Source organism: Ranitomeya variabilis, chromosome 2 (assembly GCF_051348905.1).
Source record: "Ranitomeya variabilis isolate aRanVar5 chromosome 2, aRanVar5.hap1, whole genome shotgun sequence".
Lineage (NCBI taxonomy): Eukaryota > Metazoa > Chordata > Amphibia > Anura > Dendrobatidae > Ranitomeya > Ranitomeya variabilis.
In genome coordinates this window covers 998,695,348-998,766,337 of record NC_135233.1, presented here as the reverse complement: position 1 = coordinate 998,766,337, position 70,990 = coordinate 998,695,348, and the positions used below count along the sequence as shown (strand labels likewise).

The 70,990-nt window shown below is 47.4% G+C and overlaps 3 protein-coding genes across 4 annotated transcripts; all 3 read left to right on the top strand.

Annotated features, from left to right (window-relative positions):
- Nucleotides 1-1,475: 1,475 nt before the first annotated feature.
- Nucleotides 1,476-6,408, top strand: LOC143808456 (retinol-binding protein 2-like). The gene is made up of 4 exons (XM_077291143.1): nucleotides 1,476-1,633; nucleotides 4,559-4,737; nucleotides 4,835-4,936; nucleotides 6,240-6,408. Exons 1-4 carry the CDS (start codon nucleotides 1,561-1,563, stop codon nucleotides 6,291-6,293), a joined length of 408 nt encoding a protein of 135 aa, XP_077147258.1. The 5' UTR covers nucleotides 1,476-1,560; the 3' UTR covers nucleotides 6,294-6,408.
- Nucleotides 6,409-36,821: 30,413 nt separating this feature from the next.
- LOC143808455 (retinol-binding protein 2-like) lies at nucleotides 36,822-43,579 on the top strand. Of its 2 annotated transcripts, none has more exons than XM_077291141.1 (4): nucleotides 36,822-36,979; nucleotides 41,807-41,985; nucleotides 42,083-42,184; nucleotides 43,410-43,579. In XM_077291141.1, the coding sequence occupies exons 1-4, from the start codon at nucleotides 36,907-36,909 to the stop codon at nucleotides 43,461-43,463; spliced, it is 408 nt and encodes a 135-aa protein (XP_077147256.1). In that variant the 5' UTR covers nucleotides 36,822-36,906; the 3' UTR covers nucleotides 43,464-43,579. The 2 variants fall into 2 exon arrangements, with proteins under 2 accessions (XP_077147256.1, XP_077147257.1); XM_077291142.1 differs by having other exon boundaries at nucleotides 42,335-43,579.
- Nucleotides 43,580-46,437: 2,858 nt separating this feature from the next.
- On the top strand, nucleotides 46,438-52,256 carry LOC143808454 (retinol-binding protein 2-like). The gene is made up of 4 exons (XM_077291140.1): nucleotides 46,438-46,590; nucleotides 50,441-50,619; nucleotides 50,717-50,818; nucleotides 52,089-52,256. Exons 1-4 carry the CDS (start codon nucleotides 46,518-46,520, stop codon nucleotides 52,140-52,142), a joined length of 408 nt encoding a protein of 135 aa, XP_077147255.1. The 5' UTR covers nucleotides 46,438-46,517; the 3' UTR covers nucleotides 52,143-52,256.
- Nucleotides 52,257-70,990: the final 18,734 nt, after the last annotated feature.

The window sequence follows — 70,990 nt, the reverse complement described above, 5'->3', positions numbered from 1 at the left end:
GTCTGGGCCAGATGGAAAAGATGGGAAAAAAGAACAACTCCATAAGAAGGAACATCAGCTGTAAGTTACCATCTGTAACTGTACTGTGATCTCTTATATGGTCTGCAGGATTTGTATCTTCCACTATATGGTCGCCATATAATAATATCAGTGTTTGTTTTTGTATACAGATGTATTTTCAGTCACAGTGCGGTCATCGGCTAATGTTCCCCTATACTTACAATAAGGGTGCACCGCGTAGCTGTAGTCAGGATTACCTGGTTAGGGGCCCACTCAGATTTTTCGCCCCCCCCCCCCCCCCCAAGCTGAAACCCTAGTTACGCCTCTGGGTTAGGGGTTATGGTTAGGGTTAGGATCAGAGTTAGGGGTGTGTTGGGGTTACGATTGGAGTTAGAATTGGGGGATTCCACTGTTTAGGTACATCAGGGGGTCTCCAAACGCGACATGGCGCCACCATTGATTCCAGCCAACTTTGTGTTCAAAAAGTCAAACGGTTCTCCTTCCATTCTGATCCCTGCCATGCACCCAAACAGAGGCTTTCCCCCACATACGGGGTATCGGCATACTCAGGAGAAATTGCATAACAAATTTTGTGGTCCATTTTCTCCTGACACACTTGTGAAAATAAAAAAAAATTGGTTCCAAAGTAAATTGTTTGTGAAAAAGTAAAATGTTCCTTTTTTTCCTTTCACATTGCTTTAGTTCTCGTGAAGCACCAGAAGGCTTAATAAACTTCTTGAATGTGGTTTTGTGTACCTTGAGGGGTGCAGTTTTTAGAATGGTGTCACTTTTGGGTACTTTCTGCCATATAGACCCCCCAAACTCACTTGAAATGTGAGGTGGTCCTTAAAAAAAATGGTTTTGCAAATTTTGTTGGAAAAATGAGAAATCGCTGGTCAACTTTTAACCCTTATAATGTCCTAACAAAAAAAAATATGTTTCCAAAATTGTGCTGTTGTAAAGTAGACATCTGGGAAATGATATTTGTTAACTAATTTGAGTGACACCCTTCCCTAATTTATGGGTACAAAAATTAAAAGTTTGAAAATTGCAAAATCTTTCAAGATTTTTACCAAATTGCCATTTTTTCATAAATAAACACAAGTTATATCAAAGAACTTTTACCACTACCATGAAGTACGATATGTCTTGAAAAAAAACAATCTCAGAATCAGTGGAATCCTTTGAAGCGTTCCAGAGTTATTACCCCATAAAGGGACAGTGGTCAGAATTGTAAAAATTGGCTTGGTCATTACGTACCTAGTTGGCTCTGTCACTAAAGGGTTAAAATATTGTCGACAACTACGATGACTAATGTCTCACTGCTTCTGTCCACTCCTGCAATAAAATATGAAATCAAACTGATAATATTCCAGACTCGCCATATGGACTTACTGCTAGAGGTAAAGTCTCTTGTCAACTAATCTGTGACTTTGAAACCCGTTTATTTGGATCCCAGGAAGCCTTCACGCCAAGGTATATAAGTCACTGTGAGAATAGTTTCCTTGCAGTCCGCCCATCCTCACTGTCTGAGCAGCACCTCCTCTCTGTAACATCATCATGCCTGCAGACTTCAATGGCACCTGGGTCATGGAGACCAACGACAACTTTGATGGAATCATGAAGGCACTAGGTATTCCAAATTTCTTCAGTTTTAAAAATGTGATGGTACTTGAGGGTTATTGAGGGTCCTTATGAATAAGGTTCGTGCTTACTTGGGAATTGTATCATATGTTCGAGGCTTTACTGAGATACAGGTGCATCTCACAAAATTAGAATATCATCAAAAAGTAAATTTATTTCAGTTCTTCAATAGAAAAAGTGAAACTCATATATTATAAAGAGTCATTACAAACAGAATGATCTATTTCAAGTGTTTATTTCTGTTAATGTTGATGATTATGGCTTACAGCCAATGAAAACCCGAAAGTCATTATCTCAGTAAATTATAATAATTCATAACATTAGCTTGAAAAAATTATCTTAACAACAATAACAAATATTGGCCTACTGAAATGTATATTCAGTAAATGCACTCGATACTTGGTCGGGGCTCCTTTGGTATCAGTTCCTGCTTCAATGCAGCATGGCATGGAGGAGGATCAGTCTGTGTCTCTGCTGAGGTGTTATGGAAGCCCAGGTTGCTTTGATAGCAGCCTTCAGCTCATCTGCATGGTTGGGTCTAGTGTCCTTCATCTTCCTTTTGACAAGTCTATGGGGTTAAGGTCAGGCGAGTTTGCTGGCCAATCAAGCACAGGGATACTGTTGTTTTTAAACCAGGTATTGGTACTTTTGGCAGAGTGGACAGGTGCCAAGTCCTGCTGGAGAATTAAATTTCCATCTCCAAAAAGCTTGTCGGCAGAGGGAAGCATGAAGTGCTCTAGAATTTCCTGGTAGACGGATACGCTTACTTTGGTCTTGATAAAACACAGTGGACCTACACCAGCAGATGACATGGCTCCTCCGACCATCACTGATTGTGGAAACTTCACACTAGACCTTGGAAATCAAGGTCCCAGAGACTGGAGGAAGAATGGAGAGACAGACAATCCAAGCTGCTTGACGTCTAGTGTGAATTTCCCACAATCAGTGATGGTTTGGAGAGACATGTCATCTGCTGAAACACTTGAAGTACATCACTCTGTTTGTAATGACTCTATATAATACATGAGTTTCACTTTCTGTATTGAAGAACTAAAATAAATTAACTTTTTGATGATATTCTAATTTTGTGAGAAGCACTTGTAATTCATGCAGCAGTACAGGTAAAGGTGCAGGATTTGGCTCAGGATCACATGTTGCATCTGAATTGTGCTGCAGGGTTAGGGTTCACCAGCCACCACTGCAGTCTATCGCTTGGTGACTTAGACAAGGAGTGTGCACTTCCATGCTTTCTTGAGCCAACAAGTGCTACTGGGCAGAGTGCTAGATTCGGCCAGCTCCAGAGCCCCTAATGTCCTCCGATTCCACCTCTGCTTGCCACATTGGAGGATTCACAGTTCTGGCCAGTTGTGTGACAATGACTCTGATCCAATCTCTCACACATCAGGAGCATATTGCTCCCGAGCAAGCAGGAAGGTGGGAGGCCTGGGAGCTTTGTGCTCCTGAAGTAAGATGGTGCCACAACCCCTCTAAGTAATGATTGGGAATGTGCACATTGTCACGATTCCCCAGTATCGCCCGTGTGAGCGGGTCACATGCCCACTAGATATGTCCGAATTCTCTCAATTCACTTCTATGGAAAGAAGTACGTGACCACAAGTAAGCAAACTGCAAACATACGCTCATGTGACCACCCACTCACACCGGCAATGCCAGCAGTCTAGGGTCACATCAAGTAACTGCAGATTTTTGTCCCAAGCCTTGACTACCCCTTTAATATGCGTATGCTGTCATGTGGAAGATTAATTGCATCTAGGTAAGTGTTGTAAAATTCTATGCACTTGCTGCAGAAATGTCATTCAGATGTGTGAACGGATTTCCAGTTGCACAAACTTCTAAAAGTCTGCCGTATCCGCCAGGAGTGATGAACCCGGTGGACAGCATTGCTACCTCCTAGTTATAGTGACATTGTATATCCAGTCTGAGCCCCATCATCACACTTTTTAAATTTCCTCTACTGGGACTTAAAGGGGTTGCCCAGGCTTGGGGGAGAAGTCTGCAGTCACTGTATGTAACTGTATGTAACTGCAGACTTGTGAATCTTCTCAGTCCACATTCAGAATTCGCCAGTGATGTGATTACCAGTATGTGATTTGTATACTTCGGCCACATTCCAACTAGACGTGTCCGGCCTCGCTCAGTTCATCTGTATTGAGTGAGGCTGCACGTCTAGTTGGCACGTGACTGCATGTATCCAAATCACACCGCTGCCATTTTGCTGCAGCCTGCAACCAGATTTCTCTACGCAAGTGCTGCCCGCGGCTACCACGGAGTCGGCTGGGAATTTTTAACATTGTGAAGATACTTAGACCAGAGACAGCTGCAGGGCCGTGACGGAGATGAAGACCCTATCTACAGTCCCAGCCCACAGGCCCGTCCCGATGCAGGAACAGCTTATTGCACCAAAACTTCTAATGGGGATTAAAGAATAATCAGGCTGCTAATTTCTGAAGTGAAGGCACCTAGTAAACCAGCAGCACAGCGCCTTTATGCATGCACCTTTAGTTTATGATGCCTGATCCTGTTGACAGGTTCTCTTGAAGACACATTTAGGTAAGAGAGTCAGTGGCTTGTAGTACTTGGGACTGATAAATTACTTTTGGCTACCAAACACCATTCTGTGGCGCCCTCTGCTGGTATTTTCAGAAAATGCACACTTATTTGAAAGTTGTGAAAATATTCTAGGATTTTATCTGACCATCATCTGATCAGTCCAAACACTGGTATTGAATGATTGTGATCACAATGGAAATTGCATTATTTTGCAATAATATTATTCTAATGATAGGAAAAAGATCTGTGCATGTAAATACATGGATCAGACTATTGCTGAAGTCATACAGATCTTGGATGGCAGCACTATGACGATTGATTGAATGTTCCCTTCACTCTGCAGATATTGACTTTGCCACCCGGAAGATTGCTGCTCATTTGACCCAGACTAAAGAAATAATTCAAAATGGAGATAAGTTTCAGACAAAGACCCTCAGCACATTCAGGAATTACGAGGTGGACTTCACAGTCGGGGAAGAATTTGAGGAGACGACTAAAAACCTGGACAATCGCGTGGTGCAGGTCCGCTCGTGCCGACTGTCTATGGACGGAAATTCTGTTTTTCACTGTTTACATTTGTGAAACTGATGATTGTTATATGTTATATTCTTGTTTTTAGACCTTGGTGTCTTGGGAAGGGGACAAACTTGTCTGTGTCCAGAAGGGAGAGAAGAAGAACCGCGGCTGGAAGAGTTGGATCGAGGGAGACAAAATTTTCTTCGTAAGGAATTAAAGCACATCTTCAGGAACATTGATTTTTAATTAAATGCATTTATTTTGGGCCAAAATAATTTATATTATTTAGTTGATATCAAACATTTTTCACCAGGCTGCTTCTTTCACTGCACACAATGAGTTAACTGAGAATCTGTCAGTGAAACTTGCTCTGACAGGGAGTTTATAACTCTTAAGGATTTGGTCCAGAAATTTCTGCACAATTTCTGCATCTCTTGGCAGGAAAATTGCTCCTCTCATCTGATCTATGACCACTAAACACAAGGACGTTGAGCTGAACTTTGAAGTGGTCATAAAGCGCCTATGAGGAGCTCCATATAAAAACTAATCAACTAAAAACTCCAAGCAGAGACAGATTCCCAGTTAACTCATTCTACAGACAGCAATGTACAGAAACTAAAGACCCGGAAAGTTCAAAGGGGCAAAATTGTGAATAAAATTCAATTGCAAATTACCCAAAATAATTGCACTGAAGAAAAAAAATGCCCCATCGGCTTTAAGGTTTTAGTGTCATACTATGCAAAGTTGTATTTTATACCTATACATAGAAACATTATATAATAGATAAGTGTAGTCTAGTGGCGCTGAGAAGCAAACTCATTTTCAGGCTCTCTGCTGCCCATGAGTGATCGAGACCCTAATATTTTGCTACAATTGCATCCAGTATAGGTAATCCTTTGTGATCTATATAACTTGGGGCTGATATATCAAAGCTTTTACGCCAGAAAAGTTACTTAGAAGCTCTGAAAAGTAGCACGTTTTACATAACGGGGAGTTGTACAGGAAACTGGCAACTTTTGGTGTTTTCGGACAAGTTGTAATCAGCTTTCACCTTAATTGGCGGAGCTGGGTAGGCGCCTGGGCGGGATGAGGCGTAACCACACTCACCCATCAAATTCATCACGTCAGCATTTTGTACCCCAGAAGTGCTGTGTGTCAATGACTGGAGTAGCATTTCTGGCACGGCACATGGAGGCACACGCCACCCAGGAGTGCCGTATTCATTAAATGGTGCGCTACACCCATCTGGATGAATCGGCCTCATCGTGGGCACAATATTCTTCCCACACTATAGCACGGGGGCCCACCAGAGGATTCTCCTGCTCTACTGTGGGTCAGTCCAAACCTGCTCTGGTAGGACAGCCCCACACTGTGTATCCCCACTTACAGCCGGAGTGTTTAATGAGGGGGTGGATAATACTGAAAAATCCACTTGATCAGTGCCAGCATGTGCTGAAGATCTGTGTGAACCCCCGGGTTACTCACTGTACTGTACCTTTATATTTCAGGACATGTTTTGTGAGGATCAAGTTTGCCATCAGGTTTTCAAAAAGAAGAACTAAGCAGCGCTCCGGAATGTCTGCATACTGCCATTTTTTTCTTTGTAATGTAGATACATCTGTGATAAATGTCATGTGCATTTTATTAATGAAAAATAAAGACGTTTGTAAGAAAGTCTATCATTTATTGTATGAGTGTAATCAACCATTCCTAGACATAAGTGCATCCTCACCGTAGAACAGCCAGTATTATACTCCAGAGCGGCATTTACAATTCTGCTGCCTTCAGATCTGAAATCTCCCAGTATTCCATAAAGACGCTGTCATAAGTTCTTAAATGGTTAAAATGGCAAACTGCTGATAAAGACAATTTTTAATACAATTGCGTTCTGCTCATTGCCTTGGCTACTGGCCACCCTAGGGTGTATTCAATGTGCTTCTTCATTGGATCTACCAGAGGATGAGCGGTTCCATGGTGAAAGCACTGGCAGAGATTGCTCCAATATGGGGAGATACTCTCCTAGGGGCTTATGCAGGCGTCCGTGGATTTCGATCTGATCACGGACCACCATGCACAGTCTGGCTGCGGGTCTCCTGTTCACCACTTCACATATTTCTATGAGGTTGTCACGCTCAGGCAAGGAGACCTACAGCCAGTCTGTACAATGTGGCAAGTGATTGGACTGAAATCCATGGATGCTTTTGGGTGGGCATCTTTGACCCCTTATTTGTCTGCAGATGATGGCTATATATCACCACGGTAACAGAAAAAGCCCCTGGAGATCGATGGTGGTCTATGACGATAGCCCATCGATAACTGTCTATAATATGTTTGATATGTATAAGGCTACGTTCACATTTGCGTTGTGCGCCGCAGCGTCGGCGCCGCAACGCACAACGCAAACAAAAACGCAGTTGCGTTATGAACAAAAAACGCAGCGTTTTGCGCCGCATGCGCCCCCCCAAAGTCTAGACAATTTTTGCAATTTTTTTGGAAAACGCATGCGTCGTACAACGCACCACGACGCAAGTACTTGCGTCGTCTGCGTTGTCAATGCAAATCAATGGGAAAAAAGGCGCATCGACGACGCAAAAGCGACGCAAACACGACGCATGCGTTTTTTAAAAAGTCGGCGCCGCAAAAAAAATGCAACATGTTGCGTTTGCCGCGCCCTGACAGGTGCGCCCTAACGCCGCATGCGGCGTACGACGCACCAAAACGCATGACAACGCATGTACATGCGGCGCCATGCGGCCCCAATGTTAAAGATAGGGCCGCACGACGCATGCGTTTTGGTGCGGCGACGACGCTGCGGCGCACAACGCAAATGTGAACGTAGCCTTAGTGAGATCAGATCCCATACTCATCTGATATTTATGGCACTAGTTTTATATTTTATTTCTCATGAGACGGTGACTTTAGCGAAGCCTTCTAAAGTTAAATATTGCGTAACTATTAGTGATGAGCGAATATACTCGTTACTCGAGATTTCCCGAGCATGCTCGTGGGGCAGGGCCGTATTTTTTTTTTTTTTATAAAAGTCCGGGGTCAAGTGCCCGCCCCCCCCTCCCTGAAGACGTCATACTCACCCTCCTCCAGCGGTGGCTGCAACTCCGTCTCAGCGCCGGCAGCGCGTCCTGTCTTCAGCGGTCATGTGGTACCGCTCATTAAGGTGATGAATATGTGCATATTCATCACCTTAATGAGCGGTACCACGTGACCGCTCATACAGGAAGGAGGAAGCTGCAGAGATGCCGGGAAGTTCTGCACCGCGTGGTGAGTATGACAGGGGAGGGGGATGGGGGAGCCGTACACGCAGGGTGGGACGATAGGGGAGCCATGCACACAGAGGAGGAGGATGAGGGAGCCATGCACACAGGGGAGGAGGATGGGGGAGCCATTCACACGGGAGGAGGATAGAGGAGCCATGCACACAGGGTGGGAGGATAAAGGAGCCATGAACGCAAAGGAGGATAGGGGAGCCATGCACGCAGGGGAGGAGGATGGGGGAGCCATGCACGCAGGGTGGGAGGATAGAGGAGCCATGCACACAGGGTGGGAGGATAGGGGAGCCATGCACGCAGGGTGGGAGGATGGGGGAGCCATGCACGCAGGGTGGGAGGATGGGGGAGCCATGCACGCAGGGGAGGAGGATGGGGAGCCGTGCACGCAGGGTGAGAGGATAGAGGAGCCATGCACGCAGGAGAGGAGGATGGGGGAGCCATGCACGCAGGGTGGGAGGATAGGGGAGCCATGCACGCAGGGTGGGAGGATGGGGGAGCCATGCACATAAGGTGGGAAGATGGGGGAGCCATGCACGCAGGGTGGGAGGATAGAGGAGCCATGCACACAGGGTGGGAGGATAGGGGAGCCATGCACGCAGGGTGGGAGGATGGGGGAGCCATGCACGCAGGGTGGGAGGATGGGGGAGCCATGCACGCAGGGTGGGAGGATGGGGGAGCCATGCACGCAGGGGAGGAGGATGGGGAGCCGTGCACGCAGGGTGAGAGGATAGAGGAGCCATGCACGCAGGGGAGGAGGATGGGGGAGCCATGCACGCAGGGTGGGAGGATAGGGGAGCCATGCACGCAGGGTGGGAGGATGGGGGAGCCATGCACATAAGGTGGGAAGATGGGGGAGCCATGCACACAGGGTGGGAGGATGGGGGAGCCATGCACACAGGGTGGGAGGATGGGGGAGCCATGCATGTAGGGTGGGAGGATGGGGGAGCCATGCACACAGGGTGGGAGGATGGATTATAAATATGGAGTATAAATACTGGGCCCTATAGGGGGGACACAGTGTAAGAGGACAGTGTGAAGAGGGGGCTGGTACGCCTCTGGGTTAGGGGTTATGGTTAGGGTTGGGATCAGAGTTAGAAGTGTGTTGGTGTTACGGTTGGAGTTAGAATTGGGGGTTCCACTGTTTAGGTACATCAGGGGGTCTCCAAACGCGACATGGCGCCACCATTGATTCCAGCCAAGTTTGTGTTCAAAAAGTCAAACGGTTCTCCCTCCATTCTGATCCCTGCCATGCACCCAAACAGAGGCTTTCCCCCACATACGGGGTATCGGCATACTCAGGAGAAATTGCATAACAAATTTTGTGGTCCATTTTCTCCTGACACACTTGTGAAATAAAAAAAAATTGGTTCCAAAATAAATTGTTTGTGAAAAAAGTAAAATGTTCATTTTTTTCCTTTCACATTGCTTTAGTTCTTGTGAAGCACTAGAAGGGTTAATAAACTTCTTGAATGTGGTTTTGTGCACCTTGGCACTTTTGGGTACTTTCTGCCATATAGACCCCCCAAACTCACTTGAAATGTGAGGTGGTCCCTAAAAAAATGGTTTTGCAAATTTTGTTGGAAAAATGAGAAATCTCTGGTCAACTTTAACCCTTATAATGTCCTAACAAAAAAAAATATGTTTCCAAAATTGTGCTGTTTTAAAGTAGACATGTGGGAAATGTTATTTGTTAACTAATTTGAGTGACACCCCACCCTGATTCATGGGTACAAAAATTAAAAGTTTGAAAATTGCAAAATCTTTCAAGATTTTTGCCAAAGTGCCATTTTTTCATAAATAAACACAAGTTATATCAAAGAACTTGTACCACTAACATGAAGTGCGATATGTCTTGAAAAAAACAATCTCAGAATCAGTGGGATCCGTTGAAGCGTTCCAGAGTTATTACCTCATAAAGGGACAGTGGTCAGAATTGTAAAAATTGGCTTAGTCATTACATACCAAATTGGCTCTGTCACTAAAGGGTTAAAATATTGTCGATGACTAATGTCTCACTGCTAGTGTTGAGCGATACCTTCCGATATCGGAAAGTATCGGTATCGGAAAGTATCGGCCGATACCGTCAAAGTATCGGATCTAATCCGATACCGATACCCGATCCCAATGCAAGTCAATGGGACGAAAATATCGGAACCCTTTCTTTTCTTGTAGGTTCATTCTACATGAAGGAAAACAACTAAGAATAATGTAGGATGTATTGGGGGAGGTGGCGGAGACATTAAAGGCACAGAGGTTTAGCCCAATCAAATAGAATAGCAGGATTTTTTTTTTTTTTTATGACGTTCGGCGTTAGAAAGATTTTGACTATGTTAATTTTTTTTTTATTTTGTCAGATGTTGATGTTTCACTACTTCCACGCCCTTCACCTTCTTTTTTACTTCTCCCACACTTTCTTCTTCATTATCCTCATCATCAGCTTCTTTGACATCAACTTCTTCACCTTATTCATCTTCTTCTTCATCTTCTACCTATTATTTTTTTTGTTACATTGTTCATATTCTTTTTATTTTACTATTATCTACTTCATATTCAACTTCTTCATCATATTCTTATTTGTGACAGGCATTCCCGTAGTTGTTATCTATAAAAGTTTGAAGATTACACCTTCCGTTCTGCCTGTCACAAAACAGTTACATTTGTCCGTGTTCAGTTTGGCTTGCAGCATCAGGCTTTATCCAGGGGCACCACGAGGAGGAACGGACTCACCCCCATACACTGCTTAGTCTTCTTCTGCGTATAATTTAGATAATATCTTTTGCTCTGATATTTAGTCTTATGCTTAATGTTCTTCTGCTCTTTGTTCTGCAGCCTCTTGTTCTTCTGCTTCTCGGTCTTCCAGGTCGTCGTCGTCTCCAGGGTCGTCGTCTCCGGGGTCGTCGTCATCGGGGTGGTCTTCAGGGTCATCGTCTCCAGGGTCGTCGTCATCTCAGTGGTTGTCGTCTCTGGTGTCGTCGTCATCTTAGGGGTGGTCTTCCGGGTCATCGTCTTTAGTCTCTTGAACTTGGAAATGTAGCAGAAGGTACAAGAAGGCTGAGAAAATGCCGAGAAACAGCTGATGGAACTGGAACTCGGATGGCTACCCGAATGTCCAAGAGCCAATGGAACTACCGAGGACCAGCTGACGTTACTGGAACCCGGTTACTAAGCAGGAGGTACCCGTGCCTGAAAGCACTACCAAGGACCACCTGACGTTGGTGGAACTCGGATACCCAGAGGGAGGCACCTAAGCCAAAGGCTCTGCCCGGAACCAGCTGACGGTACTGGAACCAGGATGGGGAGCAGAAGGTACAAGAGCAAAAGACACTGCCGAGAACCAGCTGACGGTACTGGAACCCGGATGGGTAGCCGAATGTCCAAGAGCCAATGGAACTACCGAGGACCAGCTGACGTTACTGGAACCCGGTTACTAAGCAGGAGGTACCCGTGCCTGAAAGCACTACCAAGGACCACCTGACGTTGGTGGAACTCGGATACCCAGAAGGAGGCACCTAAGCCAAAGGCTCTGCCTGGAACCAGCTGACGGTACTGGAACCAGGATGGGGAGCAGAAGGTACAAGAGCAAAAGACACTGCCGAGAACCAGCTGACGGTACTGGAACCCGGATGGGTAGCCGAAGGTCCAAGAGCCAATGGAACTACCGAGGACCAGCTGACGTTACTGGAACCCGGTTACTAAGCAGGAGGTACCCGTGCCTGAAAGCAATACCAAGGACCACCTGACGTTGGTGGAACTCGGATACCCAGAAGGAGGCACCTAAGCCAAAGGCTCTGCCCGGAACCAGCTGACGGTGCTGGAACCAGGATGGGGACCTATTCCTAGAGCCTCAACTGGCGTTGTTAGAGCCCAGGGTCAGCAGGAGGAGGAGAGGGAGCGGAGTGTAGGCTGAAGCCTGCACTGGTGGCAGCTTTGTGTCTGCGTGGCTGTTGCAGGACACGTTGCCGGCTACACAGCAGGGGAACAGCTGGCGGTGCTGAACCCCACTGACAGAGTGGCGTGTGTTTTGCTCTGTGCAGCCAGCATTTCCGGACAGCAACTAGCGGTGTTGGAGCCCGGGCTCTGCAGGTGGAGCAGAGTGTAGGCCGAAGCCTAATGGAACCGATTTTAAAGGTAACCTTTAACCCCCCCTCAGGGGTTACAAACTACAAGAGCCACAGCTTGGGCAGCAGTGTTGTGATTCGGTTCGTGGGCTCCCCCGGTGGTCTCTTGTGGTACTGGTGTCCTGCAAGCTTTGCCTTCTCAGTTCACCTGTTCCTATCAGGATGTGGGAGTATCCTATTTAACCTTGCTCCTCAGTCATTCTAATGCTGGCCATCAATGTATCCAGAGTGATTCTGTTGCATGTTCCTGCTCCCAGTTTTCTGCTCAGCTAAGTTGGACACTTTAGTCCTTAAGTCTATTTTTGTATGTTTTGTCCAGTTTGCACTTATGTGAATCTCTGCAGCTGGAAGCTCTTGTTGGGCTGAAATTACCACTCCAGTGGCATGAGTTGTCACATGAGTTAAGGTAATTTCAGGATGGTGTTTTGAAGGGTTTTGCAGCTGACCGCGAAGTCCTCTGTTGTATCTTTCTGCTATTTAGTTAGCGGGCCTCTCTGTGCTAAATCTGCTTTCATACTACGTGTGTCTTTTCATCTGCTCTCACCGTTATTATATGTGGGGGGCTGCTATCTCCTGTGGGGACATTCTCTGGAGGCAAGCCAGGACTGTGTTTTCTTCTACCAGGGGTAGTTAGTTCTCCGGCTGGCGCGCGGCATCTAGAGACAACGCAGGAATGCCCCCTGGCTACTTCTAGTGTGGTGTGTAGGTTTAGCATCGCGGTCAGCTCTAGTTTCCATCACCCGAGAGCTTGCCCGTTTATTCTATGCTTCTGATGTTTCCTTGCCATTGGAAACCATAACAGTATGGCCAGCCCAAATGTTTAATCTATAGGCTGAAGCAGGAGAGAAAAGGAACTGTGTGAAACCTTTTTTTTTTTTTTTTTTTTCCTTCCTCTGAAGTTGCACTCCAGCTCTAATTGCAGTCTCCTGTTTTCCTCTCCTCTTAACCCCTGAATGGCTCAGACTTTATCTGTTGAAATATGGATCCCCAGAGTCTGGCTACCAATTTGTATAATCTTGCCTCTAAAGTTCAGAATATACAAGATTTTTTGTTACATGCTCCTTGGTCTGAACCTAAAATTCCTATACCGGAGTTTTTTTCTGGAGATCGATCTTGTTTTCTAAATTTTAAATACAATTGTAAATTGTTTCTTTCGCTGAGATCTCATTCTGCTGGAGATCCTGCCCAGCAAGTAAAAATTGTTATTTCTTTACTGCGGGGTGACCCCCAAAATTGGGCATTTTCATTGGCACCAGGGGATCCTGTGTTGCTCAATGTGGATGCGTTTTTTCTGGCTTTGGGGTTGCTTTATGAGGAACCAAATTTGGAGATTCAGGCTGAGAAAGCCCTAATAGCCCTCTCTCAGGGGCAAGATGAAGCCGAAATATATTGCCAAAAATTTCGAAAATGGTCTGTGCTTACTCAGTGGAATGAGTGCGCTCTGGCGGCAATTTTCAGAGAAGGTCTCTCTGATGCTGTAAAAGACGTCATGGTGGGGTTTCCTGCGCCTACTGGTCTGAATGAGTCCATGACAATGGCAATTCAGATTGATCGGCGTTTACGGGAACGCAAACCTGTGCACCAGTTGGCGGTGTCTTCTGAAGAGGCACCACAGAGTATGCAATGTGATAGCTTTCTGTCCAGAAGCGAACGACAGATTTATAGGCGCAAAAATCATTTGTGCTTCTATTGTGGAAATTCTACTCATGTTATATCAGCATGCTCTAAACGAACAAAGAAAGTTGATAAATCCTCTGCTATTGGCACTTTGCAGTCCAAGTTTATTTTGTCTGTAACTCTAATTTGTTCGTTATCTTCTATTGTTGCGGATGCGTATGTGGATTCTGGCGCCGCTTTGAGTCTTATGGATTGGTCCTTTGCCAGGCGCTGTGGGTTTGATCTAGAGCCTCTGGAAGTTCCTATACCTTTAAAGGGTATTGATTCTACACCATTGGCTAGTAATAAACCACAATACTGGACACAAGTGACTATGCGTATGACTCCAGACCATCAAGAGGTGATTCGCTTCCTTGTACTGTATAATCTACATGATGTGTTGGTGCTGGGATTGCCATGGTTGCAAACTCATAACCCAGTCCTTGACTGGAAAACAATGTCTGTACTAAGCTGGGGATGTCAGGGAAATCATGGGGACACATCTTTGGTCTCCATTGCTTCATCTATTCCCTCTGAAATTCCTGAGTTTTTGTCTGATTATCGTGAGGTTTTTGAGGAATCTACTCTTAATTCTCTTCCTCCTCACAGAGATTGCGATTGCGCCATAGATTTGATCCCTGGCAGTAAATTTCCTAAGGGTCGTCTATTCAATCTGTCTGTACCTGAACATGCTGCCATGCGAGAGTATATTAGGGAGTCCTTGGAAAAGGGACATATTCGTCCTTCTTCGTCTCCTCTTGGAGCGGGGTTCTTTTTCGTAGCTAAAAGCGATGGTTCTTTGAGACCTTGTATTGATTATAGACTCTTGAATAAGATTACAGTCAAGTATCAGTATCCTTTGCCATTGCTGACAGATTTATTTGCTCGCATTGAGGGGGCGAAGTGGTTCTCTAAGATTGATCTTCGCGGTGCGTATAATTTGGTGCGAATTAAGCAGGGGGATGAGTGGAAAACCGCATTTAATACGCCCGAGGGCCATTTTGAGTATTTGGTGATGCATTTTGGTCTGTCAAATGCCCCTTCGGTCTTTCAGTCTTTTATGCACAATATTTTCCGTGAATATCTGGATAAATTTATGATTGTGTATTTGGACGATATCTTGATTTTTTCGGATGACTGGGAATCTCATGTTCAACAAGTTAGGAGGGTTTTTCAGGTTTTGCGGACCAATTCTCTGTTTGTTAAAGGTTCAAAGTGTGTTTTTGGGGTTCAGAAGATTTCTTTTTTGGGGTACATTTTTTCCCCCTCTTCTATTGAGATGGATCCTGTGAAGGTTCGGGCTATTTGTGACTGGACGCAACCGACTTCTCTTAAGGGCCTTCAGAAATTTTTGGGCTTTGCTAACTTTTATCGTCGATTCATAACTGGTTTTTCTAGCGTTGTCAGGCCTTTGACTGATTTGACTAAAAAGGGTGCTGATGTTGCAGATTGGTCTCCTGCTGCTGTGGAGGCCTTTCGGGAGCTTAAGCGCCGTTTTTCTTCTGCTCCGGTGTTGTGCCAGCCTGATGTTTCTCTTCCTTTTCAGGTGGAAGTTGATGCTTCCGAGATCGGAGCGGGGGCGGTTTTGTCGCAGAAAAGTTCAGATTGTTCAGTGATGAGACCTTGTGCGTTCTTTTCTTGAAAATTTTCGCCCGCCGAGCGAAATTATGATGTCGGTAATCGGGAGCTTTTGGCGATGAAGTGGGCATTCGAGGAGTGGCGTCATTGGCTTGAGGGTGCTAAACATCAGGTGGTGGTCTTGACTGATCACAAAAATTTGATTTATCTTGAGTCGGCCAGACGTCTGAATCCTAGACAGGCGCGCTGGTCGTTGTTTTTCTCCCGGTTTAATTTTGTGGTTTCGTATCTGCCAGGTACTAAGAATGTGAAGGCGGATGCCCTTTCTAGGAGTTTTGAACCTGATTCCCCTGGTGATTCTAAACCTACGGGTATACTTAAGGATGGGGTGATATTGTCTGCTGTCTTCCCAGACCTGCGACGTGCTTTACAAGAGTTTCAGGCGGATCGGCCTGATCGTTGTCCGCCTGGTAGATTGTTTGTGCCGGATGAGTGGACCAATAGAGTCATCTCGGAGGTTCATTCTTCTGCGTTGGCAGGTCATCCGGGAATTTTTGGTACCAGAGATTTGGTGGCTAGGTCCTTCTGGTGGCCTTCCCTGTCTCGGGACGTGCGTACTTTTGTGCAGTCTTGCGATGTTTGTGCTCGGGCCAAGCCTTGTTGTTCTCAGGCTAGTGGGTTGTTGTTGCCCTTGCCTGTTCCTAAGAGGCCTTGGACACACATCTCTATGGATTTTATTTCTGATCTCCCTGTTTCTCAGAAGATGTCCGTCATTTGGGTGGTGTGTGACCGCTTTTCTAAGATGGTTCATTTGGTGCCCTTGCCCAAGCTGCCTTCCTCATCTGAGTTGGTGCCCCTGTTTTTTCAGAATGTGGTTCGGCTGCATGGTATTCCGGAGAATATCGTTTCCGACAGGGGATCCCAGTTTGTGTCCAGATTTTGGCGGGCGTTTTGTGCCAGGATGGGCATTGATTTGATTGATTGATTGAGGTGTTTCGTGTCTGCTGATCAGGATGACTAGGTCTCCTTTTTGCCGTTGGCTGAGTTTGCCCTTAATAATCGGGCCAGTTCTGCCACTTTGGTCTCCCCTTTCTTTTGCAATTCAGGGTTCCATCCTCGTTTTTCATCTGGTCAGGTGGAGTCTTCGGATTGTCCTGGAGTGGATACCATGGTGGATAGGTTGCATCGTATTTGGGGGCAGGTGGTGGACAATTTGGAGTTGTCCCAGGAGAGGACTCAACGTTTTGCTAATCGCCATCGTCGTGTTGGTCCTCGTCTTCGTGTTGGGGACTTGGTGTGGTTGTCCTCCCGTTTTGTCCCTATGAGGGTCTCTTCTCCTAAGTTTAAGCCTTGGTTCATCGGTCCTTATAAGATTTTGGAAATTCTTAACCCTGTGTCTTTTCGTTTGGACCTCCCAGCATCCTTTGCTATCCATAATGTCTTCCATCGGTCATTATTGCGGAGGTATGAGGTACCACTTGTGCCTTCTGTTGAGCCTCCTGCTCCTGTGCTGGTTGAGGGTGAATTGGAGTACGTGGTGGAGAAAATCTTGGACTCCCGTGTTTCCAGACGGAGACTTCAATATCTGGTGAAATGGAAGGGCTACGGTCAAGAGGATAATTCTTGGGTTACAGCTTCTGATGTTCATGCTTCTGATTTGGTCCGTGCCTTTCATAGGGCTCATCCAGATCGCCCTGGTGGTTCTTGTGAGGGTTCGGTGCCCCCTCCTTAAGGGGGGGGTACTTTTGTGATTCGGTTCGTGGGCTCCCCCGGTGGTCTCTTGTGGTACTGGTGTCCTGCAAGCTTTGCCTTCTCAGTTCACCTGTTCCTATCAGGATGTGGGAGTATCCTATTTAACCTTGCTCCTCAGTCATTCTAATGCTGGCCATCAATGTATCCAGAGTGATTCTGTTGCATGTTCCTGCTCCCAGTTTTCTGCTCAGCTAAGTTGGACACTTTAGTCCTTAAGTCTATTTTTGTATGTTTTGTCCAGTTTGCACTTATGTGAATCTCTGCAGCTGGAAGCTCTTGTTGGGCTGAAATTACCACTCCAGTGGCATGAGTTGTCACATGAGTTAAGGTAATTTCAGGATGGTGTTTTGAAGGGTTTTGCAGCTGACCGCGAAGTCCTCTGTTGTATCTTTCTGCTATTTAGTTAGCGGGCCTCTCTGTGCTAAATCTGCTTTCATACTACGTGTGTCTTTTCATCTGCTCTCACCGTTATTATATGTGGGGGGCTGCTATCTCCTGTGGGGACATTCTCTGGAGGCAAGCCAGGACTGTGTTTTCTTCTACCAGGGGTAGTTAGTTCTCCGGCTGGCGCGCGGCATCTAGAGACAACGCAGGAATGCCCCCTGGCTACTTCTAGTGTGGTGTGTAGGTTTAGCATCGCGGTCAGCTCTAGTTTCCATCACCCGAGAGCTTGTCCGTTTATTCTATGCTTCTGATGTTTCCTTGCCATTGGAAACCATAACACAGCAGTAATGCTGCACAAGTCAAAGGTTGCTAATTTTGCTCCTTGCACACGCAGAAAGAAACACGTATAACATTTAGGCCCTTAAGCAGTCAAACTGTTTTGGAGGCGTGAGTTCCCTTTGTAATGAGACGCAGCACAGATTGTCAAAAATCCCACCTTGGAGCTGGGCGTGGCCTCCTGAGCGTCGTTATTTGCTGCACAGGAGTCTGCGCTGTCGTGTTATCCCTTGGCCTTGCGCTGTTAGCGCTGCCCATCTTCTGACATCATTTAATGTTAATTTAATGTGACAGGCGAACATATGCACTGCTCATGCCCATCAATCACACCCTCGCAGTCAAAATAAATAAGACACCGAGGGGCGTTGTGTCGGGCAGGGCGGCCGCAGAGGCGCAGCCAGCCAAACAATGATGTCAGAAGAAGGGCTGTGCTACCAAGGGGGTTGTTGCGTGTCATTACAAAGGAAAGTCACACCTCAGGGACGTTTTAGTGGTCTCAGGGGACACATTGTAGACGTGTTCTGTTCCACGTGTGCAAGGAGAATAAGTTTCTGAGCCACCTTGCACACATGCAGCATTACTGCTGTACAAGGTGGCTGTAAAACATACAAACACCTGGGGGAGGGGCGACAGGTTCCCTTCAATTTCAGTTCTTGTGTCTGCGTGGCTGTTGCAGGACACGATGCCGGCTACACAGCAGGGGAACAGCTGGCGGCGCTGAACCCCACTGACACATTGGCGAGGTGTTTGGCTCTGTGCAGCCAGCACTTCTGGGCCCCAACTGGCGTTGTTAGAGCCCAGGGTCAGCAGGAGGAGGAGAGAGAGCGGAGTGTAGGCCGAAGCCTGCACTGGTGGCAGCTTTGTGTCTGCGTGGCTGTTGCAGGACACGATGCCAGCTACACAGCAGGGGAACAGCTGGCGGTGCTGAACCCCACTGACAGAGTGGCGTGTGTTTTGCTCTGTGCAGCCAGCACTTCCGGACAGCAACTAGCGGTGTTAGAGCCCGGGCTCTGCAGGTGGAGCAGAGTGTAGGCCGAAGCCTAATTGAACCGATTTTAAAGGTAACCTTTAAACCCCCCCCTCAGGGGTTACAAACTACAAGAGCCACAGCTTGGGCAGCAGTAATGCTGCACAAGTCAAAGGTTGCTCTTTTAATTTTGCTCCTTGCACACGCAGAAAGAAATACGTATAACATTTAGGCCCTTAAGCAGTCAAACTGTTTTGGAGGCGTTAGTTCCCTTTGTAATGAGACGCAGCACAGCTGTCAAAAATCCCACCTTGGTGCTGGGCGCGGCCTCCTGAGCGTCGTTATTTGCTGCACAGGAGTCTGCGCTGTCGTGTTATCCCTTGGCCTTGCGCTGTTAGCGCTGCCCATCTTCTGACATCATTTAATGTTGGCCGGTGCGGTTCGTGATGACCATGAATCCCAGCCCCGCAGTGTCTTTACATTGTTAAAACACTGCGGGGCTGGGATTCATGGCCTGGCGCAGTACATATGTTCGCCTCTCACACGCGGGTCCTTACACCTGCTTCAGACTGTGCGGCGTCAGCTGATCCCTTGTCGCATGCCACGGCCATGAAGCCGCACAGTCTGAAGAAGGCCGAAGGAGATGAGGGACAGGCGAACATATGCACTGCTCATGCCCATCAATCACACCCTCGCAGTCAAAATAAATAAGACACCGAGGGGCGTTGTGTCGGGCAGGGCGGCCGCAGAGGCGCAGCCAGCCAAACAATGATGTCAGAAGAAGGGCTGTGCTACCAAGGGGGTTGTTGCGTGTCATTACAAAGGAAAGTGACACCTCAGGGACGTTTTAGTGGTCTCAGGGGACACATTGTAGACGTGTTCCGTTCCACGTGTGCAAGGAGAATAAGTTTCTGAGCCACCTTGCACACATGCAGCATTACTGCTGTACAAGGTGGCTGTAAAACATACAAACACCTGGGGGAGGGGAGACAGGTTCCCTTCAATTTCAGTTCTTGTTTCTGTGTGGCTTTTGCAGGACACGATGCCGGCTACACAGCGGGGGAACAGCTGGCGGTGCTGAACCCCACTGACACATTGGCTGGTGTTTTTCTCTGTGCAGCTAGCAGTACCGGGCAACAACTGGCATTGTTAGAGCCCAGGGTCAGCAGGAGGAGAGGGAGCAGAGTGTAGGCCGAAGCCTGCACTGGCGCAGGTTGAAAGGGAACCTTTAACCCCCCTTCCCCCCAGGGGTTTGTAGCTGAAAGAGCCATATTGTACAGCACTAATGCTGGAAAAGGTAAACTTAGCTCTTTTAATTATGGTCCTTGCAAATGCTGAACTTGACACTTATGAAATGTGTCCCCTCACACCGTTAAACCGTCCGGTTGGAGGGACTTTCCTTTGTCATGTGACGCAGCACAGCTGTCATTCTTACTCCCTTGGCGCCGTGCGCCGCCTCCTCAGCGTTGTTTGAATCTGTCCCGGAGCCTGCGCTGTTATGTTAGCCCCTGTCCATGCACACAGTTTGCGCTGCCCATCTTCTGACATCATTTGGTGTCAGGCTGGCTGCGCCTGTGCGGCTGCGCTGGCCAAGATCCCGCCTCGCTATGTCATCTAATGTAATCATTCTGCGGACCTGTGATCCATGGGCATGCGCAGTGCATATCCTTGCCTCTCACTCCCCTCCTTCCAGCTTCTTCGGACTGTGCGGCGTCATGGCCGTGGCATGCTATTAGGGATCAGCTGACGGCGCACAGTCTGAAGAAGGCTGAGGGAGATGAGAGAGAGGCGGAGGTTAAGATGTGCACTGCGCATGTCCATGGATCACAGGCCCGCAGTGGGATTAAATCAGAAGACACTACGAGGCGGGATCTGTTGTGAATTTGGATTCTGGGCTCCCCCGGTGGCTACTGGTGGAATTGAACTGGTGTCTTCATCTTCTCTGTTCACCTGTTCCCATCAAGATGTGGGAGTCGCTATATAACCTTGCTGCTCTGTTAGTTGCTTGCCGGTCAACAATGTTATCAGAAGCCTCTCTGTGCTTGTTCCTGCTCCTAGACAACTACTAGATAAGTTGGACTCTTGTCCATGTTTGTTTTTGCATTTTGGTTCCAGTTCACAGCTGTAGTTTCGTTACTGTGTCTGGAAAGCTCTTGTGAACAGGAATTGCCACTCTGGTGTTATGAGTTAATGCCAGAGTTTTAAAGTAATTTCTGGATGGTGTTTTTGATTAGGGTTTTCAGCTGACCATGAAAGTGTCCTTTCTGTCTTCTGCTATGTAGTAAGTGGACCTCAAATTTGCTAAACCTATTTTCATACTACGTTTGTTATTATAGTGCTTTGGAACAAAGCACTATACTGTTATTCCACCGTGGTAAACTTCTTCTTATTCTTATTATTCAGTCCGCACGTAATGCGGCCCGAACCGCTAAACTCACAGACTCCAGTGAGGTGTCATTTCGAAGCCAGCGTTCCTGAGAGGTGTGCTAAGTATTTTTCGTGTCGATCGGATTTGTAGTTTTTGCGCAATTTGTGTTTGAAAAAAGTCTTTCAATGCGTTTCAATGGAGAAATTTTCCTATACGTTTATAATGGGCTGGTTTCTGAGGCAATTTCTAAAAATAACTGCCACCTGGCTGATTAGCTCATTGATATGCGCAGTCAGACACAGTTACTATGCCAACGCCTATGAAGTCTACATCAGCTCACCAGGTCACAAGTTTTGTCAGATAATATCAGCTCTTAAAGTGACAGTACAGCACAATTCCAAACCACTATCCGTAGTCTTATGATTATTAGACTGTGGCCCGATTCTAACTCATCGGGTATTCTAGAATATGCATGTCCACGTAGTATATTGCACAGCCACGCAGTATACAGTGCAGAGCCGTGCAGTACACAGCGCAGAGCCGCGCAGTACACAGCGCAGAGCCGCGCAGTACACAGCGCAGAGCCGCGCAGTATAAAGCGCAGAGCCGCGCAGTACACAGCGCAGAGCCGCGCAGTACACAGCGCAGAGCCGTGCAGTACACAGCGCAGAGCCGTGCAGTACACAGCGCAGAGCCGCGCAGTGCACAGCGCAGAGCCGTGCAGTACACAGCGCAGAGCCGCGCAGTATAAAGCGCAGAGCCGTGCAGTACACAGCGCAGAGCCGCGCAGTACACAGCGCAGAGCCGCGCAGTACACAGCGCAGAGCCGCGCAGTATAAAGCGCAGAGCCGTGCAGTACACAGCGCAGAGCCGCGCAGTACACAGCGCAGAGCCGTGCAGTACACAGCGCAGAGCCGCGCAGTATAAAGCGCAGAGCCGTGCAGTACACAGCGCAGAGCCGCGCAGAACACAGCGCAGAGCCGCGCAGTACACAGCGCAGAGCCGCGCAGTATAAAGCGCAGAGCCGCGCAGTACACAGCGCAGAGCCGCGCAGTACACAGCGCAGAGCCGTGCAGTACACAGCGCAGAGCCGCGCAGTTTAAAGCGCAGAGCCGTGCAGTACACAGCGCAGAGCCGCGCAGTACACAGCGCAGAGCCGTGCAGTACACAGCGCAGAGCCGCGCAGTATAAAGCGCAGAGCCGTGCAGTACACAGCGCAGAGCCGCGCAGTACACAGCGCAGAGCCGCGCAGTACACAGCGCAGAGCCGCGCAGTATAAAGCTCAGAGCCGCGCAGTATAAAGCGCAGAGCCGCGCAGTACACAGCGCAGAGCCGTGCAGTACACAGCGCAGAGCCGCGCAGTATAAAGCGCAGAGCCGTGCAGTACACAGCGCAGAGCCGTGCAGTACACAGCGCAGAGCCGTGCAGTACACAGCGCAGAGCCGCGCAGTATAAAGCGCAGAGCCGTGCAGTACACAGCGCAGAGCCGTGTAGTACACAGCGCAGAGCCGCGCAGTACACAGCGCAGAGCCATGCAGTACACAGCGCAAAGCCGCGCAGTATAAAGCGCAGAGCCGCGCAGTATAAAGCGGAGAGCCGCGCAGTACACAGCGCAGAGCCGAGCAGTACACAGCGCAGAGCCGCGCAGTAGACAGCGCAGAGCCGTGCAGTACAGAGCGCAGAGCCGCACAGTATAAAGCGCAGAGCCGCGCAGTATACCGCGCAGAGCCGTGCAGTACACAGCGCAGAGCCGCGCAGTACACAGCGCAGAGCCGCGCAGTACACAGTGCAGAGCCGCGCAGTACACAGCGCAGAGCCGCGCAGTACACAGCGCAGAGCCGAGCAGTACACAGCGCAGAGCCGCGCAGTACACAGCGCAGAGCCGCGCAGTACACAGCGCAGAGCCGCGCAGTATACAGCGCAGAGCTGCGCAGTACACAGCGCAGAGCCGCGCAGTACAGAGCGCAGAGCCGCACAGTATAGAGCGCAGAGCCGCACAGTATAAAGCGCAGAGCCGCGCAGTACACAGCGCAGAGCCGCGCAGTACACAGCGCAGAGCCGCGCAGTACACAGTGCAGAGCCGCACAGTACACAGCACAGAGCCGCGCAGTACACAGCGCAGAGCCACCCAGTATACAGCGCAGAGCCGCGCAGTACGCAGCGTAGAGCCACGCAGTATGCAGCGCAGAGCCGCGCAGTATACAGCGCTGAGCCGCGTAGTATACAGCGCAGAGCCCCGCAGTATACAGTGCAGAGCCCCGCAGTATACAGCGCAGACACGCGCAGTACACAGCACGGACACGCGCAGTACACAGCGCAGAGCCGCGCAGTACACAGCGCAGAGCCGCGTAGTATACAGCGAAGAGCCACGCAGTATATAGCGCAGAGCCACGCAGTACAAAGCGCAGAGCTGCGCAGAGCTGCGCAGTATACAGCGCAGAGCCGCGCAGTATACAGCGCAGAACGCGCAGTACACAGTGCAGAGCCGCGCAGTACACAGCGCAGAGCCGTGCAGTACACAGCGCAGAGCCGCGCAGTACACAGCGCAGAGCCACGCAGTATACAGCGCAGAGCCGCGTAGTATACAGCGCAGAGCCGCGTAGTATACAGCGCAGAGCCACGCAGTATACAGCACAGAGCCACGCAGTATACAGCGCAGAGCCACGTAGTTATACTGCCCAGTCACGTAGTATATTGTCCAGTCACATAGTATACTGCATATCCCTGTTAAAAAAAAAAAGAATTAAAATAAAAAAGTTACATACTCACCTCCTGGAGCGGCCGGTATCTGATGGTTGTTGCACCTCCTAGAGCGGCCGGTACACGATGCTTGTTGCACCTGGAGTGGCCGGTACCCGATGCTTGTTGCGCGCTCCGGTCCCAAGAGTGCATTGCGGTCTCACGAGATGATGACGTAGCGGTGTTGTGAGACAGAAAGACGGAAGTGCCCTTAGATAATTAGATAGTAGATTACCCCGCTCACCAATTCGGAACCCGAGAGGCCCGGCCCACCAAATCGGACCCCGAGGGGCCCGGCCCACCAAATTGGACCCAGAGTGACCCCGCCCCCTAAATCAGACCCAGAGTGACCCCGCCCACCAAATCGTACCCAGAGTGGCTCCGCCCACCAAATCGGACCCAGAGTGACCCCTTCCACCAAATCAGACCCAGAGTGACCCCTTCCACCAAATCGGACCCAGAGTGACCCCTTCCACCAAATCGGGCCCAGAGTGACCCCGCCCACCAAATCGGACCCAGAGTGACCCCACCCACCAAATCGGACCCTTAGGTGCCCAGCCCACCAAATCAGACCCTGAGGTGCCCAGCCCACCAAATCGGACCGAGTGACCCCACCCACCAAATTGGTCCCTAAGGTGCCCCGCCCACCAAATCGGACCCAGAGTGGCTCCGCCCACCGAATCGGACCCAGAGTGGCCGCGCCCACAGAATCGGACCAAAAGTGACCCCGCCCACCGAATCGGACCTAGATTTACCCCGCCCACAAAATCAGACCCAGATTGACCCAACCCACCAAATCGGACCGCCTGAGGGGCACCCAAGTGTGAAAGTCTTGCAGGGGCAGCCCGGGCACCATTCCAAAGCACTATCTGTAGTTCCTTCAGGAAATACCCATCTAGTTTCATCTTAATTCACCGCCAATACATGTGGGGGGCCTCTGTCTCCTTTTGGGGTATTTCTCTAGAGGTGAGCTAGGACTAATATTTTCCTCTGCTAGCATTATTTAGTCCTCCGGCTGGTGCTGGGCATCTAGAATCAACGTAGGCATGCTACCCGGCCACTGCTAGTTGTGTGTTAGGTTTAGTTCATGGTCAGCTCAGTTCCCATCTTCCAAGAGCTAGTTCCTATATATGCTTATGCTATGATCTCTTGCCATTGAGATCATGACAGTTTGACCGGCCCACTAAAGGGTTAAAATCCTTGGCTGAGAAAGGAGAGAAAATAGTAGTCTGCTGAAATTTTTTTTTTTTTTTTCTCTCCTTTGAATGGCTCTGTGTCCACCTGTTTGTAATGGATCTTCAGAGTGTAACTGCAGGTTTGAATAATCTCGCCACGAAGGTACAAAATTTGCAAGATTTTGTTTGTCATGCACCTGTATCTGAGCCGAGAATTCCTTTGCCGGAATTTTTCTCGGGGAATAGATCTGGGTTTCAGAATTTTCGAAATAATTGCAAATTATTTTTGTCCCTGAAATCTCGCTCTGCCGGAGACCCTGCACAGCAGGTCAGGATTGTGATTTCCTTGCTCCGGGGCGACCCTCAAGACTGGGCTTTTTCATTGACACCAGGGGATCCTGCGTTGCTCAATGTGGATGCGTTTTTTCTGGCCTTGGGGTTGCTTTATGACGAACCTCATTTGGAGCTTCAGGCAGAAAAAACTTTGATGTCCCTATCTCAGGGGCAAGATGAAGCGGAAATTTACTGCCAAAGATTCCGTAAATGGTCTGTGCTTACTCAGTGGAATGAGTGCGCCCTGGCGGCGACTTTCAGAGAGGGTCTCTCTGATGCCATTAAGGATGTTATGGTGGGGTTCCCTGTGCCTGCGGGTCTGAATGAGTCCATGACAATGGCTATTCAGATCGATAGGCGTTTGCGGGAGCGCAAACCAGTGCACCATCTGGCGGTGTCCACTGAGAAATCGCCAGAGAGTATGCAGTGTGATAGAATTCTGTCCCGAAGCGAGCGGCAGAATTTTAGACGGAAAAATGGGTTGTTTCTATTGTGGTGATTCTACTCATGTTATATCAGCATGCTCTAAGCGCACTAAAAAACTTGGTAAATCTGTTTCCATTTGCACCTTACCGTCTAAGTTTATTCTATCTGTGACCCTGATTTGCTCTTTGTCATCTATTACCACGGACGCCTATGTCGACTCTGGCGCCGCTTTGAGTCTTATGGATTGGTCCTTTGCCAAACGCTGTGGGTATGATTTAGAGCCTTTGGAGACTCCTATTCCTCTGAAGGGGATTGACTCCACCCCATTGGCTAATAATAAACCACAATACTGGACACAAGTAACTATGCGTATTAATCCGGGTCACCAGGAGATTATTCGCTTTCTGGTGCTGTATAATCTACATGATGATTTGGTGCTAGGATTGCCTTGGCTGCAATCTCACAACCCAGTCCTCGACTGGAGAGCTATGTCTGTGTTGAGCTGGGGATGTAAGGGGGCTCATGGGGATGTACCTGTGGTTTCCATTTCATCATCTATTCCCTCTGAAATTCCTGAGTTCCTGTCTGACTATCGTGACGTCTTTGAAGAATCCAAGCTTGGTTCGTTACCTCCGCACCGAGAGTGCAATTGTGCCATAGATTTAATCCCGGGTAGTAAATACCCAAAGGGTCGTTTATTTAATCTGTCTGTGCCTGAACATGCTGCTATGCGAGAATATATAAAGGAGTCCTTGGAAAAGGGACATATTCGTCCATCGTCATCTCCCTTAGGAGCCGGTTTTTTCTTTGTGTCAAAAAAAGACGGCTCTTTGAGACCATGTATTGATTATCGGCTTTTGAATAAAATCACTGTTAAATATCAATACCCATTGCCGTTGCTGACTGATTTGTTTGCTCGCATAAAGGGGGCCAAGTGGTTCTCTAAGATTGACCTTCGTGGGGCGTATAATTTGGTGCGAATCAGGCAGGGGGATGAGTGGAAAACCGCATTTAATACGCCCGAGGGCCACTTTGAGTATTTAGTGATGCCTTTTGGTCTTTCAAATGCCCCTTCAGTCTTCCAGTCCTTTATGCATGACATTTTCCGCGATTATTTGGATAAATTTATGATTGTGTATCTGGATGATATTCTGATTTTTTCGGATGACTGGGACTCTCATGTCCAACAAGTCAGGAGGGTTTTTCAGGTTTTGCGGTCTAATTCTTTGTGTGTGAAGGGTTCTAAGTGTGTTTTTGGGGTACAGAGGATTTCCTTTTTGGGATATATTTTTTCCCCCTCTTCCATTGAAATGGATCCTGTCAAGGTTCAAGCTATTTGTGATTGGACGCAGCCCTCTTCTCTTAAGAGTCTTCAGAAATTTTTGGGCTTTGCTAACTTTTATCGTCGATTTATTGCTGGTTTTTCGGATATTGCTAAGCCATTGACCGATTTGACTAAGAAGGGTGCTGATGTTGCTGATTGGTCCCCTGATGCTGTGGAGGCCTTTCGGGAGCTTAAGCGCCGTTTTTCCTCTGCCCCTGTGTTGCGTCAGCCTGATGTTGCTCTACCTTTTCAGGTTGAGGTCGACGCTTCTGAGATCGGAGCTGGGGCAGTGTTGTCGCAGAAAAGTTCTGACTGCTCCGTTATGAGGCCTTGTGCCTTCTTTTCCCGTAAATTTTCGCCCGCTGAGCGGAATTATGATGTTGGGAATCGGGAGCTTTTGGCCATGAAGTGGGCTTTTGAGGAGTGGCGCCATTGGCTTGAGGGGGCCAGACATCAGGTGGTGGTATTGACTGACCACAAAAATTTGATTTATCTTGAGACCGCCAGGCGCCTGAATCCTAGACAGGCGCGCTGGTCATTATTTTTCTCTCGGTTTAATTTTGTGGTGTCATACCTACCGGGTTCTAAGAATGTTAAGGCGGATGCCCTTTCTAGGAGTTTTGAGCCTGACTCACCTGGTAACTCTGAGCCCACAGGTATCCTTAAGGATGGAGTGGTATTGTCAGCCGTTTCTCCAGACCTGCGGCGGGCCTTGCAGGAGTTTCAGGCGGATAGACCTGATCGTTGCCCACCTGATAAACTGTTTGTTCCTGATGATTGGACCAGTAGAGTCATCTCTGAGGTTCATTCTTCTGCGTTGGCAGGTCATCCTGGCATTTTTGGTACCAGGGATTTGGTGGCAAGGTCCTTCTGGTGGCCTTCCCTGTCACGAGATGTGCGAGGCTTTGTGCAGTCTTGTGACGTTTGTGCTCGGGCCAAGCCTTGTTGTTCTCGGGCTAGTGGATTGTTGTTGCCCTTGCCTATTCCTAAGAGGCCTTGGACGCACATCTCGATGGATTTTATTTCAGATCTGCCTGTTTCTCAGAAGATGTCTGTCATCTGGGTGGTGTGTGACCGTTTCTCTAAGATGGTCCATTTGGTTCCTCTGCCCAAGTTGCCTTCTTCTTCCGAGTTGGTTCCTCTGTTTTTTCAAAATGTTGTTCGTTTGCATGGTATTCCTGAGAATATCGTTTCTGACAGAGGGACCCAATTCGTGTCTAGATTTTGGCGGGCATTCTGTGCTAGGATGGGCATAGATTTATCTTTTTCGTCCGCTTTCCATCCTCAGACGAATGGCCAGACCGAGCGGATTAATCAGACCCTGGAGACATATCTGAGGTGTTTTGTGTCTGCTGACCAGGATGATTGGGTTGCTTTTTTGCCATTGGCGGAGTTCGCTCTCAATAATCGGGCCAGCTCTGCCACTTTGGTGTCCCCGTTTTTCTGTAATTCGGGGTTTCATCCTCGATTTTCCTCTGGTCAGGTGGAATCTTCGGATTGTCCTGGAGTGGATGCTGTGGTGGAGAGATTGCATCAGATCTGGGGGCAGGTGGTGGACAATTTGAGGTTGTCCCAGGAGAAGACTCAGCTTTTTGCCAACCGCCACCGTCGTGTTGGTCCTCGGCTTTGTGTTGGGGATTTGGTGTGGTTGTCTTCTCGTTTTGTCCCTATGAGGGTCTCTTCTCCTAAGTTTAAGCCTCGGTTCATTGGTCCGTATAAGATATTGGAGATTCTTAACCCTGTTTCCTTCCGTTTGGACCTCCCTGCATCCTTTTCTATTCATAACGTTTTTCATCGGTCATTATTGCGCAGGTATGAGGTACCGGTTGTGCCTTCCGTTGAGCCTCCTGCTCCGGTGTTGGTTGAGGGTGAGTTGGAGTACGTTGTGGAGAAAATCTTAGACTCTCGTGTTTCCAGACGGAGACTCCAGTATCTGGTCAAGTGGAAGGGATACGGCCAGGAGGATAATTCTTGGGTGAATGCATCTGATGTTCATGCCTCTGATCTGGTTCGTGCCTTTCATAGGGCCCATCCTGATCGCCCTGGTGGTTCTGGTGAGGGTTCGGTGCCCCCTCCTTGAGGGGGGGGTACTGTTGTGAATTTGGATTCTGGGCTCCCCCGGTGGCTACTGGTGGAATTGAACTGGTGTCTTCATCTTCTCTGTTCACCTGTTCCCATCAAGATGTGGGAGTCGCTATATAACCTTGCTGCTCTGTTAGTTGCTTGCCGGTCAACAATGTTATCAGAAGCCTCTCTGTGCTTGTTCCTGCTCCTAGACAACTACTAGATAAGTTGGACTCTTGTCCATGTTTGTTTTTGCATTTTGGTTCCAGTTCACAGCTGTAGTTTCGTTACTGTGTCTGGAAAGCTCTTGTGAACAGGAATTGCCACTCTGGTGTTATGAGTTAATGCCAGAGTTTTAAAGTAATTTCTGGATGGTGTTTTTGATTAGGGTTTTCAGCTGACCATGAAAGTGTCCTTTCTGTCTTCTGCTATGTAGTAAGTGGACCTCAAATTTGCTAAACCTATTTTCATACTACGTTTGTTATTTCATCTTAATTCACCGCCAATACATGTGGGGGGCCTCTGTCTCCTTTTGGGGTATTTCTCTAGAGGTGAGCTAGGACTAATATTTTCCTCTGCTAGCATTATTTAGTCCTCCGGCTGGTGCTGGGCATCTAGAATCAACGTAGGCATGCTACCCGGCCACTGCTAGTTGTGTGTTAGGTTTAGTTCATGGTCAGCTCAGTTCCCATCTTCCAAGAGCTAGTTCCTATATATGCTTATGCTATGATCTCTTGCCATTGAGATCATGACAGGGATCTCGTCCAGCGCGGCCGCACAGGCGCAGCCAGCCTGACACCAAATGATGTCAGAAGATGGGCAGCGCAAACTGTGTGCATGGACAAGGGCTAACATAACAGCGCAGGCTCCGGGACAGATTCAAACAACGCTGAGGAGGCGGCGCACGGCGCCAAGGGGGTAAGAATGACAGTTGTGCTGCGTCACATGACAAAGGAAAGTCCCTCCGACCGGACGGTTTAACGGTGTGAGGGGACACATTTCATAAGTGTCAAGTTCAGCGTGTGCAAGGAGCACCACAAAAAGAGCCACTTTTTCCTTTTGCATCATTATTACTGCTGCACAAGGTGGCTCTTTCAGTAACAAACGCCTGGGGGGGGGGGGGGGTGGCTTCCAGGTTCCCTTAAATTTAAGTTGTTGTGTCTGCGTGGCTGTTGCAGGACATGTTGCCGGCTACACAGCAGGGGAGCAGCAGGCATTACTGAACCCCACTAACACATTGGCGAGGTGTTTGGCTCTGTGTGGACAGCACTTCCGGACAACAACTAGCGGTGTTGGAGCCCAGGGACAGCAGGAGGAGGAGGAGGAGGTGGAGGAGATAGGAGGGATTGCCACACACACAGCTGGGGAGCAGCTGACGTTACTGAACCCCAATAACAGAGGAGCGACTGTTGACTGTGCGGACAGCACTTCCGGACAACAACTAGCGGTGTTGGAGCCCAGGGACAGCAGGATGAGGAGGTGGAGGAGATAGGAGGGATTGCCACACACACAGCTGGGGAACAGCTGACGTTACTGAACCCCAATAACAGAGGAGCGACTGTTGACTGTGCGGACAGCACTTCTGGACAACAACTAGCAGTGTTGGAGCCCAGGGACAGCAGGAGGAGCAGAGGAACACAGTGTAGGCCGAAGCCCGATTGGAGAAAGTCGAAAGGGAACCTTTAACCCCCCCCCCAAGGCGTTTGTGCAGCACAAAGGATGCAAAAGGAAAAGGTGGCTCTTTTCATTATGCTCCTTGCAAACACAGAACTAAACACATATTATAAAATGTGTCCCCTGATACCGTGAGACCGTCCCGGAGGTGGGACTTTCCTTCGTAATATAACGCAGCACAGCCGTCATTCCTACCCCCTTGGCGCCGTGCGTCGGCTCCTCAGCGTTGTTTAATTCCGTCCCGGAGCCTGCGCTGTTATGTTATCCCTTGGCCAGGCACACTTAGCGCTGCCCATCTTCTGACATCATTTGGTGTCAGTCTGGCTGCGCCTGTGCGGACGCGCTGGCCGAGAGCCCGCCTCGCAGTGTCATCTAATGTAATCCAACCGCGGGCCTGGGATCCGTGGCCATGCGCAGTGCATATCCTCGCCTCTCACTCCCCTCCCTACGGCTTCTTCAGACTGTGCGGCGTCACGGCCGTGGCATGCTATTAGGGATCAGCTGACGGCGCAAAGTCTGAAGAAGGCGTAGGGAGATGAGTGAGAGGCGGAGGTTCAGATATGCACTGCGCATGTCCATGGATCTCAGGCCTGCAGTGGGATTAAATCAGAAGACACTGCGAGGCGGGATCTCGGCCAGCGCGGCCGCACAGGCGCAGCCAGCCTGACACCAAATGATGTCAGAAGATGGGCAGCGCTAAGTGTGCCTGGCCACGGGATAACATAACAGCGCAGGCTTCGAGACAGAATCAAACAACGCTGAGGAGCCAGCGCACGTCGCCGGGGGGATAAGAATGACGGCTGTGCTGCGTCACATTACGAAGGAAAGTCCCACCTCCGGGACGGTTTTACGGTATCAGTGGACACATTTTATAAGTGTTAAGTTCTGCGCGTGCAAGGAGCAAAACAAAAATAGCTACCTTTTCCTTGTGCAGCATTACTGCTGCACAAGGTGGCTCTTTCGGTAACAAACGCCTTGGGGGGGGGGACAGGTTCCCTTACATTTAAGTTGTTGTGTCAACGTGGCGGTCGCAGGACACATTGCCGGCTACACAGCTGGGGATCAGCTGACGTTACTGAAACCCAATAGCACTGGGTCGTATGTTTTGACTGTGCAGACGGCACTTCTGAGCCTCAACTGGCGGTGTTGGAGCCCAGGAATTTAAGTTCAGGTAGTAGAAAGATGAACACAACAGGAGACCTGGATACTGTAGACAGTCACCTAATTATTTAATCAGGAAGAGGAGTGGCAAATTCCTGCGAGATCCAGGCCTTGTTCATTTTCAGGAAAGTAAGCCGGTCAACGTTATCGGAGGATAGTTGCATGCGACGGTCAGTTAGTACACCACCTGCAGCACTAAAGACTCGTTCCGATAGTACACTAGCTGCAGGGCAAGCCAGCACCTCCAATGCATACTGGCTTAGCTCTGGCCATGTATCCAGCTTTGAGACCCAAAACTTGAAAGGGGAAGAGCCGTCTGGGAGTACAGCAAGAGGGCAAGACATGTAGTCTGTCACCATCTGACGGAACCGTTGCCTCCTGCTGACTGGAGCCGTCTGTGATGGTGTAGACTTTTGTGGCGGGCACACAAAACTGTGCCACAGTTGGGCCATACTGGTCTTGCCTTGGGCAGAGGCACTGCTTCTGCTCCCTCTTTGTGCAGAGCCTCCTCCACTGCCTGGACGCACTGAGCTGCTTTGTAATGCACTAGCAGCACTTCTCTCAATTGGAATGGAGAAGATGATGGAATTCACCAGTGTGTCTTGGTACTCCCGCATTTTTCGCTCCCGGTTCAATGGTGTGATGAGGCTTTCTACGTTGTCCCGGTAGCGAGGATCGAGGAGGGTGAACACCCAATAATCAGACATGTTGAGAATGTGGGCGATGCGGCGGTCGTTTCTCAGGCACTGCAGCATGTAATCCACCATGTGCTGCAGACTGCCAACTGGCCAAGAAACGCTGTCCCCTGCTGGAGGCGTGATTTCTGCCCGCTCGTCATCAACCCACCCTCGCTGTACACACTGAGTACTGGACAATTGTGTAACTCCCTCCTCTGGACGGATGTCTTCCTCCTCCATTGACTCCTCCTCATCCTCCTCACAAAGTGTCCCCTGCCTACGCGTTTGTGAGGAACCACGTGGTGCTGACTGTCCAGAAGATGATGGAAATGGTGAATCCTCATCCTCCACCTCTTCCACAACATCATCCCTTAGCGCTTGCAGTGATTTTTCAAGCAGGCAGATAAGGGGGACAGTCATGCTGACTAGTGCATCATCTGCACTCGCCATCCACGTGGAATAATCGAAGGGACGCAAAACCTGGCAGACGTCCTTCATAGTGGCCCACTCTGTGGTTGTGAAGTCTGAACGGCGCGGAGTGCGACTTCTTTGCGCCTGATGCAGCTGGTACTCCATTACAGCTTGCTGCTGCTCACACAACCGCTCCAACATATGTAACGTGGAATTCCACCTGGTAGGTAGGTCACATATTATGCGATGTTCCGGCAGGCGGTGTCGGCGCTGCAGAGCCGCAATGCGCGATTTTGCCGTGCTGGAACGCCGCAAGTGAGCACACTCTAGGCGGACCTTGTGCAGCAGTGCATCAAGATCCGGATAGTCCCTCAAAAAACTCTGCATGACCAAATTGAGCACATGTGCCAGACATGGGATGTGAGTGAGGTTGCCGAGGCCCAGAGCTGCCACCAGATTTCGGCCATTATCACACACTACCATGCCTGGCTGGAGATTCGCTGGCACAAACCACACATCGCTCTCCTGCTTGATGGAATTCCAGAGCTCCTGCGCTGTGTGGCTTCGATTCCCCAAAGAAATTAATTTCTAGACGGCCTGTTGACGTTTGGCCACGGCTGTGCTCATGTCGGTCGTAACAGGTAAACGTTCATCACGGGTCCATGTGGAGGTGGACTGTGATGGCTCCTGCAGCGATGATTCTGAGGAACTGGTGTAAGAGGAGGAGTCAATGCGTACAGAATGGATTCCTGCAATCCTTGGAGTGGGCAGGACACGTCCTGCGCCACTCGCACGATCTGTACCCGGCTCAACAACATTAACCCAATGGGCAGTGAGGGAAAGGTATCGCCCCTGTCCATGTTGACTGGTCCACGCATCGGTGAGTGTTTTATGTGTCCCTCCACATGCACAAGGGCAGGGACAGCTTGCCTGCTGAAGTAAAAGCGGCTGGGCACATTGTACTGTGGGACTGCCAATGACATCAAGTCACGGAAGCTGTCAGTCTCCACCAGCCTGAATGACAGCATTTCCAGTGACAGAAGTTTGGCAATGCCTGCAGTCAGAGCCTGTGCTCGTGGGTGGTTTGATGAGAAAGGCCGCCTTTTCTCCCATGCCTGTACTACCGATGGCTGTAGACTGGGCTGGGAGTGTGTGGGTGACTGGGAACGTGGTGCTGCGGGTGGAATTACAGTGGGTCTCTGGACAACAGGGCCAGAGGTTCTTCCACGGCGATCCTGGGAGGAAGCCGAACCAGCTGCGTGTGAGCTGGAGGAAGAGGCAACACGAGCTGAAGAGGTGGTAGCTGCCGCTGTTGGTTGGCCTAGCTCTTCAGTGTGTTTTTCGTACTCCGCCGCGTGCCTGGTGCGCACATGTTTCCACATGTTGGAGGTATTGAGGTTGCTGACATTTCGACCTCTTTTGACTTTGTGATGACACACCTTGCATTTGACATAGCAAATGTCATCTGCAACTGTGTCAAAAAAGGACCAGGCACTGCAAGTCTTGGGAGCGCCCTTTTTGGCTTTTGGAAGAGACGTGCTCCTAACGGGTGCCAAAGCGGAGGCTGCAGGATCCGCAGTCTTCCCCCTCCCTCTTTGGCCCGTTCGGGGAATCTCTTCCTCAGAGCTGCTCCCACCACCTTCCTGTCCCTCACGCCAAGATGGATCAAGGACCTCATCATTTACACTACCCTCTGCCATCAACTGCTCCTCCTGGGTAGTCTCAGCAGCAGAGCACGCACCAGAAAGTGGCACCTGAGTGTCATCAGCGGATGCGTCCTGCGATGTGGTGACCGGAGGCACTGGCCCACCCGCCTCTTCAGACTCAGAGAGAAAAAGCTGTTGGGCATCACTGCACCCTGCCTCTTCTTCCATTTCTCCAATGCTGCTTGGCTGGCCCCCTGTTTCCAAGCCAAGAGATTCAGAGAACAGAAGTAGAGACGGCTCCTGTCCTGGGCTCTCTGTCTGCCTGGCCAATTTGGCAGGTGGTGAAGAGACAGATGGCTGCTCTCCAGTGCTCTGTGTCTGAGAGGATGTGGCACTAATTGAAGTCGATGCGTTAGCTGCCATCCATCCGACAACGGCTTCAATTTGTTCTTCACGCAGCAGCGGTGTACGGCGCTCTGCGACAAAGCTGCGCATGAAGGACTGTTCCCTGGTGAAAGTGGGTGCTGAGGAGTCACCGGTGCCCGCAGCAGGCACAGAATCCCCATGTCCTCTCCTTGCTCCGCGCCCACGCCCACGTGCCTTACTCCCTGCCTTCTTCATCTTGGTTGACTGATAAAGATAAGCAGAAAAGTACTAACGGCTTTGTGTGCTTATTCCTGAACAGCTCCGAGTCCTAACAGGTATAAGAAATACTAATTTTCTAAAGTGTGGACTAGACTTTAATATGAGCTAATGTGGCCTACAGAAATGTAAAGTGGTGTGTTTGGTGAACTTTATTATTTTTTTATTTTTGGGGGGCTGAACTGACAACAGAGAGAGCTGCACTCACACGGAGACCGTGCAGACAGCCGTAAACGGCGCTGCAAGGCCCAAAAACCCTCCTCTACGTTATCCTATGTAGTGTTTTTCCACAAGTTAGCTGTATACGGGTGGAAAGACACTAATAGGAATTTTTTGAAAAAATGTGCAGCAGCCTGCACTACTTAAAACAAAAGGAAAATTGATTTTATGGTATGACGCAGTGAAGAACCCTGAGCTGGATACAACCAGGCTATGGCTGCTCACAGACTACAGGGCGAGCTGCAGTCACACGGAGACCGTGCAGACAGCCGTAAACGGCGCTGCAAGGCCCAAAAAACCTCCTCTACTTTATCCTATGTAGTGTTTTTCCACAAGTTAGCTGGATACGGGTGGAAAGTCACTAATAGGAATTATTAGAAAAAATGAGCAGCAGACTACACTACTTGAAAAAAAAAAAAAAAAATAGAACAGTATGAGGCAATAAACCACCCTCCCTGAACTGAATACAACCAGCTATGGCCTATTGGCTGCACACAGACTAGAGAGTGGGCTGCACTCACACACACACACACACACAGACCTTGCAGATCGCTGTGAAAACAGCGCTGCAAGGCAAAAGCAAGGTGATTAGTAGGTGAACACAGCGGTTGCTAAATTAGCCTTGGAAAAGAACAATGAAGCAAATTGCTATCTCTAAACTGGCCCTCAGTCAGCAAACAGCGTCCTGTCACTAACTGAATTCACAGCAGAGTGAGCGCAAAATGGCGCCAGAGACTTTTAAACTGCAGCATGACATCATTTCAGCAGCCAATCACAGCCTTGCCAGTAGTTTCATGCCCTCCATGCTGAACAGGATGTGCCCACACTTGGAATCATTCTCATTGGCTGAATTCGTGCAAATTTGTGCAGTTTGAATCCAGGGAACTTCCGATTCCGGTATCCGATACGCGGCAAGTATCGGATCTCGGTATCGGAATTCCGATACCGCTAAGTATCGGCCGATACCCGATACTTGCGGTATCGGAATGCTCAACACTACTCACTGCTTCTGTCCAGTCCTGCAATAAAATATGAAACCGAACTGATAATATTCCAGACTCGCCCTATGGACTTACTGCTAGAGGTAAAGTCTCTTGTCAACTAATCTGTGACTTTGAATCCCGTTTATCTGGATCCCAGGAAGCCTTCACGCCAAGGTATATAAGTCACTGTGAGAATAGTTTCCTTGCAGTCCGCCCATCCTCACTGTCTGAGCAGCACCTCCTCTCTGTAACATCATCATGCCTGCAGACTTCAATGGCACCTGGGTCATGGAGACCAACGACAACTTTGATGGATACATGAAGGCACTAGGTATTCCAAATTTCTTCAGTTTTAAAAATGTGATGGTACTTGGGGGTTATTGAGGGTCCTTAAGAATAAGGTTTGTGCTTACTTGGGAATTGTATCATATGTTCGAGGCTTCACTGAGATACAGGTGCATCTCACAAAATTAGAATATCACCAAAAAGTAAATTTATTTCAGTTCTTCAATAGAAAGAGTGAAACTTATATATTAGATAGAGTCATTACAGAGTGATCTATTTCAAGTGTTTATTTCTGTTAATGTTAATGATTATGGCTTACAGCCAATGAAAACCCAAAAGTCATTATCTCAGTAAATTATAATACTTCATAACACCAGCTTAAAAAAATTATCTTAACATCCGAAATGTTGGCCTACTGAAATGTATATTCAGTAATTGCACTCGATACTTGGTCGGGGCTCCTTTGGCATCAATCCCTGCATCATTGCGGCGTGGCATGGAGGCGATCAGCCTGTGGCACTGCTGAGGTGTTATGGAAGCCCAGGTTGCTTTGATAGCAGCCTTCAGCTCGTCTGCATGGTTGGGTCTAGTGTCTTTCATCTTCCTCTTGACAAGTCTATGGGGTTAAGGTCAGGCGAGTTTGCTGGCCAATCAAGCACAGTGATACTGTTGTTTTTAAACCAGGTATTGGTACTTTTGGCAGAGTGGACAGGTGCCAAGTCCTGCTGGAGAATTAAATTTCCATCTCCAAAAAGATTGTCGGCACAGGGAAGCATGAAGTGTTCTAAAATTTCCTGGTAGACGGATGCGCTTACTTTGGTCTTGATAAAACACAGTGGACCTACACCAGCAGATGACATGGCTCCCCAAACCATCACTGATTGTGGAAACTTCACACTAGACCTTGGAAATCAAGGTCCCAGAGACTGGAGGAAGAATGGAGAGACAGACAATCCAAGCTGCTTGATGTCTAGTGTGAAGTTCCCACAATCAGTGATGGTTTGGGGAGACATGTCATCTGCTGAAACACTTGAAGTACATCACTCTGTTTGTAATGAATATATAATACATGAGTTTCACTTTCTGTATTGAAGAACTAAAACAACTTAACTTTTTATTATTATTATTATTATTATTTATTGTTATAGCGCCATTAATTCCATGGCGCTTTACATGTGAGGAGGGGTATACATAATAAAAACAAGTACAATAATCTTAAACAATACAAGTCATAACTGGTACAGGAGGAGAGAGGACCTGCCCGCGAAGGCTCACAACTTTTTGATGATATTCTAATTTTGTGAGAAGCACTTGTACTTCATGCAGCAGTATAGGTAAAGGTGCAGGATTTGGCTCAGGATCACATGTTGCATCTGAATTGTGCTGTACGGGCAAGATCACAGTTTACCATGAAGTCCAGTGGACCTGTAGCAATGTATAACATCCGTGTGCTATACCTGCACTGGATCGGACTTACAGCAATTCATGGTAGCTTGCATTTGTGGACTGTGCTCATGTGTCTACAGTTCTCACCCATTTCATACACTACTGCTCCCAGGTGTTACAGGAACCAGATCTGTTTTGTTAGGTGTTGGCTAATTTTAGGGTTCACCAGCCACCACTGCAGTCTATCGCTTGGTGACATAGACAAGGAGTGTGCACTTCCATGCTTTCAGAGCCAACAAGTGCTACTGGGCAGAGTGCTAGACTCGGCCAGCTCCATTGCCCCTAATGTCCTCCGATTCCACCTCTGCTTGCCACATTGGAGGATTCACAGTTCTGGCCAGTTGTGTGACAATGACTCTGATCCAATCTCTCACACATCAGGAGCATATTGCTCCCGAGCAAGCAGGAAGGTGGGAGGCCTGGGAGCTTTGTGCTCCTGAAGTAAGATGGTGCCACAACCCCTCTAAGTAATGATTGGGAATGTGCACATTGTCACGATTCCCCAGTATCGCTCGTGTGAGCGGGTCACATGCCCACTAGATATGTCCGAATTCTCTCAATTCACTTCTATGGAAAGAAGCACGTGACCACAAGTAAGCAAACTGCAAACATACGCTCATGTGACCACCCACTCACACCGGCAATGCCAGCAGTCTAGGGTCACATCAAGTAACTGCAGATTTTTGTCCCAAGCCTTGACTGCTCCTTTAATATGGGTATGCTGTCATGTGGAAGATTAGTTGCATCTAGGTAAGTGTTGTAAAATTCTATGCACTTGCTGCAGAAATGTCATTCAGATGTGTGAACTGGTTTCCAGTTGCACAAACTTCTAAAAGTCTGCCGTATCCACCAGGAGTGATAAACCCGGTGGACAGCATTGCTACCTCCTAGTTATAGTGACATTGTATATCCAGTCTGAGCCCCATCATCACACTTTTTAAATTTCCTCTACTGGGACTTAAAGGGAACCTGTCACCCCCAAAATGGCTGGTGAGGTTAGCTCACCGGCATCAGGGGCTTATCTACAGCATTCTGTAATGCTGTAGATAAGCCCCCGATGTTACCTGAAAGAGGAGAAAAAGACGTTAGATTATACTCACCCAGGGGCGGTCCCGGTGCGGTCAGGTCGGATGGGTGTCTCCGGTCCGCTTCGGCCCCTCCCATCTTCATTCCATGACGTTCTCCGACCTGACCGCAGCGGGACCGCCCCTGGGTGAGTATAATCTAACGTCTTTTTCTCCTCTTTCAGGTAACATCGGGGACTTATCTACAGCATTACAGAATGCTGTAGATAAGCCCCTGATGCCAATGAGCTTACCTCACCAGCCATTTTGGGGGTGACAGGTTCCCTTTAAAGGGGTTGCCTAGGCTTGGGGCAGAAGTCTGCAGTCACTGTATGTAACTGCAGACTTGTGAATCTTCTCAGACCACAGTCAGAATTCGCCAGTGATGTGATTACCAGTATGTGACTTGTATACTTCGGCCACAATCCAACTAGACGTGTCCGGCCTCGCTCAGTTCACCTGTATTGAGTGAAGCTGCACACGTCTAGTTGGCACGTGACCGCATGTATCCAACGCACACTGGTGCCATTTTGCTGCAGCCTGCAACCAGATTTCTCTACGCAAGTGCTGCCCGCGGCTACCACGGAGCCGGCTGGGAATTTTTAACATTGTGAAGATACTTAGACCAGAGACAGCTGCAGGGCCGTGACGGAGATGAAGACCCTATCTACAGTCCCAGCCCACAGGCCCTTCCCGATGCAGGAACAGCTTATTGCACCAAAACTTCTAATGGGGATTAAAGAATAATCAGGCTGCTAATTTCTGAAGTGAAGGCACCTAGTAAACCAGCAGCACAGCGCCTTTTTGCATGTACCTTTAGTTTATGATGCCTGATCCTGATGACAGGTTCTCTTTAAGACACATTTAGGAAAGAGAGTCTGTGGCTTGTAGTACTTGGGACTGATAAATTACTTTTGGCTAAAGGCCCCGTCTCACACAGCGACGCTGCAGCGATACAGACAACGATGCTGATCGCTGCAGCGTCGCTGTGTGGTCGTTGTGTGGTCGCTGGGGAGCTGTCACACAGACCGCTCTCTCCAGCGACCAACGATCAGGGGAACGACTTCGGCATCGTTGAAACTGTCTTCAACGATGCCGAAGTCCCCCTGCAGCACCCGGGTAACCAGGGTAAACATCGGGTTACTAAGCGCAGGGCCGCGCTTAGTAACCCGATGTTTACCCTGGTTACCAGCGTAAATGTAAAAAAAAACAAACAGTACATACTCACCATCTGTTGCCCGTCAGGTCCCTTGCAGTCTGCTTCCTGCTCTGACTGAGCCGCCGTACAGTGAGAGCAGATCACAGCAGTGACGTCACCGCTGTGCTCTCACTTTACGGCGGCTCAGTCAGAGCAGGAAGCAGACGCCAAGGGACCTGACGGGCAACAGATGGTGAGTATGTACTGTTTGTTTTTTTTTACATTTACGCTGGTAACCAGGGTAAACATCGGGTTACTAAGCGCGGCCCTGCGCTTAGTAACCCGATGTTTACCCTGGTTACCAGTGAAGACATCGCTGGATCGGTGTCACACACACCGATTCAGCGATGTCAGCGGGACCTCAACGACCAAAAAAAAGTCCAGGCCATTCCGACACGACCAGCGATCTCGCAACAGGGGCCTGATCGCTGGTACGTGTCACACATAGCGAGATCGCTACTGAGGTCGCTGTTGCGTCACAAAACTTGTGACTCAGCAGCGATCTCGCTAGTGATCTCGCTATGTGAGACGGGGCCTTAAGTTAAGTCCTCTTTTTCTCAGAAGAGGCAATTTGCACCTTACCTTGACAAGCCAGCCGGTATGTCACTCTCCATAAGGAGAAATGTTACCCCTTAGACCCCAGTCCAGAGCCTCTCACCTAGCCAAATCAGTTCTCATGCTTCGCACTGACGAGGGCCAACAGCCCGAAACACCGTGTCTGCGAATTGAGATACTGATTTGGCTTTTATCCTAAGTCATATTGCACGACTTGTTAAAGGGTTGATTGTGACTTGTAGGATCGCTACTTCCAACAGGTGGCGCTATAGAGTTAAGTCCTCTTTTTCTCAGAAGAGGCAATTTGAACATTTTGGCTACCAAACACCATTCTGTGGCGCCCTCCGCTGGTATTTTTAGAAAATGCACACTTATTTGAAAGTTGTGAAAATATTCTAGGATTATATCTGCCCATCATCTGATCAGTCCAAACACTGGTATTGAATGATTGTGATCACAATGGAAATTGCATTATTTTGCAATAATATTATTCTAATGATAGGAAAAAGATCTGTGCATGTAAATACACGGATCAGACTATTGCTGAAGTCATACAGATCTTGGATAGCAGCACTACGACGATTGATTGAATGTTCCCTTCACTCTGCAGATATTGACTTTGCCACCCGGAAGATTGCTGCTCATTTGACCCAGACTAAAGAAATAATTCAAAATGGAGATAAGTTTCAGACAAAGACCCTCAGCACATTCAGGAATTACGAGGTGGACTTCACAGTCGGGGAAGAATTTGAGGAGACGACTAAAACCCTGGACAATCGCGTGGTGCAGGTCCGTTCGTGCCGACTGTCTATGGACAGAAATTCTATTTTTCACTGTTCACATTTGTGAAACTGATGATTGTTATATGTTATATTCTTGTTTTTAGACCTTGGTGTCTTGGGAAGGGGACAAACTTGTCTGTGTCCAGAAGGGAGAGAAGAAGAACCGCGGCTGGAAGAGTTGGATCGAGGGAGACAAAAATTTCTTAGTAAGGAATTAAAGCACATCTTCAGGAACATTGATTTTTAATTAAATGCATTTATTTTGGGCCAAAATAATTTATATTATTTAGTTGATATCAAACATTTTTCACCAGGCTGCTTTTTTCACTGCACACAATTTCTGCATCTCTTGGCAGGAAAATTGCTCCTCTCATCTGATCTATGACCACTAAACACAAGGACTTTGACCTGAACTTTGAAGTGGTCATAAAGCACCTACCAGGATCTCCATATAAAAACTAATCAACTAAAAACTCCAAGCAGAGACAGATTCCCAGTTAACTCATTCTACAGACAGCAATGTACAGAAACTAAAGACCCGGAAAGTTCAAAGGGGCAAAATTATGAATAAAATCCAATTGCAAAAATTAGTTTTACCCAAAATAATTGCACTGAAGAAAAAAAATGCCCCATCGGCTTTAAGGTTTTAGTGCCATACTATGCAAAGTTGTATTTTACACCTATACATAGAAACATTATATAATAGATAACTGTAGTCTAGTGGCGCTGAGAAGCAAACTCATTTTCAGGCTCTCTGCTGCCCATGAGTGAACGAGACCCTAAAATTTTGCTACAATTGCATTCAGTATAGGCAATCATTTGTGATCTATATAACTTGGGGCTGCTATATCAAAGCTTTTACGCCAGAAAAGTTACTTAAAAGCTCTGAAAAGTAGCACGTTTTACATAACGGGGAGTTGTACAGGAAACTGGCAACTTTTGGTGTTTTCGGACAAGTTGTAATCAGCTTTCACCTTAATTGGGGGAGCTGGGTAGGCACCTGGGCGGGATGAGGCGTAACCACACTCACCCATCAAATTCATCACGTCAGCATTTTGTACCCCAGAAGTGCCATGTGTCAATGACTGGAGTAGCATTTCTGGCACGGCACATGGAGGCACACGCCACCCAGGAGTGCCGTATTCATTAAATGGTGCGCTACACCCATCTGGATGAATCGGCCTCATCGTGGGCACAATATTCTCCCCACACTATAGCACGGGGGCCCACCAGAGGATTCTCCTGCTCTACTGTGGGTCAGTCCAAACCTGCTCTGGTAGGACAGCCCCACGCTGTGTATCCCCACTTACAGCCGGAGTGTTTAATGAGGGGGTGGATAATACTGAAAAATCCACTTGATCAGTGCCAGCATGTGCTGAAGATCTGTGTGAACCCCCGGGTTACTCACTGTACTGTACCTTTATATTTCAGGACCTGTTTTGTGAGGATCAAGTTTGCCATCAGGTTTTCAAAAAGAAGAACTAAGCAGCGCTCCGGAATGTCTGCAAACTACCATTTTTTTTCTTCGTAGTGTAGATACATCTGTGATAAATGTCATGTGCATTTTATTAATAAAAAATAAAGACGTTTGTAAGAAAGTCTATCATTTATTGTATGAGTGTAATCAACCATTCCTAGACATAAAAGTGCATCCTCACCGTAGAACAGTCAGTATTATTCTCCAGAGCGGCATTTACAATTCTGCTGGCTTCAGATCTGAAATCTCCCAGTATTCCATAAAGACGCTGTCATAAGTTCTTAAATGGTTAAACTGGCAAACTGCTGATAAAGACAATTTTTAATACAATTGCGTTCTGCTCATTGCCTTGGCTTCCGGCCACCATAGGGTGTATTCAATGTGCTTCTTCATTGGATCTACCAGAGGATGAGCGGTTCCATGGTGAAAGCACTGGCAGAGATTGCTCCAATATGGGGAGATACTCTCCTAGGGGCTTATGCAGGCGTCCGTGGATTTCGATCTGATCACGGACCACCATGCACAGTCTGGCTGCGGGTCTCCTGTTCACCACTTCACATATTTCTATGAGGTTTTCACGCTCAGGCAAGGAGACCTACAGCCAGTCTGTACAATGTGGCAAGTGATTGGACTGAAATCCATGGATGACGGAATGAGCTTTTGGGTGGGCATCTTTGACCCCTTGTCTGCAGATGATGGCTATATATCACCACGGTAACAGAAAAAGCCCCTGGAGATCGATGTCAGGTGGTCTAGACGATAGCCCATCGATAACTGTCTATAATATGTTTGATATGTATAAGTGAGATCAGATCCCATACTCACCTGATATTTATGGCACTAGTTTTATATTTTATTTCTCATGAGACGGTGACTTTAACGAAGCCTTCTAAAGTTAAATATTGCTTAACTATTAGTGATGAGAGAATATACTCGTTACTCGAGATTTCCCGAGCATGCTCGGGGGGCAGGGCCGTATTTTTATTTTTTTTTATAAAAGTCCGGGGTCAAGTGCCCGCCCCCCCCCTCCCTGAAGACGTCATACTCACCCTCCTCCAGCGGTGGCTGCAACTCCGTCTCAGCGCCGGCAGCGCGTCCTGTCTTCAGCGGTCACGTGGTACCACTCATTAAGGTGATGAATATGCGCATATTCATCACCTTAATGAGCAGTACCACGTGACCGCTCATACAGGAAGGAAGACGCTGCAGAAATGCCGGGAAGTTCTGCACCGCGTGGTGAGTATGACAGGGGAGGAGGATGGGGGAGCCATGCACGCAGGGTGGGAGGATAGGGGAGCCATGCACACAGAGGAGGAGGTTGGGGGAGCCATTCACACAGGGGAGGAGGATAGAGGAGCCATGCAAACAGAGTGGGAGGATAGAGGAGCCATGCACGCAGGGGAAGATAGGGGAGCCATGCACGCAGGGAAGGAGGATGGGGGAGCCATGCACGCAGGGTGGGAGGATAGAGGAGCCATGCACACAGGGTGGGAGGATAGGGGAGCCATGCACGCAGGGTGGAAGGATGGGGGAGCCATGCACGCAGGGGAGGAGGATGGGGAGCCGTGCACGCAGGGTGAGAGGATAGGGGAGCCATGCACGCAGGGTGGGAGGATGGGGGAGCCATGCACGCAGGGTGGGAGGATGGGGGAGCCATGCACACAGGGAGGGAAGATGGGGGAGCCATGCACACAGGGTGGGAGGATGGGGGAGCCATGCACGTAGGGTGGGAGGATGGGGGAGCCATGCACACAGGGTGGGAGGATGGAGTATAAATATGGAGTATAAATACTGGGCCCTATAGGGGGGACACAGTGTAAGAGGACAGTGTGAAGAGGGGGCCGGTACGCCTCTGGGTTAGGGGTTATGGTTAGGGTTGGGATCAGAGTTAGGGGTGTGTTGGGGTTACGGTTGGAGTTAGAATTGGGGGGTTCCACTGTTTAGGTACATCAGGGGGTCTCCACACGCGACATGGCGCCACCATTGATTCCAGCCAACTTTGCGTTCAAAAAGTCAAACGGTGCATTCTGATCCCTGCCATGCACCAAACAGAGGCTTTCCCCCACATACGGGGTATCGGCATACTCAGGAGAAATTGCATAACAAATTTTGTGGTCCATTTTCTCCTGACACACTTGTGAAAATAACAAAAAAAATTGGTTCCAAAGTAAATTGTTTGTGAAAAAAGTAAAATGTTCATTTTTTTCCTTTCACATTGCTTTAGTTCTCGTGAAGCACCAGAAGGGTTAATAAACTTCTTGAATGTGGTTTTGTGCACCTTTGTGTCACTTTTGGGTACTTTGTGCCATATAGACCCCCCAAACTCACTTGAAATGTGAGGTGGTCCCTAAAAAAAATGGTTTTGCAAATTTTGTTGGAAAAATGAGAAATCTCTGGTCAACTTTTAACTCTTATAATGTCCTAACAAAAAAAAAAATATGTTTCCAAAATTGTGCTGTTGTAAGGTAGACATGTGGGAAATGTTATTTGTTAACTAATTTGAGTGACACCCCTCCCTGATTCATGGGTACAAAAATTAAAAGTTTGAAAATTGCAAAATCTTTCAAGGTTTTTGCCAAATTGCCATTTTTTCATAAATAAACACAAGTTATATCAAAGAACTTTTACCACTATCATGAAGTACGATATGTCTTGAAAAAAACAATCTCAGAATCAGTGGGATCCTTTGAAGCGTTCCAGAGTTATTACCTCATAAAGGGACAGTGGTCAGAATTGTAAAAATTGGCCTGGTCATTATGTACCAAATTGGCTCTGTCACTAAAGGGTTAAAATATTGTCGACAACTATGATGACTAATGTCTCACTGCTTCTGTCCACTCCTGCAATAAAATATGAAATTGAACTGATAATATTCCAGACTCGCCCTATGGACTTACTGCTAGAGGTAAAGTCTCTTGTCAACTAATCTGTGACTTTGAAACCCGTTTATCTGGATCCCAGGAAGCCTTCACGCTAAGGTATATAAGTCACTGTGAGAATAGTTTCCTTGCAGTCCGCCCATCCTCACTGTCTGAGCAGCACCTCCTCTCTGTAACATCATCATGCCTGCAGACTTCAATGGCACCTGGGTCATGGAGACCAACGACAACTTTGATGGCTACATGAAGGCACTAGGTATTCCAAATTTCTTCAGTTTTAAAAATGTGATGGTACTTGGGGGTTATTGAGGGTCCTTAAGAATAAGGTTCGTGCTTACTTGGGAATTGTATCATATGTTCGAGGCTTCACTGCGATACAGGTGCATCTCACAAAATTAGAATATCATCAAAAAGGAAATTTACTTCAGTTCTTCAATAGAAAAAGTGAAACTCATATATTATATAGAGTCATTACAAACAGAGTGATCTATTTCAAGTGTTTATTCCTGTTAATGTTGATGATTATGGCTTACAGCCAATGAAAACCCAAAAGTCATTATCTCAGTAAATTATAATACTTCATAACACCAGCTAAAAAAAATTATCTTAACAACAATAACAAATATTGGCCTACTGAAATGTATATTCAGTAAATGCACTCGATACTTGGTCGGGGCTCCTTTCGCATCAATTACTGCGTCACTGCGGTGTGGCATGGAGGCGATCAGCCTGTGGCACTGCTGAGGTGTTATGGAAGCCCAGGTTGCTTTAATAGCAGCCTTCAGCTTGTCTGCATGGTTGGGTCTAGTGTCTCTCATCATCCTCTTGACAAATCTATGGGGTTAAGGTCAGGCAAGTTTGCTGGCCAATCAAGCACAGTGATACTGTTGTTTGTAAACCAGGTATTGGTACTTTTGGCAGTGTGGACAGGTGCCAAGTCCTGCTGGAGAATGACATTTCCATCTCCAAAAAGCTTGCAGGGAAGCATGAAGTGGCAAGTGCTCTAAAATTTCCTGGTAGACGGATGCGCTTACTTTGTTCTTGATAAAACACAGTGGACCTACACCAGCAGATGACATGGCTCCCCAAACCATCACTGATTGTGGAAACTTCACACTAGACCTTGGAAATCAAGGTCCCAGAGACTGGAGGAAGAATGGAGAGACAGACAATCCAAGCTGCTTGAGGTCTAGTGTGAATTTCCCACAATCAGTGATGGTTTGGAGAGACATGTCATCTGCTGAAAGACTTGAAGTACATCACTCTGTTTGTAATGACTATATAATACATGAGTTTCACTTTCTGTATTGAAGAACTAAAAGAAATTAACTTTTTGATGATATTCTAATTTTGTGAGAAGCACTTGTAATTCATGCAGCAGTATAGGTAAAGGTGCAGGATTTGGCTCAGGATCACATGTTGCATCTGAATTGTGCTGTACGGGCAAGATCACAGTTTACCATGAAGTCCAGTGGACCTGTAGCAATGTATAACATCCATGTGCTATACCTGCACTGGATCGGACTTACAGCAATTCATGGTAGCTTGCATTTGTGGAGTGTGCTCGTGTGTCTACAGTTCTCACCCATTTCATACACTACTGCTCCCAGGTGTTACAGGAACCAGATCTGTTTTGTTAGGTGTTGGCTAATTTTAGGGTTCACCAGCCACCACTGCAGTCTATCGCTTGGTGACTTAGACAAGGAGTGTGCACTTCCATGCTTTCTTGAGCCAACAAGTGCTACTGGGCAGAGTGCTAGATTCGGCCAGCTCCAGAGCCCCTAATGTCCTCCGATTCCACCTCTGCTTGCCACATTGGAGGATTCACAGTTCTGGCCAGTTGTGTGACAATGACTCTGATCCAATCTCTCACACATCAGGAGCATATAGCCACCGAGCAAGCAGGAAGGTGGGAGGCCTGGGAGCTTTGTGCTCCTGAAGTAAGATGGTGCCACAACCCCTCTAAGTAATGATTGGGAATGTGCACATTGTCACGATTCCCCAGTATCGCTCGTGTGAGCGGGTCACATGCCCACTAGATATGTCCGAATTCTCTCAATTCACTTCTATGGAAAGAAGCACGTGACCACAAGTAAGCAAACTGCAAACATACGCTCATGTGACCACCCACTCACACCGGCAATGCCAGCAGTCTAGGGTCACATCAAGTAACTGCAGATTTTTGTCCCAAGCCTTGACTACTCCTTTAATATGCGTATGCTGTCATGTGGAAGATTAGTTGCATCTAGGTAAGTGTTGTAAAATTCTATGCACTTGCTGCAGAAATGTCATTCAGATGTGTGAACTGGTTTCCAGTTGCACAAACTTCTAAAAGTCTGCCGTATCCACCAGGAGTGATGAACCCGGTGGACAGCATTGCTACCTCCTAGTTATAGTGACATTGTATATCCAGTCTGAGCCCCATCATCACACTTTTTAAATTTCCTCTACTGGGACTTAAAGGGTTAATTAAATTATGAGAACTAGAGTTTTTTGTATAAAAATACCATTTATTGAATACAAACTATCAAAAGACAAGGAATTTTTTGATTTACATATATCACATAATTTGTGTATTAGCATAGATAAGAATAGGAAGTGTGATCCCAATAGGTGCAAACGCAAAGCGGTCGCTGTCCTGGGCTGATTTAAGCAGCAATCAGCAATTTAAGAGAGCGGAGGGGAGAGCGGTAGTTCCCTGGACTGAATCCAATACATCATGGGTAATTAACCTTTCATTTTATTTCTTATTCCAGGGCAGCAATCATTGTTATAATATGTGTGGCATTTTCGGCTGAAATTACCTGAATTTATATAAGGGAGGAAATTTCTTCCCTCATTAGTACATGTGTAGTAGAGGTTATTTTATTTCATGCCGATAATTATGGCCATCTAAAAGTTAAATTGCTGATTGCTGCTTAAATCAGCCCAGGACAGCGACCGCTTTGCGTTGCACCTATTGGGATCACACTTCCTATTCTTATCTATGCTAATACATAAATTATGTGATATATGTAAATCAAAAATGTCCTTGTCTTTTGATAGTTTGTATTCAATAAATGGTATTTTTATACAAAAAACTCTAGTTCTCCTAAATTAATTAATGCTATAACTGAGTTAGTATATGGATTAAAACTTGTACACTGCTGGTTATTTCTATATGTTATGGGACTTAAAGGGGTTGCCTAGGCTTGGGGCAGAAGTCTGCAGTCACTGTATGTAACTGTATGTAACTGCAGACTTGTGAATCTTCTCAGTCCACAGTCAGAATTCGCCAGTGATGTGATTACCAGTATGTGATTTGTATACTTCGGCCACATTCCAACTAGACGTGTCCGGCCTCGCTCAGTTCACCTGTATTGAGTGAGGCTGCACATGTCTAGTTGGCACGTGACCGCATGTATCCAAATCACACTGGTGCCATTTTGCTGCAGCCTGAAACCAGATTTCTCTGCGCAAGTGCTGCCCGCGGCTACCACGGAGCCGGCTGGGAATTTTTAACATTGTGAAGATACTTAGACCAGAGACAGCTGCAGGGCCATGATGGAGATGAAGACCCTATCTACAGTCCCAGCCCACAGGCCCGTCCCGATGCAGGAACAGCTTATTGCACCAAAACTTCTAATGGGGATTAAAGAATAATCAGGCTGCGGAATTCTGCAGTGAAGGCACCTAGTAAACCAGCAGCACAGCGCCTTTATGCATGCACCTTTAGTTTATGATGCCTGATCCTGATGACAGGTTCTCTTTAAGACACATTTAGGTAAGAGAGTCTGTGGCTTGTAGTACTTGGGACTGATAAATTACTTTTGGCTACCAAACACCATTCTGTGGCGCCCTCTGCTGGTATTTTCAGAAAATGCACACTTATTTGAAAGTTGTGAAAATATTCTAGGATTATATCTGACCATCATCTGATCAGTCCAAACACTGGTATTGAATGATTGTGATCGCAATGGAAATTGCATTGTTTTGCAATAAAATTATTCTATTGATGGGAAAAAGATCTGTGCATGTAAATACACGGATCAGACTATTGCTGAAGTCATACAGATCTTGGATGGCAGCACTATGACGATTGATTGAATGTTCCCTTCACTCTGCAGATATTGATTTTGCCACCCGGAAGATTGCTGCTCATTTGACCCAGACTAAAGAAATAATTCAAAATGGAGATAAGTTTCAGACAAAGACCCTCAGCACATTCAGGAATTACGAGGTGGACTTCACAGTCGGGGAAGAATTTGAGGAGAAGACTAAAACCCTGGACAATCGCGTGGTGCAGGTCCGTTCGTGCCGACTGTCTATGGACAGAAATTCTATTTTTCACTGTTCACATTTCTGAAACTGATGATTGTTATATGTTATATTCTTGTTTTTAGACCTTGGTGTCTTGGGAAGGGGACAAACTTGTCTGTGTCCAGAAGGGAGAGAAGAAGAACCGCGGCTGGAAGCAATGGATCGAGGGAGACAAAATTTTCTTGGTAAGGAATTAAAGCACATCTTCAGGAACATTGATTTTTAATTAAATGCATTAATTTGGGCCAAAATAATTTATATTATTTGGTTTATATCAAACATTTTTCACCAGGCTGCTTCTTTCACTGCACACAATGAGTTAACTGAGAATCTGTCAGTGAAACTTGCTCTGACAGGGAGTTTATAACTCTTAAGGATTTGGTCCAGAAATTTCTGCACAATTTCTGCATCTCTTGGCAGGAAAATTGCTCCTCTCATCTGATCTATGACCACTAAACACAAGGACGTTGAGCTGAACTTTGAAGTGGTCATAAAGCGCCTACCAGGATCTCCATATAAAAACTAATCAACTAAAAACTCCAAGCAGAGACAGATTCTCAGTTAACTCATTCTACAGACAGCAATGTACAGAAACTAAAGACCCGGAAAGTTCAAAGGGGCAAAATTATGAATAAAATCCTATTGCAAAAATTAGTTTTACCCAAAATAATTGCACTGAAGAAAAAAAATGCCCCATCGGCTTTAAGGTTTTAGTGTCATACTATGCAAAGTTGTATTTTACACCTATACATAGAAACATTATATAATAGATAAGTGTAGTCTAGTGGCGCTGAGAAGCAAACTCATTTTCAGGATCTCTGCTGCCCATGAGTGATCGAGACCCTAATATTTTGCTACAATTGCATCCAGTATAGGCAATCCTTTGTGATCTATATAACTTGGGGCTGATATATCAAAGCTTTTACGCCAGAAAAGTTACTTAAAAGCTCTGAAAAGTAGCACGTTTTACATAACGGGGAGTTGTACAGGAAACTGGCAACTTTTGGTGTTTTCGGACAAGTTGTAATCAGCTTCACCAAAATTGTCGGAGCTGGGTAGGCACCTGGGCGGGATGAGGCGTAACCACACTCACCCATCAAATTCATCACGTCAGCATTTTGTACCCTAGAAGTGCCGTGTGTCAATGACTGGAGTAGCATTTCTGGCACGGCACATGGAGGCACACGCCACCCAGGAGTGCCGTATTCATTAAATGGTGCGCTACACCCATCTGGATGAATCGGCCTCATCGTGGGCACAATATTCTTCCCACACTTTAGCACGGAGGCCCACTGCCCTGGTAGGACAGCCCCACACTGTGTATCCCCACTTACAGCCGGAGTGTGGAATCCGGGGGTGGATAATACTTCAAAATCCACTTGATCAGTGCCAGCATGTGCTGAAGATCTGTGTGAACCCCCGGGTTACTCACTGTACTGTACCTTTATATTTCAGGACCTGTTTTGTGAGGATCAAGTTTGCCATCAGGTTTTCAAAAAGAAGAACTAAGCAGCGCTCCGGAATGTCTGCAAACTACCATTTTTGTCCTTTGTAGTGTAGATACATCTGTGATAAATGTCATGTGCATTTTATTAATAAAAAAATAAAGACGTTTGTAAGAAAGTCTATCATTTATTGTATGAGTGTAATTAATCATTCCTAGACATAAAAGTGCATCCTCACCGTAGAACAGCCAGTATTATTCTCCAGAGCGGCATTTACAATTCTGCTGGCTTCAGATCTGAAATCTCCCAGTATTCCATAAAGACGCTGTCATAAGTTCTTAAATGGTTAAAATGGCAAACTGCTGATAAAGACAATTTTTAATACAATTGCGTTCTGCTCATTGCTTTGGCTTCCGGCCACCATAGGGTGTATTCAATGTGCTTCTTCATTGGATCATCCAGAGGATGAGCGGTTCCATGGTGAAAGCACTGGCAGAGATTGCTCCAATATGGGGAGATACTCTCCTAGGCGCTCATACAGGAAGGAAGATGCTGCAGAGATGCCGGGAAGTTCTGCGCTGCGCGGTATGACAGGGGAGGAGGATGGGGAGCCGTGCACGCAGGGTGGGAGGATGGGGGAGCCATGCACACAGGGGAGGAGGATGGGGGAGCCATTCACACAGGGGAGGAGGATAGAGGAGCCGTGCACACAGGATGGGAGGATAGAGGAGCCATGCACGCAGGGGAGGATAGGGGAGCCATGCACGCAGGGGAGGAGGATAGGGGAGCCATGCACGCAGGGTGGGAGGATGGGGGAGCCATGCACACAGGGTGGGAGGATGGAGTATAAATATGGAGTATAAATACTGGGCCCTATAGGGGGGACACAGTGTAAGAGGACAGTGTGAAGAGGGGGCCGGTATAGAAAGGAGAGGTCGGGGGCCGGTATAGAAAGGAGAGGTCAGTGTGAAGAGCATGTACCATAAGAGGGACTGTGGGGGTCATATTTTGTGCAGACAATATAGTGAGGGTCAATTTTTTATTCAGGAGCATTATAATGACACTTGTATCTTTAAGGGCATCATGTAGAGATTTTCTGCAAAAGAGCGGAGAAGATGGAAGTCTGCAGAGACGGCTGTGGATGAGAAAACCCATCATGGGATCTGGACAAGATGAAGAAAAGAAGGAGAACGGCTCGAGAGAGGACATCATCTATAAGGTACCTGGATGTAAATGTTATTTGTGGTACTGACTAACTCTCATGTTTTTATTTATGTTAGGAGCATTAAAGGGGATGTCCATGTTTGTAATGAGTCTGCTGTCATTCTTTGTGACTGCAGACTTCTGAGTTCTCACAGTGCGCACTGCACGCTGTCAGGATTCTCTCGTGCTGGCGATTTACAATAATGCGGTCACATGCTGACTAGACATATGTGGCCTCCGTCAATGAAAATGAACTGAGTGAGGCCGGGGACGTCTAGTCGGAATGTGGTCAGAAGTATACAAATCACATGCTTGTGCTGACATGACCGTCCACCAGCAAGGGAGAATCCTAAAAGTGTGCAGTGCATGCGTTGTGAGAATTCAGAAGCTGCGATGTCAGGATTCAGCTCTGCAGGTTCCAGTCGTCGTCACATGGACACTTCACTCATATGTGATTTTCATACTTGTGGTCCTGTGACAACGAGCTTCTCTTCTGCTTCTCTCAGTTTTTCACTGAACATTGAGAGCATTAGGGAGAGGAGCTCGTGGGTACATGACAGAGTGTGCAAATCACATATGTCCTTGGCGGGGGGGGGGCACCAAAATGAATTCTTGCCCATGGTGCCAGAAAACCGACATACACCTCTGCCGGTATGCTACTGCGAGCGGTGATTACCGGGTGCGGTGGAGGGATGTCTGTGTACAGGCAGTGAGGCAGGGACTGAGGGTGTGCACAGCGAGAGTATGGAGACCCGGAGACTGCCCGTCCCAGTCTACACTGTAGCCTGGAGCCCTCATTATCATAGGAATATGTCAGTTAATAAATTGTTTTTCTAAAGCTTTATAGTGTAGTTTTAGGTTAGAGGGATGGTTAGGGATGAGCTAGCAAGGTGCAGGGACAGGAAGTGATGGCTACTTGCGGACATGTGCGGCAATTGCAGTTTTGCAATTGCGGTGATACAAAAAACACTGCTAGCAGCATTTTTTTCCATTGCTGCAAGTACCGCATTTGCTGGATCGCGGCAAAACCGCAAGTGCTGCACGTGTCTGCAAGTCCCATAGGGAAAGAATGAGGCCGAATGCAGTGTTGCCGTAAGTGATCCATTACGCAGCAGATGCGGCAAAACTGCCGGATCTGCTGCAAAAGGCTGCTTTCACATCAGCGATTTATGGCAAAGTCACTGCCGGTAGTGTCATACTCACCAAAAGGGGAGGCAGCACTAAAAGTGCCTAGGGCAGCAGAAACTCTAAATATGGCCCTGCTCTGGAGTCCTCCGAGTACTTTTTAGTGCTCGGAGATTTAGTTTTCATCGCCGGAGCTGAATGTTTTACATCTGTTAGCCAGCATAAGTACATGTGGGGGTTGCCTGGTTGCTAGGGAATCCCCACATGTACTTATGCTGGCTAAAAGATGTAAATCATTCAGCTGAGGTGAGGAAAACTAAATCTCTGAGCACTAAAAAATACTCAGAGGACCCCCGAGCGTGCTCGGGAAATCTCGAGTAACAAGTATATTCGCTCATCACTATTAATTATATAAAAATGGTTTCCAATTCTTCTGCCACATTAAAGATGGCACCATTAACTAGTGGTTAAGAGGGAGCACGAGCGAGGGTCCTATGCTGACCATGAGGTGTTTGCACAATGTTGAGCTGCGCAAAACTGTTGCCCATTTTATCGCCTTCACGCCATTTTTGCCCAGCTCTTGACAAAGTGGGCAAACCAGGGCGACACGGGCCGTGATGGCCTCCTGCTCGTCGCATTCATGACCAGCAGCGCTGTTCCTTTTGGCCAGTCTATGACTGGAGTAAGATTGTGGCAACACGCACACCACTTAGCTCCTCATATGATTCATTAAGAAGCGTGTGCCCCTTAGAGAATCAGACACCTTGCACTCCACCCCGCTCTCTCATGAGGACCTGTGTGGACAACCTTGCCCTTAATGAACAAAGGCCATAGAACGCTGTGTGATCCGGAGAGTCAGAATTGCTGTCATGTGTCTCCGAAGAGGAGCGGAACTGTAATGGATACTGGTGAAGACGGTGATCGGTGAGTATATTAACACCCTGACCCTACATTAACATTTAAACAGGTTTACGGGATAAAAAAAAAATATATATCTGCAAACTAAGGAAAGCTCTTCATGGGACTTGGCATGTAACATGTACCTCATCTCTTTCTCAGGTCAGTCACATGACACAGCTCTTTACTTTAGTCACTCATTTGGGCAATATATTCACTACTAAACAATTACATTGAAACAAAAAAAAATCATGAAATTAAGGAAATCACAGGCTGAATGTTTCTCATGCAACTGTAAGCAGCCTGTCAGGAGTGAATGTGCTACCATGGTAGAGTCTCCGGAATTGTCTCCTAAGGAGCACACCAGGGACATCATTGGCACGTTCACAGACAGCTGCCAGCAGCGGATCTTGATGATTTGTGTACCCAACAGCATTCAGTGTGTAGGGACACACATAGCCCATTAATAACCTCATTGACAGCAGCAAAGGCTGTAAGCATGGGTATTCCTCCGTGTAGCACTCATACTTGATACTGAAGGTTTTTTCATCATTTGCATATCATTAACATGTCCATCCATCCTGTAATTCCCATAATTCCATGACCTTCTTGATTCTGCCATGTTGAGGATTGTATATTATTGATAGTGACCGCCCAATGTTGGGATTACCAGCACCCAGCAAACAGTGATTACATTCTCTGCTGCACGTCCACTAGGCAAATGAAGCATTGCATTAAAACCAATGGGCTGACCAAATAACGTCTTAATAGCATCACACACCACCAACGATTTCTTATTAGATGCATATACAGAAATGTAATGAAATAATTTATATTAAATTCAATAGAGACAATTGTGCTCACGAAGTTTGATATCGATCAGTCGGCAGCGATCTCCTCTGACTCTTCTATACATACTCACCCTGGTATTGGATGAGCGTACACCCAGCATCGTTTCTGTGGGTTGGAGAATAAATTGCTGCCAGCTGCTGATGTCATGAGCGACCTGAGGAGGGGCGGATTAAGAGTAGCCAGGGCCCCTGGCAGTTTAGAAGGCATGGGGCCCCCTATTCCACAGTGTATCATGTGATATGTCACATTACTCCCTAATAATTAACATATAGGTGCTCTGGTGCACATTTGTAGATGCAAAACAAGAGAGATAGTAGGGCGCAATTTTCTTTGACTTATGTACAGCTTTATACATAACATGACGCTTTATATAATAGAGCATGGGTGGGCAATACATTTTCCTGTGAGGCCACATGAGAGACCATCACTGTTGTAGAGGCAGAGGCAAGAAGCTTGAAAGTAATTCTGCTCAAAATTAATATTAACATATTAATTATAATTATTTATAATATTATCACATAATATTAAGCACAATTAAGTATGCTGACATCTCCCTATATAATGTATGAGCCAATGCACAGCCCCTATATACGGCATAAGCCCACGTGGCCGCCAATATACAGTACTAGATGGTGGCCCGATTCTAACGCATCGGGTATCCTAGAATATGTATGTAGTTTATTTATGAAGTTTTCAGAATAATGCAATTTATACACAGGATTGTCACTGATTGTTCGCGGCCGGGCGTGAACAATCAGTGAAGCCAGGGCCTGCTCCAGGTTTTTGAGGGCCCCGGGCGAAAGAGTCTCAGTGGGCCCCCCTCTTTAACACATACCACGATTCATGATGCACAGACACAGCAGAGAAAAATAGCACAGCCACGTAGCATACAGCCCACGTAGTATATAACACAGCCCACGTAGTATATAGCACAGCCAAGTAGTATATTGCCCAGCCACGTAGTATATAGCACAGCCTCCATAGTATGTAGTATATAGCACAGACACGTAGTATATTGTGCAACCACGTAATATATTGCACAGCCACGTAATATATTGCACAGCCACGTAGTATATAGCACAGCCATGTAGTATATAGCACAGAGACGTAGTATATAACACAGCCCATGCATTATATAACACAGGCCGCGTAGTATAGAGCACAGCGATGTAGTATATTGCCCAGCCACGTAATATATACCACAGCCACGTAGTATATAGCACAGAGACGTAGTATATAACACAGCCCATGCAGTATCTAACACAGCCCACGTAGTATATAGCAATATGGGCACCATATCCCTGTTAAAAAAAAGAATTAAAATAAAAAATAGTTATATACTCACCTTCCGTCGGCCCCCGCATCCAGCCCAGGTGTTTACCAATGCTCCTCGCGACGCTCCGTGTTGTGAATTCTGCTTTTGAATTCCCTCCGGTGGTAGTAGGTGGTAATGCAATTGTCCCTGGGTTGCAGTCCTGGTCAGGTGTGTCTGCTGATTGCAGTTCTGACTGGGGTATTTAGGTGTGCAAAATTCATTAGTCCTTGCCAGTTGTCAATTGTTGTTGGGAGGTGTTGGACCTCTGCCTGGTTCCTCCTGCCTTTCTGCCAAATCAGCAAAGATAAGTGTCTGGTTTTTTTTCCTGTGGCACACATGCTGTGTGCTTCACAATTCAGTGCTATTCTTTGTGTTTTCTTGTCCAGCTTAGATTGTGTCAGTATTTTCTCAGTCTTGTTGGATTCTCTGGAGTGGCAGAAATACATTCCATGTCTTTAGTTAGATTGTGGAACTTTTTGTATTATCTGTTGTGGATATTTTTGGAAGGGTTTTAATACTGACCGCCTAGTAATCTGTCCTATCCTTTCCTATTTAGCTAGAGTGGCCTCTTTTGCTAAATCCTGTTTTCTACCTGCGTGTGTCTATTCTTCTCCTACTCACAGTCATTATTCGTGGGGGGCTGCCTATCCTTTGGGGGTCTGCTCTGAGGCAAGATAACATTCCTATTTCCATCTATAGGGGTATTTAGTCCTCCGGCTGTGTCGAGGTGTCTAGGGTTTGTTAGGCACACCCCACGGCTACTTCTAGTTGCAGTGTTAGTTCAGGATTTGCGGTCAGTACAGGTTCCACCGACTCCAGAGAAAGTTTTCATGCGGCTCCAAGGTCACCAGATCATAACAGTACAACTGGCCCATAATGAGTTAAATGCATCTCAGAAGAAGGGAAGAAAGGTGTTGAGCCATTTTTTTTTCTGCAGTCTGTTTTGTCTTTTCTTCCCTCTTTATTTATGGGTGGCTGAGGAGTCTTGTGCCAGCATGGATGTTCAGGAATTAGCTTCTCGTGTAGACCAGCTTGCTGCTAGGGTACAGGGTATTTCTGATTATATTGTTCAGACTCCTGCTTTAGAGCCGAAGATTCCTACTCCTGATTTGTTTTTTGGTGATAGGTCCAAATTTATGGGTTTTAAAAACAATTGCAAACTGTTTTTTGCTCTGAGACCGCGATCCTCCGGTGATTCCATTCAGCAGGTTAAAATTGTCATCTCCCTGCTGCGTGGCAATCCACAGGATTGGGCATTTTCCCTGGAATTTGGGAATCCGGCCTTGCTTAATGTAGATTCCTTTTTTCAGGCTTTAGGATTATTATATGATGAACCAAATTCTGTGGATCAAGCGGAGAAAACCTTGTTGGCCCTGTCTCAGGGTCAAGAGGCGGCAGAATTGTATTGTCAGAAATTTAGAAAATGGTCTGTGTTGACTAAATGGAATGATGATGCTTTGGCGGCAATTTTCAGAAAGGGTCTTTCTGAATCCGTTAAAGATGTTATGGTGGGGTTTCCCACGCCTTCCGGTCTGAGTGATTCTATGTCTCTGGCCATTCAGATTGATTGGCGCTTGCGGGAGCGTCAAACTGTGCGCGCTGTGGCGTCGTCCTTAGAGCAAAGTCCTGAGCCAAAGCAGTGTGATAGGATTTTGTCTAGAACGGAACGACAAGGATTCAGACGTCAGAATAGGTTGTGTTATTATTGTGGCGACGCTTCTCATGTCATTTCAGTCTGCCCTAAGCGGACAAGAAGGATCGCTAGTTCATTTACTATCAGTACTGTACAACCTAAATTTCTGTTATCGGTGTCCTTGATCTGCTCATTGTCATCATTTTCTGTCATGGCGTTTGTGGATTCAGGCGCCGCCTTGAACTTAATGGATTTTGAGTTTGCCAGGCATTGTGGTTTTCCCTTGCAGCCTTTGCAGAACCCTATTCCTTTAAGGGGGATTGATGCTACACCTTTGGCTAAAAATAAGCCTCAGTTTTGGGCACAGGTGACCATGCACATGGCACCAGCCCATCAGGAAGATTGTCGATTTCTGGTGTTGCATAATTTGCATGATGTTATCGTGCTGGGTTTCCCGTGGTTGCAGGTACATAATCCTGTGTTGGATTGGAAATCTATGTCTGTGACTAGTTGGGGTTGTCAGGGGGTTCATAATGATGTTCCTTTGATGTCAATCTCCTCTTCTTCCTCTTCTGAAATTCCAGAGTTTTTGTCTGATTTTCAGGATGTATTCGATGAGCCCAAGTCCAGTTCCCTTCCACCGCACAGGGAATGTGATTGTGCGATTGACTTGATTCCAGGCAGTAAGTTTCCTAAGGGCCGACTTTTCAACCTGTCTGTGCCTAAACATACCGCCATGCGGAGTTATGTTAAGGAGTCTTTGGAGAAAGGGCATATTCGGCCATCTTCTTCACCGTTGGGAGCAGGTTTTTTTTTGTTGCTAAGAAGGATGGCTCCTTGAGACCTTGTATTGATTATCGCCTCTTGAATAAGATCACGGTCATGTTTCAATACCCTTTACTTTTGCTTTCCGATTTGTTTGCTAGGATTAAGGGGGCTAGTTGGTTTACGAAGATTGACCTTCGGGGGGCATATAATCTTGTTCGTATTAAGCAGGGTGATGAATGGAAAACTGCGTTTAATATGCCCGAAGGCCACTTTGAATACCTTGTGATGCCATTCGGGCTCACTAACGCTCCATCTGTTTTTCAATCCTTCATGCATGATATCTTCCGGACTTATATTGATAAATTCTTGATTGTATATTTGGACGATATTTTGATCTTTTCCGATGATTGGAAGTCTCATGTGGAACAGGTCAGGATGGTATTTCAGATCCTTCGTGACAATGCTTTGTTTGTGAAGGGGTCTAAGTGTCTCTTTGGGGTGCAGAAGGTTTCTTTTTTGGGCTTTATTTTTTCTCCCTCATCTATGGAGATGGATCCGGTTAAGGTTCAGGCCATTCATGATTGGATTCAACCCACATCCGTGAAGAGCCTTCAGAAATTTTGGGGTTTTGCAAATTTTTATCACCGGTTCATTGCTAACTTCTCCAGCGTGGTTAAACCCTTGACTGATTTGACGAAAAAAGGCGCTGATGTGGCGAATTGGTCCTCTGCGGCTGTCTCTGCCTTTCAGGAGCTTAAACGCCGATTTACTTCTGCTCCGGTGTTGCGCCAACCAGATGTTTCTCTTCCGTATCAGGTTGAGATTGATGCTTCTGAGATTGGGGCAGGGGCCGTTTTGTCTCAGAGGGATTCTGTTGGTTCTTTGATGAAACCGTGTGCCTTCTTCTCCCGCAAGTTTTCGCCTGCTGAACGCAATTATGATGTCGGCAATCGGGAGTTGTTGGCTATGAAGTGGGCGTTTGAGGAGTGGCGACATTGGCTTGAGGGAGCTAAGCACCGTATTGTGGTCCTGACCGATCATAAGAATTTGATTTACCTCGAGTCTGCCAAACGGCTGAGTCCTAGACAGGCTCGATGGTCCTTGTTTTTTTCCCGTTTTGATTTCGTGGTTTCGTATCTTCCGGGTTCTAAGAATATTAAGGCTGATGCCCTTTCTAGGAGTTTTTTGCCTGATTCTCCTGAGGTCCTTGAACCGGTCGGTATTCTGAAAGAAGGGGTGGTCCTTTGTGCCATTTCCCCTGATTTACGGCGGGTTCTTCAGGAATTTCAGGCTGATAGACCTGACCGCTGTCCTGTGGGGAAATTGTTTGTTCCTGACAGATGGACTAGTAGAGTGATTTCTGAGGTTCACTGTTCTGTGTTGGCTGGTCATCCTGGTATTTTTGGTACCAGAGATTTGGTTGGTAGTAGGGTTGAGCGACTTTCATTTTTTTAAGATCGAGTAGGGTTTTGGGAAACCCGATTTTGTCCAGAGTCGAGTCGAGTGCAGTCGGCCGATTATCGCTAAAAGTCGACCGAAACACGAAACCCAATGCAAGTCAATGGGGAAGCATAGTCGGCAGTGAGTGGAGGCCAGGAAAACACCTACAGTGCCCATTTTAATGCCAAAAACATCCATTCTTGTTTCTGAAGCTTGCCAATCTTAATTAACTGTATAATAATAGTTGGGCATAGGGAATTGGGGGAAAGTTGTGGGGGGAGTAGGGCTGGCTCAAGTTTTTCGTGGGCCCAGGAAGTGCGGACTACGTCACGGCGGTGTTGCAGGGAAAGGTAAGTATTTAAAAGTTGCAAGTGCTGTGATCCTGAGCAAGCAGGGGGGGGCCCACTCGTTCGCATTGCCACTGGCACAGGGCCCCTCAAAGTACGGCGGTGTGTTTGCATGGCGGGGGCGCCTCCCACCAGCAGCGACACTTTTGCGTACTCTGAGGGGCCCTGTGCCAGTGACGTCGCCAACGAGTATGCCCCCCCACCTGATGAAGGAACCTGCACTTTCATCTGCACCTTCCTCTTTGTCCCTGTGTAAGGTGGTATAACATGCGGGAAGGGGAACCTTACTTTCAGCAGGGACAGATTCTGGCTGTGTAGAGTACAAGGGGAATGTAGTGGTCTAGGTCAATGTACCAGCAGACTCATTTAGCAGTGGCTGGGCAATGGGCAGGATGAGGAGGAAACAGATATAGGGCCAAAGAATAAAGTAGGCTACATGCAGTTCAAAATTGGTAACAGGACTAAACAGGCGGCATTGCTTTGTTCAGTGGAGTAGCAAACCCAAGAGCAGCAGACACTGTTTCAAGGGCCTAACCACACTAGTAGGCCAAATGCAGTTTAATATCTGATAGTATAGGGCGAAAGCCAGAATGTGGAAGCTCAGCTTTGTTCAGTTGAGGACAACACCAGGGAGGGGCAGACACCTTTAGTAGGCCGGAAAAGCCTATTGCATTTTTTAAAATGGTAATTTGGAGCAGAAGGTTGAAGCTCAGCTTTATTTAGTTGAGGGCAACACCAGGGAGGGGCACACAGACAGACACCTTTAGTAGGCCGGAAAAGCCTATTGCATTTTTTAAAATGGTAATTTGGAGCAGAAGGTTGAAGCTCAGCTTTATTTAGTTGAGGGCAACACCAGGCAGGGGCAGAAGCCGTTAGTAGGCCCTAACCACCATTTTTTTTTTTTAAAACCACTTAATGAGAGCCGGAAGGTTGAAGCTCAGCTTTATTTAGTTGAGGACAACACCAGGCAGGGGCACACAGACAGACACCTTTAGTAGGCCGGAAAAGCCTATTGCATTTTTTAAAATGGTAATTTGGAGCAGAAGGTTGAAGCTCAGCTTTATTTAGTTGAGGGCAACACCAGGGAGGGGCACACAGACAGACACCTTTAGTAGGCCGGAAAAGCCTATTGCATTTTTTAAAATGGTAATTTGGAGCAGAAGGTTGAAGCTCAGCTTTATTTAGTTGAGGGCAACACCAGGGAGGGGCACACAGACAGACACCTTTAGTAGGCCGGAAAAGCCTATTGCATTTTTTAAAATGGTAATTTGGAGCAGAAGGTTGAAGCTCAGCTTTATTTAGTTGAGAGCAACACCAGGGAGGGGCAGAAGCCGTTAGTAGGCCCTAACCACCATTTTTTTTTTTAAAAACCACTTAATGAGAGCCGGAAGGTTGAAGCTCAGCTTTATTTAGTTGAGGACAACACCAGGCAGGGGCACACAGACAGACACCTTTAGTAGGCCGGAAAAGCCTATTGCATTTTTTAAAATGGTAATTTGGAGCAGAAGGTTGAAGCTCAGCTTTATTTAGTTGAGGGCAACACCAGGCAGGGGCAGAAGCCGTTAGTAGGCCCTAACCACCATTTTTTTTTTTTAAAACCACTTAATGAGAGCCGGAAGGTTGAAGCTCAGCTTTATTTAATTGAGGACAACACCAGGCAGGGGCACACAGACAGACACCTTTAGTAGGCCGGAAAAGCCTATTGCATTTTTTAAAATGGTAATTTGGAGCAGAAGGTTGGAGCTCAGCTTTATTTAGTTGAGGGCAACACCAGGGAGGGGCAGAAGCCGTTAGTAGGCCCTAACCACCATTATTTTTTTTAAAACCACTTAATGAGAGCCGGAAGGTTGAAGCTCAGCTTTATTTAGTTGAGGACAACACCAGGCAGGGGCACACAGACAGACACCTTTAGTAGGCCGGAAAAGCCTATTGCATTTTTCAAAATGGTAATTTGGAGCAGAAGGTTGAAGCTCAGCTTTATTTAGTTGAGGGCAACACCAGGCAGGGGCACACAGACAGACACCTTTAGTAGGCCGGAAAAGCCTATTGCATTTTTTAAAATGGTAATTTGGAGCAGAAGGTTGAAGCTCAGCTTTATTTAGTTGAGGGCAACACCAGGCAGGGGCACACAGACAGACACCTTTAGTAGGCCGGAAAAGCCTATTGCATTTTTTAAAATGGTAATTTGGAGCAGAAGGTTGAAGCTCAGCTTTATTTAGTTGAGGGCAACACCAGGGAGGGGCAGAAGCCGTTAGTAGGCCCTAACCACCATTTTTTTTTTTTAAAACCACTTAATGAGAGCCGGAAGGTTGAAACTCAGCTTTATTTAGTTGAGGACAACACCAGGCAGGGGCACACAGACAGACACCTTTAGTAGGCCGGAAAAGCCTATTGCATTTTTTAAAATGGTAATTTGGAGCAGAAGGTTGAAGCTCAGCTTTATTTAGTTGAGGGCAACACCAGGGAGGGGCACACAGACAGACACCTTTAGTAGGCCGGAAAAGCCTATTGCATTTTTTAAAATGGTAATTTGGAGCAGAAGGTTGAAGCTCAGCTTTATTTAGTTGAGGGCAACACCAGGCAGGGGCAGAAGCCGTTAGTAGGCCCTAACCACCATTTTTTTTTTTTAAAACCACTTAATGAGAGCCGGAAGGTTGAAGCTCAGCTTTATTTAGTTGAGGACAACACCAGGCAGGGGCACACAGACAGACACCTTTAGTAGGCCGGAAAAGCCTATTGCATTTTTTAAAATGGTAATTTGGAGCAGAAGGTTGAAGCTCAGCTTTATTTAGTTGAGGGCAACACCAGGCAGGGGCAGAAGCCGTTAGTAGGCCCTAACCACCATTTTTTTTTTTTAAAACCACTTAATGAGAGCCGGAAGGTTGAAGCTCAGCTTTATTTAGTTGAGGACAACACCAGGCAGGGGCACACAGACAGACACCTTTAGTAGGCCGGAAAAGCCTATTGCATTTTTTAAAATGGTAATTTGGAGCAGAAGGTTGAAGCTCAGCTTTATTTAGTTGAGGGCAACACCAGGCAGGGGCAGAAGCCGTTAGTAGGCCCTAACCACCATTTTTTTTTTTTAAAACCACTTAATGAGAGCCAGAAGGTTGAAGCTCAGCTTTATTTAGTTGAGGACAACACCAGGCAGGGGCACACAGACAGACACCTTTAGTAGGCCGGAAAAGCCTATTGCATTTTTTAAAATGGTAATTTGGAGCAGAAGGTTGAAGCTCAGCTTTATTTAGTTGAGGGCAACACCAGGGAGGGGCACACAGACAGACACCTTTAGTAGGCCGGAAAAGCCTATTGCATTTTTTAAAATGGTAATTTGGAGCAGAAGGTTGAAGCTCAGCTTTATTTAGTTGAGGACAACACCAGGCAGGGGCACACAGACAGACACCTTTAGTAGGCCGGAAAAGCCTATTGCATTTTTTAAAATGGTAATTTGGAGCAGAAGGTTGAAGCTCAGCTTTATTTAGTTGAGGGCAACACCAGGGAGGGGCAGAAGCCGTTAGTAGGCCCTAACCAAAGTTGAAGGCCAAATGCAGTTTAATTTCTGATACCATAGGCCGAAAGCCAGAAGGTGGAAGCTCCGATTTAGACAGTGGAGGACAATTTGAATTAGGGACTGCAGACAGACTTAGTAGGCTGTCCCCTGTGGACCATGCATCCACCACATTAACCCATTGCTCCGTAATGGACACGTAATCTTCCGTGGCCATGCCTACAGGTCCATGCGTCTGTTGTCAGGTGCACTTTTGTACTCACAGATTGCCAGAGTGCATGGACAATGCGGTCTTCTACATGCTGGTGGAGGGTTGGGATGGCTTTTCTCGCAAAAGAAGTGTCGACTGGTTAGCTTGTAGCGTGGTACAGCGTAGTCCATCATGGCCTTATTAATAGTAAATAAAATATATAACTAGGCTCTATGAACTTTTAAATAGGTTCCAGGGGTACACGGGCAGCATTGGTGTGGTCAGTGGAGGAGTATTGCAAGTAGGGGCCGCAGACAGGCTATCAAAGGCCTAAAATAACAAACAGTAGGCAGTCATGGCAGTTTGACATCGGTTACATGGATACACAGGCAGGCACTCCAGGCAGCATTGTGGTCAGTGGAGGAGTATTGCAAGTAGGGGCCGCAGACAGGCTATCAAAGGCCTAAAATAACAAACAGTAGGCAGTCATGGCAGTTTGACATCGGTTACATGGATACACAGGCAGGCACTCCAGGCAGCATTGTGGTCAGTGGAGGAGTATTGCAAGTAGGGTCCGCAGACAGGCTATCAAAGGCCTAAAATAACAAACAGTAGGCAGTCATGGCAGTTTGACATCGGTTACATGGATACACAGGCAGGCACTCCAGGCAGCATTGTGGTCAGTGGAGGAGTATTGCAAGTAGGGGCCGCAGACAGGCTATCAAAGGCCTAAAATAACAAACAGTAGGCAGTCATGGCAGTTTGACATCGGTTACATGGATACACAGGCAGGCACTCCAGGCAGCATTGTGGTCAGTGGAGGAGTATTGCAAGTAGGGGCCGCAGACAGGCTATCAAAGGCCTAAAATAACAAACAGTAGGCAGTCATGGCAGTTTGACATCGGTTACATGGATACACAGGCAGGCACTCCAGGCAGCATTGTGGTCAGTGGAGGAGTATTGCAAGTAGGGGCCGCAGACAGGCTATCAAAGGCCTAAAATAACAAACAGTAGGCAGTCATGGCAGTTTGACATCGGTTACATGGATACACAGGCAGGCACTCCAGGCAGCATTGTGGTCAGTGGAGGAGTATTGCAAGTAGGGGCCCCAGACAGGCTATCAAAGGCCTAAAATAACAAACAGTAGGCAGTCATGGCAGTTTTACATCGGTTACATGGATACACAGGCAGGCACTCCAGGCAGCATTGTGGTCAGTGGAGGAGTATTGCAAGTAGGGGCCGCAGACAGGCTATCAAAGGCCTAAAATAACAAACAGTAGGCAGTCATGGCAGTTTTACATCGGTTACATGGATACACGGGCAGCTTGGTGGTGAGTGGAGGAGTAGTGCAAGGAGTGTCTGTCCCAGTACTCCCAAAATATAAATAGATGTTAATGTCTCGCAAAACAACCAAAACAAAAAAAAAGGTGGCATACTTAGGTACAGGGGTGGGCTCATCTGCTGAGTTTCTGACATAGTAATTTGGCAGTAACTATTTAATGGTGCCAATATAGGACACAGACACAGACTACTTTAAGTTGCATCATAGATGTCTACAAATTTGTATTGTCAGTGCCAGACATTGAATGATGTCAGCGAATAGACTAAAGATTGGTGGAGCTGTGCGACATAATTTTGCACGTGGTAGAGCACATTTTGAGCTGGGGTAGGGGGGAACTCTCTTGAGGCCGGCGGGACCGCCCCAGGGCCCCTCATGTTACAACGGTGTGTCTGACGTTGGGTGCGCACCACCACCGCCAGAGACACTACATTGTACTATGAGGGACCCAGTAGCAATGCCGTCAACCAAAAGCGAGCACACCCACCTCTTCAGACAAACAGCAGTCTCACGGGTGCTTGCGCCAAGTCGCGATACCACGGCCCCGTGTGGGGAGTTTTGCCATTTAGGGAGGTGTAAACATGTCATATGCTGTACAATCAGCTGCAGCAAATTAGACATTAGAAAAGTAATTCACAGGCAAGAGCTTTTCATAGGAAAGCTAGGTGTCGGCCGGGCAAGGTGGGGCAAAAGATTTCGAAATCCAGTTGTGGTTCATTTTAATGAATGTTAGATCGTCAACATTTTGGGTAGCCAGACGAGTCCTTTTCGGTTAATATTGAACCTGCAGCACTGAATACTCTTTCTGATAGGACACTTGCTGCCGGGCAAGCAAGCTCCTGCAATGCATATTCTGCCAATTCTGGCCAGGTGTCTAATTTGGAGGCCCAGTAATCAAATGGGAATGACGGTTGAGGGAGAACATCGATAAGGGATGAAAAATAGTTAGTAACCATACTGGACAAATGTTGTCTCCTGTCACTTTCAATTGATGCAGCAGTACCTGTCCTGTCTGCGGTCATAGCAAAATCACTCCACAACCTGGTCAGAAAACCCCTCTGTCCAACGCCACTTCTGATGTGTGCACCCCTAACACTCCTAGTCTGCTGCCCCCTGGAGCTCGTGTGAGAACGATCACGTGCGCTGTGTGCTGGGAATGCCTGAAGCAAACGGTCAACAAGAGTTGATTGTTTGGTTGCTAATATTAGTTCCAAGTTCTCATGTGGCATAATATTTTGCAATTTGCCTTTATAGCGTGGATCAAGGAGGCAGGCCAACCAGTAATCGTCATCGTTCATCATTTTCGTAATGCGTGTGTCCCTTTTTAGGATACGTAAGGCATAATCCGCCATGTGGGCCAAAGTTCCAGTTGTCAAATCTCCGGTTGTGATTGGTTGAGGGGCAGTTGCAGGCAAATCTACGTCACTTGTGTCCCTCAAAAAACCAGAACCCGGGCGTGACACGCAACCAATTTCCTGTGCCCCCGGGAAAGGTTCGGCATTAAAAATATACTCATCCCCATCATCCTCCTCGTCCTCCACCTCCTCTTCGCCCGCTACCTCGTCCTGTACACTGCCCTGACCAGACAATGGCTGACTGTCATCAAGGCTTTCCTCTTCCTCTGGTGCAGACGCCTGCTCCTTTATGTGCGTCAAACTTTGCATCAGCAGACGCATTAGGGGGATGCTCATGCTTATTACGGCGTTGTCTGCACTAACCAGCCGTGTGCATTCCTCAAAACACTGAAGGACTTGACACATGTCTTGTATCTTAGACCACTGCACACCTGACAACTCCATGTCTGCCATCCTACTGCCTGCCCGTGTATCCTCCCACAAATAAATAACAGCACGCCTCTGTTCGCACAGTCTCTGAAGCATGTGCAGTGTTGAGTTCCACCTTGTTGCAACGTCTATGATTAGGCGATGCTGGGGAAGGTTCAAAGACCGCTGATAGGTCTGCATACGGCTGGCGTGTACAGGCGAACGTCGGATATGTGAGCAAAGTGCACGCACTTTGAGGAGCAGGTCGGAGAACCCAGGATAAGTTTTCAATAAGCACTGCACCACCAGGTTTAAGGTGTGAGCCAGGCAAGGAATGTGTTTCAGTTGGGAAAGGGAGATGGCAGCCATGAAATTCCTTCCGTTATCACTCACTACCTTGCCTGCCTCAAGATCTACTGTGCCCAGCCACGACTGCGTTTCTTGTTGCAAGAACTCGGATAAAACTTCCGCGGTGTGTCTGTTGTCGCCCAAACACTTCATAGCCAATACAGCCTGCTGACGCTTGGCAGTAGCTGGCCCATAATGGGACAACTGGTGTGCAACAGTGTCATCTGCCGATGGAGTGGTTGGCAGACTGCGTTCTGTGGAAGAGCTGTAGCTTCTGCAGGAGGACGAGGAGGAGGAGGAGGAGGGGGTGCGAACGCCTACAGCCAACTGTTTCCTAGACCGTGGGCTAGGCACAACTGTCCCTAAATTGATGTCGCCTGTGGACCCTGCATCCACCACATTCACCCAGTGTGCCGTGATGGACACATAACGTCCCTGGCCATGCCTACTGGTCCATGCATCTGTAGTCAGGTGCACCTTTGTACTCACAGATTGCCTGAGTGCATGGATGATGCGCTGTTTAACATGCTGGTGCAGGGCTGGGATGGCTTTTCTGGAAAAAAAGTGTCGACTGGGTAGCTCGTATCGTGGTTCAGCGTACTCCATCAGGGCTTTGAAAGCTTCGCTTTCAACTAACCGGTAGGGCATCATCTCTAACGAGATTAGTCTAGCTATGTGGGCGTTAAAACCCTGTGTACGCGGATGCGAGGATAAGTACTTCCTTTTTCTAACCAGAGTCTCATGTAGGGTGAGCTGGACTGGAGAGCTGGAGATCGTGGAACTTTCGGGTGTGCCGGTGTACATGGCAGACTGAGAGACGGTTGGAGACGGTATTGTTTCCGCCGGTGCCCTAGATGCAATATTTCCTCCTACAAAACTGGTGGTTCCCTGACCCTGACTGCTTTTGGCTGGCAAAGAAACCTGCACAGATACTGCCGGTGGTGCGGAAAATGGTGGCCTTACAGTGACGGAAGGGATGTTGCGTTGCTGACTAGCTTCATTGGCCGAGGGTGCTACAACCTTAAGGGACGTTTGGTAGTTAGTCCAGGCTTGAAAATGCATGGTGGTTAAGTGTCTATGCATGCAACTAGTATTTAGACTTTTCAGATTCTGACCTCTGCTTAAGCTAGTTGAACATTTTTGACAGATGACTTTGCGCTGATCAGTTGGATGTTGTTTAAAAAAATGCCAGACTGCACTCTTCCTAGACTCGGATCCCTTTTCAGGGATTGCAGACTGAGCTTTAACCGGATGGCCACGCTGTCCTCCAACAGGTTTTGGCTTTGACACGCGTTTTGGGCCAGATACGGGCCCGGCAGATGGAACCTGTTGCGATGTTGATGCCTGCTGCGGCCCCTCCTCCACCTCCGCTTCTGAACTACTGCCGCCTGCACCCTGTTCCCCCAATGGCTGCCAATCGGGGTCAATAACTGGGTCATCTATTACCTCCTCTTCGAGCTCGTGTGCAACTTCGTCTGTGTCACTGTGTCGGTCGGTGGTATAGCGTTCGTGGCGGGGCAACATAGTCTCATCAGGGTCTGATTGTGGATCTGTACCCTGAGAGGGCAATGTGGTGGTCTGAGTCAAAGGAGCAGCATAGTACTCTGGCTGTGGCTGTGCATCAGTGCACTCCATGTCAGAATATACTTGTAATGGGCATGGCCTGTTAAATGTTTCACTTTCTAAGCCAGGGACGGTATGTGTAAAGAGCTCCATGGAGTGACCCGTTGTGTCGCCTGCTGCATCCTTCTCTCTTGTTGTAGTTTTTGCTGAGGAGGACAAGGAAGCGACTTGTCCCTGACCGTGAACATCCACAAGCGACGCGCTGCTTTTACATTTACCAGTTTCGGAAGAGGAGGCAAAAGAGCTAGAGGCTGAGTCTGCAATGTAAGCCAAAACTTGCTGTTGCTGCTCCGCCTTTAAAAGCGGTTTTCCTACTCCCAGAAAAGAGAGCGTTCGAGGCCTTGTGTAGCCTGACGACGAAACTGGCTCCACAGCTCCAGACTTAGGTGGAATATTTTTATCCCCACGACCACCTGATGCTCCACTACCACTACCATCATTACCAGCTGACAATGAACGCCCACGACGACCTCTTGCACCAGACTTCCTCATTGTTTTAAAATCTTAACCAAAGTAACTTTATTTGTTGCTGTCAAACAACTTACACGGTGAGCTATAACT

Coding starts and splice junctions, on each gene's coding strand:
- LOC143808456 (XM_077291143.1), top strand. CDS start 1,561: ATGCCTGCAGACTTCAATGGCACCTGGGTCATGGAGACCAACGACAAC. Junction 1,634..4,558: donor TGGAATCATGAAGGCACTAG/GTATTCCAAATT, acceptor TTCACTCTGCAG/ATATTGACTTTGCCACCCGG. Junction 4,937..6,239: donor AGGGAGACAAAATTTTCTTC/GTAAGGAATTAA, acceptor TTTATATTTCAG/GACATGTTTTGTGAGGATCA.
- LOC143808455 (XM_077291141.1), top strand. CDS start 36,907: ATGCCTGCAGACTTCAATGGCACCTGGGTCATGGAGACCAACGACAAC. Junction 36,980..41,806: donor TGGATACATGAAGGCACTAG/GTATTCCAAATT, acceptor TTCACTCTGCAG/ATATTGACTTTGCCACCCGG. Junction 41,986..42,082: donor TGGACAATCGCGTGGTGCAG/GTCCGTTCGTGC, acceptor TCTTGTTTTTAG/ACCTTGGTGTCTTGGGAAGG.
- LOC143808454 (XM_077291140.1), top strand. CDS start 46,518: ATGCCTGCAGACTTCAATGGCACCTGGGTCATGGAGACCAACGACAAC. Junction 46,591..50,440: donor TGGCTACATGAAGGCACTAG/GTATTCCAAATT, acceptor TTCACTCTGCAG/ATATTGATTTTGCCACCCGG. Junction 50,620..50,716: donor TGGACAATCGCGTGGTGCAG/GTCCGTTCGTGC, acceptor TCTTGTTTTTAG/ACCTTGGTGTCTTGGGAAGG.